General features: G+C 43.5%; 3 protein-coding genes and 1 non-coding gene across 4 annotated transcripts in view; 2 read left to right on the top strand and 2 right to left on the bottom strand.

The window, feature by feature from the left end:
- Window positions 1-20,832: 20,832 nt before the first annotated feature.
- Window positions 20,833-30,945, bottom strand: LOC112238326 (arachidonate 5-lipoxygenase-activating protein-like). Its single transcript, XM_042309698.1, has 5 exons — window positions 30,788-30,945; window positions 29,326-29,407; window positions 22,660-22,730; window positions 21,555-21,636; window positions 20,833-21,219 (listed from the first exon to the last, which is right to left on the bottom strand). Exons 1-5 carry the CDS (start codon window positions 30,855-30,857, stop codon window positions 21,057-21,059), a joined length of 468 nt encoding a protein of 155 aa, XP_042165632.1. The 5' UTR covers window positions 30,858-30,945; the 3' UTR covers window positions 20,833-21,056.
- Window positions 30,946-33,869: 2,924 nt separating this feature from the next.
- On the top strand, window positions 33,870-33,941 carry trnae-uuc. The gene has a single exon. It is a non-coding gene; the product is annotated as a tRNA-Glu (tRNA).
- Window positions 33,942-34,892: 951 nt separating this feature from the next.
- On the bottom strand, window positions 34,893-65,249 carry LOC112238327. The gene is given in 11 exon segments (XM_042309032.1): window positions 34,893-36,821; window positions 36,824-38,291; window positions 38,729-38,889; window positions 39,983-40,108; window positions 48,114-48,249; window positions 50,023-50,133; window positions 50,410-51,403; window positions 51,406-52,521; window positions 63,554-63,676; window positions 64,568-64,747; window positions 65,093-65,249. Coding segments are annotated over 10 exon segments (5,280 nt in total). The 5' UTR covers window positions 64,628-64,747; window positions 65,093-65,249; the 3' UTR covers window positions 34,893-35,836.
- A 4,711-nt stretch (window positions 65,250-69,960) lies between these two features.
- LOC112238325 (high mobility group-T protein) overlaps window positions 69,961-72,089 on the top strand; it is a 7,905-nt gene continuing 5,776 nt past the window's right edge. The window contains exon 1 of the mRNA XM_042309344.1: window positions 69,961-70,113. Coding sequence (XP_042165278.1) covers window positions 70,017-70,113 — 97 coding nt within the window. The 5' untranslated portion in view covers window positions 69,961-70,016. The remainder of the gene's footprint in view (window positions 70,114-72,089) is intronic.

The raw sequence follows: 72,089 nt of genomic DNA, 5'->3' as shown, positions 1-72,089 counted from the left end.
AAGGCACTGTAAACGAGTCAACAGCTGAGTGGTCTACTTTATGAAATTACAGCCTGGTGCGCTTTCATCTGTGAATTCAACATCAATTACGCTGCTGTCGTGTGTGTGTCTGTTTGCAGCTGGAGGGAAACAGTCACAGTCAGGCTACTAAAATGTTTCCGTCCGGCTTTGATATATATTTTTTAAAGCTTTACCATGAATAACCAAAAAAAAAAACACCAGTTAAAGGAGAAACATATAGGCCTGTTACAGCAACATTAGAGCATTATTATCCTTATTATTATTATTATTATAGAGCAACATTATCCTCGGCTGGCTACTCAACTACAAGACATGTTGAATGCACCACACAGCTGCGTTCAACTGCACCAGTGGGCCAAAATAATAAATGTGCCATGCAGTGAAAAATAATAAATTAACCTCATTTTTTGTTATTTGGAGTTATTAAAACCTTTTAACAACTATTAATTAATTACTATTAATGTCTTATTTTGTTTTAATATGTTAAAATGCTATTTTCAGCTTCCTCTGTATATCAGTGGACAATATAAAGGGCCATTTAAAAAATTAAAAAAACTTAAAAACTACAGCCGGTTTGGGCCAAGACATAACAGTCTATTTATTCAATATGTTGTGTTTTATTTATTTTTTCACCTTAATTTAACCAGGTAGGCAAGTTGAGAACACCTTTATTTAACCAGGTAGGCAAGTTGAGAACAAGTTCTCATTTACAATTGCGACCTGGCCAATATAAAGCAAAGCAGTTCGACAGATACAACAACACAGAGTTACACATGGAGTAAAGCAAACATACAGTCAATAATACAGTATAAACAAGTCTATATACGATGCGAGCAAATGAGGTGAGAAGGGAGGTAAAGGCAAAAAAGGCCATGGTGGCAAATTAAATACAATATAGCAAGTAAAACACTGGAATGGTAGTTTTGCAATGGAAGAATGTGCAAAGTAGAAATAAAAATAATGGGGTGCAAAGGAGCCAAATTAATTAATTAATTAAATACAGTAGGGAAAGAGGGTAGTTGTTTGGGCTAAATTATAGGTGAGCTATGTACAGGTGCAGTAATCTGTGAGCTGCTCTGACAGTGTTTCCAGTTTCAGAGATTTTTGTAGTTCGTTCCAGTCATTGGCAGCAGCATTCAATATGGCCCAGTGAATTCTTTGTGTTTTATTCAATATGGCCCAGTGAATTCTTTGTGTTTTATTCAATATGGCCCAGTGACTTTTATCTCCCTCACCAACTTTAAACATCTGCTATCTGAGCAGCTAACCGATCGCTGCAGCTGTACATAGTCCATCGGTAAATAGCCCACCCAATTTTACCTACCTCATCCCCATACTGTTTTTATTTATTTACTTTTCTGCTCTTTTGCACACCAGTATCTCTACCTGTACATGACCATCTGATCATTTATCACTCCAGTGTTAATCTGCAAAATTGTAACTATTCGTCTACCTCCTCATGCCTTTTGCACACAATGTATATAGACTCCCCCCTTTGTTTTCTACTGTGTTATTGACTTGTTAATTGTTTATTCCATGTGTAACTCTGTGTTGTCTGTTCACACTGCTATGATTTATCTTGGCCAGGTCACAGTTGTAAATGAGAACTTGTTCTCAACTAGCCTACCTGGTTAAATAAAGGTGAAATAAAAAAAATAACAAATTAAAAAACATTTATTTGGGCTGCAATTTATGAGGCTGGTAACTCTAATGGACTTATCCTCTGCAGCAGAATAAACACTGGGCCTTCCATTCATGACAAGAGATGAGTCTTCAATAAAGACTTAAAAGTTGAGACAAAGTTTGCGTCTCTCACATGGGTAGGCAGAGCATTCCACAAAAATGGAGCTCTATAGGAGAAAGCTCTGCCTCCAGCTGTTTGCCTAGAAATTCTAGGGACAATTAGGAGGCCTGCGTCTTGTGACCGTAGCGTACGTGTAGGTATGTACGGCAGGACCAAATCAGAGAGATAGGTAGGAGCAAGCCCATGTAATGCTTTGTAGGTTAGCAGTAAAACCTTGAAATCAGCCCTTGCCTTAACAGGAAGCCAGTGTAGAGAGGCTAGCACAGGAGTAATATGGTCAAATCTTTTGTTCTAGTCAGGATTCCAGCAGCTGTATTTAGCACTAACTGAAGTTTATTTAGTGCTTTATCCGGGTAGCCGGAAAGTAGAGCATTGCAGTAGTCTAACCTAGAAGTAACAAAAGCATGGATTAATTTTTCTGCATCATTTTTGGACCAGTATCAAAAGCAGCACTAAAGTCTAGAAGCACGAGGACAGATGCAGAGCCTCGGTCTGACGCCATTAAAAGGTAATTTACCACCTTCACAAGTGCAGTCTCAGTGCTATGATGGGGTCTATAACCAGACTGAAGCATTTCGTATACATTGTTTGGCTTCAGGAAGGCAGTGAGTTGCTGCTCAACAGCTTTTTCAAAAGACATTGAGAGGAATGGGAGATTCAATATAGGCCGATAGTTTTTTATATTTTCTTGGTCAAGGTTCGGCTTTTCAAGAGAGGTTTTATTACTGCCACTTTTAGTGAGTTTGGTACACATCCGGTGGATAGAGAGCCGTTTATTATGTTCAACATAGGAGGGCCAAGCACAGGAAGCAGCTCTTTCAGTAGTTTAGTTGGAATAGGGTCCAGTATGCAGCTTGAAGGTTTAGATGCCATGATTATTTTCATCATTGTGTCAAGACATATATTACTAAAACACTTGAGTGTCTCCCTTGATCCCAGGTCCTGGCAGTGTTGTGCAGACTCAGGACAACTGAGCTTTGGAGGAATATGCAGATTTAATGAGGAGTCAGTAATTTGCTTTCTAATGATCATGATCTTTTCATTGAAGAAGTTCATGAATTTATTACTGCTGAAATGAAACCCATCCTCAATTGGGGAATGCTGCTTTTTCGTTAGCTTTATGACAGTATCAAAAATACATTTCGGATTGTTCTTATTTTCCTCAATTAAGTTGGAAAAATAGGATGATGGAGCAGCAGTAAGGGCTCTTTGATACTGCACGGTACTGTCTTTCCAAGCTAGTCGGAAGACTTCCAGTTTGGTGTGGCGCCATTTTCGGTCCAATTTTCTGTAAGCTTGCTTCAGAGCACGGTTATTTTCTGTATACCAGGGAGCTAGTTTCTTATGACAAATGTTTTTTGTTTTTAGGGGTGCGACTGCATCTAGGGTATTACGGAAGGTTAAATTGAGTTCCTCAGTTAAGTGGTTAATCAATTGTTGTTCTCTGGCGTCCTTGGTAGGTGGAGGGAGTCTGGAAGGGCATCTAGGAATCTTTGGGTTGTCAGAGAATTTATAGCACTACTTTTGATACTCCTTGGTTGGGGTCTGAGCAGATTATTTGTTGTGATTGCAAACGTAATAAAATGGTGGTCCGATAGTCCAGGATTATGAGGAAAAACATTAAGACCCACAACATTAATTCCATGGGACAAACTAGGTCCAGAGTATGACTGTGACAGTGAGTAGGTCCAGAGTAACGCCGAGGTCCTTCACAGTTTTATTTGAGACAACTGTACAACCATCAAGATTAATTAACAACAGATTCAACAGAAGATCTCTTTGTTTCTTGGGACCTAAAACAAGCATCTCTGTTTTGTCCACGTTTAAAAGTAGAAGGTTTGCAGCCATCCACTTCCTTATGTCTGAAGCACAGGCTTCCAGGGAGGGCAATTTTGGGGCTTCACCATGTTTCATCAAAATGTACAGCTGTGTGTCATCCGCATAGCAGTAAAAGTTTACATTGTGTTTTCAAATGACATCACCAAAAGGTAAAATATATAGTGAAAACAAAAAAAAGCAGCACTAAGGTCTAGGAGCACGAGAACAGATGCAGAGCCTCGGTCTGACACCATTAAAAGATCATTTACCACTTTCACAAGTGCAGTCTCAATGATGGAGTCTGAAACCAGACTGAAGCATTTCTTATACATTGTTTGTCTTCAAGCTGTGTAACAGCTTTTTCTCAAATTTGAGAGGAATTGGACATTTGATATAGGCCGATAGTTTTTAATATTCTCTAATATTTTTCTGGGTCAAGGGTTGGCTTTTTCGAGAGGTTTTATTACTGCCACTTTTAGTGAGTTTGGTACACATCCGGTGGATAGAGAGCCGTTTATTATGTTCAACATAGGAGGGCCAAGCACAGGAAGCAGATCTTTCAGTAGATTAGTTGGAATAGGGTCCAGTATGCAGCTTGACGGTTTAGAGGCCATCACTATTTTCATCAATGTGTCAAGGAATATAGTACTAAAACACTTGAGTGTCTCTCTTGATCCCAGGTCCTGGCAGTGTTGTGCAGACTCAGGACAACTGAGCTTTGAAGGAATATGCAGATTCAAAGAGGAGTCTGTAATTTGCTTTCTAATGATCATGATCTTTTCATCAAATAAGTTCATGAATTTATCACTGCTGAAGTGAAAGCCATCCTCTTTTGGGGAATGATGCTTTTTAGTTAGCTTTGTGACAGTATCAAAAATAAATGTTGGATTGTTCTTATTCTCCTCAATTAAGCTGGTAAAATAGGATGATCGAGCAGCAGTACTGTCTTTCCAAGGTAGTCAGAAGACTTCCAGTTTGGTGGAGCAGCAGTAAGGGCTCTTCGGTACTGCATGGTACTGTCTTTCCAAGGTAGTCAGAAGACTTCCAGTTTGGTGTGGCGCCATTTCCGTTCCAATTTTCTGGAAGCTTGCTTCAGGGCTCTGGTATTTTCTGTATATCAGGGAGCTAGTTTCTTATGACAATTTTTGTTTTGTTTTTAGGGGTGTGACTGCATCTAGAGTATTACGCAAGGTTAAATTGAGTTCCTCAGTTAGGTGGTTAACCGATTGTTGTACTCTGACGTCCTTGGGTAGGCAGAGGGAGTCTGGAAGGGCATCTAGGAATCTAGGTCCAGAGTATGACTGTGACAGTGAGTAGGTCCGGAGACATGTTGGACAAAACCCACTGAGTCGATGATGGCTCCGAAAGCCTTTTGGAGTGGGTCTGTGGAGTTTTCCATGTGAATATTAAAGTCACCAAAAATTAGAATATTATCTGCTATGACGACAAGGCCCGATAGGAATTCAGGGAACTCAGTGAGGAAAGCTGTATATGGCCCAGGAGGCCTGTAAACAGTAGCTATAAAAAGTAATTGAGCTGCATAGATTTCATGACTAGAAGCTCAAAAGACGAAAACGTTGTTTTGTTGTTGTTGTAAATGTACATTTTCTGTCGTAAATGTCAGCAACACCTCCGCCTTGGTGGGATGTGCAGGGGGATATGGTCACTGGTGTAGCCAGGAGGTGAGGCCTCATTTAACACAGTCAATTCATCAGACTTAAGCCATGTTTCAGTCAGGCCAATCACATCAGGACTTTGATCAGTGATTAGTTCATTGACTATAACTGCCTTTGAAGTGAGGGATCTAACATTAAGTAGCCCTATTTTGAGATGTGAAGAAACACGATCTCTTTCAATAATGGCAGGAATGGAGGAGGTCTTTATTCTAGGGAGGTTGCTAAGGCGAACACCACCATGTTTAGTTTTGCCCAACCCAGGTCGAGGCACAGACACGGTTTCAATGGGGATAGCTGAGCTGACTACACTGACTGTGCTAGTGGCAGACTCCACTAAACTGGCAGGCTGGCTAACAGCCTGCTGCCTGGCCTGCACCTTATTTCATTGTGGAGCTAGAGGAGTTAGAGCCCTGTCTATGTTGGTAGATAAGATGAGAGCACCCCTCCAGCTAGGATGGAGTCCGTCACTCACTCCTCAACAGGCCAGGCTTGGTCCTGTTTTTGGGTGAGTCCCAGAAAGAGGGCCAATTATCTACAAATTCTATCTTTTGGGAGGGGCGGAAAACAGTTTTCAACCAGTGACCACCTCTACCTTATCACAACACAACTGATTGGCTCAAACACATTAAGAAGGAAACAAATTCCACAAATTAACTTTTAAGAAGGCACAACTGTTAATTGAAATGCATTCCAGGTCACTACCTCATGAAGCTGGTTGAGAGAATTTCAAGAGTGTGCAAAGCTTTCATCAAGGCAAAGGGTTGCTACTTTGAAGAATCTCAAATATAAAAATAAATGTTTAACCTCTCTAGGGTAGGGGGCAGCATTCGGAATTTTGAGGGAGTGTGCAAGCCAATTGCACACTCCCTCAAAACTTGAAAAAATCTGTGGTATTGTGTTGTCAAAAAACTGCACATTTCAGAGTGGCCTTTTATTGTCCCCAGCACAAGGTTCACCTGTGTAATAATCATGCTGTTTAATCAGTTTCTTGATTTGCCACACCTGTCACGTGGATGGATTGTTTTGGCAAAGGAGAAATGATCACTAAAAGGGATGTAAACAAATTTGAGAGAAATTTCTGGGATCTTTTATTTCAGCTCATGGAACATGAGACCCAACACTTTACATGTTGCGTCTATATTTTTTGTTCAATATAAAATAGATGCTAATATGAGCGTATGTATTCTTTTGTACAGGGCTATTGTTTTATGTGAGGATGGCTTTACCCTGTGTCCTCTCAAACCCTGACCAAACGTGATAAGCTAATTGTTTACACATTTCCTTGCTTTGTCTCTTTTGGATGGCCTGTCAGCCCTCCACCGGCACCCTGGGTGAAGACGAACGTTTTCAAACGGAAATAAACCATGTCTATATGTGTTTCCAATAAAACAAAATAACTTGCTCGATTAACGTGCAAACAGGGGTTCTGAAAACGAGTGTATTTTTGTTTTCATTAACTACATTACCTGATTGTTTGTCAAATGTCCGCTGGCATAGGGTCGTTTCTAGTGATCAACAATGAAGAATATTGACCAAAATTCTCATTATTTAGAGAATGTCGCCACCCGGTGGATATTTATTTGGGCACTACTCTCAAGGACAAGACCAAAAAGGCAGCATAACAAGAAAAAAGGTCTCAGTGTTTGTTTCCTAACAGCCTTGATTATATTTATTAAGCAATCTTTGATTAGTAATAGTTATTATATCAACAACAATAATGAGAGTACTGGGGGCATTTTACTGTTGCTTATTCCAAGAAGCATTTACACTTCAACAATGACCTTATCCTTACACACAATTAAGAGCCACACAGTATTTTTGTTGAAAAATAATATTTATAATCTGTATTAAATAACAAATATAGCATTAAATAAACTAACTTTAATTATATAAAAATAAACTTACATTAATTATATAAAAATGAATACTCCACCCCACATAGTGGAACCACTTCCAACAGTTGTCACACATGACCCATGACCCGTCTCCCTGGGTGGGAGGCAACGCCCCCCAGCCAGCCCCACAGTGGGATCCGGCCAGCCCCAGAGTGGGATACGGTCAGCCCCACAGTGGGATCCGGCCAGCCCCAGAGTGGGACGGTCAGCCCCCCAGAGTGGGATACGGCCCCAGAGTGGGATACAGCCCCAGAATGGGATACGGTCAGCCCCAGAGTGGGATACGGTCAGCCCCAGCCCCAGTGGGATACGGTCAGCCCCAGAGTGGGATACGGTCAGCCCCAGAGTGGGATAGCCCCACAGTGGAATACGGTCAGCCCCAGAGTGGGATACGGTCAGCCCCAGAGTGGGATACCCCAGGTCAGCCCCAGAGTGGGATATGGGATACGGTCAGGTCAGCCCCAGAGTGGGATACGGTCAGCCCCAGAGTGGGATACGGTCAGCCCCAGAGTGGGATACGGCCAGCCCCAGAGTGGGATGGGATCAGCCCCAGAGTGGGAGCCCCACAGTGGGATATGGTCAGCCCCACAGTGGAATAGCAGCCCCACAGTGGAATACGGTCAGCCCCAGAGTGGGATATGGTCAGCCCCACAGTGGGACAGTGGGATCAGCCCCCCACAGTGGGATACAGTCAGCCCCAGAGTGGGATATCAGCCCCACAGGGGATACGGCCAGCCCCAGAGTGGAATACGGTCAGCCCCACAGTGGGATACGGTCAGCCCCACAGTGGGATACGGTCAGCCCCACAGTGGGATACGGTCAGCCCCACAGTGGGATACACAGTGGGATACGGCAGCCCCAGAGGGAGGAGCCCCACAGTGGGATACGGTCAGCCAGAGGAGGATGGTCGTTGGGGGGGCTGAGACGCTGACAGTAGCAAAACCAGAGGGGCTGAGGGCAGGAACGGTGGAACGTGTTGATGGAACATGTTGGTGGAACGTGACGGAGCTGTTGAGTGGCCACATATGAAACTTGTGTTGGTTCTGCAGCTAGAGGACCCATTCCGGGGGATGTCCGTACGCCCCCGTCCAACGGTTGTAGAATGTCCTCGTCCAGGGAGAACCGCCCCCGTCCAACGGTTGTAGAATGTCCTCGTCCAGGGAGAACCGCCCCCGTCCAACGGTTGTAGAATGTCCTCGTCCAGGGAGAACCGCCCCCGTCCAACGGTTGTAGAATGTCCTCGTCCAGGGAGAACGTCTCACTGCCCGCTGCTGCCTCAGGGCTAGAGGTGTTACGGTGACCGTATTACCGCCACACCGACGGTCATGAGTCATGATGGCAGTCAAATTCCATGTGACTGTTTGGTCACTGTAATTAAGTTTCTCTAAGCTCTGATGCTGCTGATGGTCATTAGTAACCTACCAAACTTGCTAACTGCCTGGTACTCAGCACTCTATTGTCCCTCTAATCACTCTGACATCAATAGAAAATCTAATGGAAGATCTGATCAAGGACTTCATGAGATCTCATGTTGCGCCACATTTATATATACTATGCAATTGCGCGAGACAACAGAGTTACGATGGCCTCTATTAAAAAGTGGAGGATCAGCTTTCTATAGTCTAGGCCTACTATATTTATTTATCAGCCTTCTTAATATTAAGCACATTGCTTATATTTACAGCAGGAGTATATCCTACCTGGCTGGCATGAAAATGAAGCACGGGGAAAAGCTGTTTAAGTCCTTAAGACGAACGTGTATTTTTTTTCCTATGCTCTTGTTCCGAGACAGGAGCATGATTATGGTCCATTCTAAATCACAACTAATTTTACACATTTATTATTTAGTACAGTGCCTTCATAAATAATTCAGACCCTTTGACTTTTTCCCACACTGTTTTTGTTACAGCCTTATTCTTTAAAAAACATTAAATGTATCCTCAGTAATCTATACACAATACCCCATAATGACAAAGTGAAAACAGGTTTTCAGAAATGGCTGCAAATTTATTTAAAAAAAACATTGACATAAGTATTCAGACCCTTTGTTATGAGACTCAAAATTGAGCTCAGGCGCAAACTGTTTCCATTGATCATCCTTGAAATGTTTCTACAACTTGATTGGAGGCCAACTGTGGTAAATTCAATTGATTGGACATGATTTGGAAAGGCACACACCTGTCTATATAAGGTCCCACAGTTGACAGTGCATGTCAGAGCAAAAACCAAGCCATGAGGTTCGAAGGAATTGTCTGTAGAGCTCCGAGACAGGATTGTGTCGAGGCACAGATCTGGGGATGGGTACCAAAAAATGTCTGCAGCATTGAACGTCCACAAGAACACAATGGCCTCCATCATTCTTAAATGGAAGATGTTTGGAACCACGAAGACTCTTCCTCGAGCTAGCCGCCCGGTCAAACTGAGTAATCGGGGTAGAAGGGTCTTGGTCAGGGAGGTGATCAAGAACCTGATGGTCACTCTGACAGAGATAGAGTTCCTCTGTGGAGATGGGAGAACCTTCCAGAAGGACAGCCATCTCTGCAGCACTCCACCAATCAGGCCTTTATGGTAGAGTGGCCAGATGGAAGCCAGTCCTCAGACCCCGGCCTGTGCAACTGGGTCCTGGACTTCCTGACGGGCCGCCCCCAGGTGGTGAGGGAAGGTAACAACATCTCCACCCGCTGATCCTCAACACTGGGGCCCCACAAGGGTGTGTTCTGAGCCTTCTCCTGTACTCCCTGTTCACCCATGACTGCGTGGCCACGCACGCCTCCAACTCAATCATCAAGTTTGCGGACGACACTACAGTGGTAGGCTTGATTACCAACAACGACGAGACGGCCTACAGGGAGGAGGTGAGGGCCCTCGGAGTGTGGTGTCAGGAAAATAACCTCAAACTCAATGTCAACAAAACAAAGGAGATGATCGTGGACTTCAGGAAACAGCAGAGGGAGCACCCCCTATCCACATCGAGGGGACAGTAGTGGAGAGGGTTAAAAGTTTTAAGTCCCTCGGGGTACACATCACGGACAAACTGAATTGGTCCACCCACACAGACAGCGTCGTGAAGAAGGCGCAGCGGCGCCTCTTCAACCTCAGGGGGCTGAAGATTTGGCTTGTCACCAAAAACACTCACAAACTTTTACAGATGCACAATCGAGAGCATCCTGTCGGGCTGTATCACCGCCTGGTATGGCAACTGCTCTGTCCACAACCATAAGGCTCTCCAGAGGGTAGTGAGGTCTGCACAACGCATCACCGGGGGCAAACTACCTGCCCTCCAGGACACCTACACCACCTGATGTCATAGGAAGGCCATAAAGATCATCAAGGACATCAACCACCCGAGCCACTGCCTGTTCACCCCGCTATCATCCAGAAGGTGAGGTCAGTACAGGTGCATCAAAGCTGGGACCGAGAGACTGAAAAACAGCTCCTATCTCAAGGCCATCAGACTGTTAAACATCCACCACTAACATTGAGTGGCTGCATATATTTTTATGTACATATTCTAATTCAATCCATTACACTTGTAATACTGATACTATACTAATACGAATACAGACTAATACTAATACAGACTAATGCTAATTCAGACTAATACAAGACTAATATAGACTAATACAGACTAATACTAATACAGAATAATACTGATACAAGGCTAGTTCAGACTAATACTAATACAGACTAATACTAATACAGACTAATACTAATACAGACTAATACTAATACAGACTAATACTAATACAGACTAATACTGATACTAGACTAATACAGACTAATACTAATACAGACTAATACTAATACAGACTAATACTAATACAGACTAATACTAATACAGACTAATACTAATACAGACTAATACTGATACTAGACTAATACAGACTAATACTAATACAGAATAATACTGATACAAGGCTAGTTCAGACTAATACTAATTCAGACTAATACTAATACAGACTAACACTAATACAAGACTAATACAGACTAATACTAGACTAATACAGACTAATACTAATACAGACTAATACTAATACAGACTAATACTGATACTAGACTAATACAGACTAATACTAATTCAGACTAGGACTAATACAGACAAATACTAATACAGACAAATACTAATACAAACTAATACTAAAACTAGACTAATACAATACAAATATTAATACTAGATGAATATTAATACAGGTGAATACTAATACAGTCTCAACCTAATACAGACTAATACTAGACTAATACTAATACAGACATTAATACAGACTAATACTAATACAGACTAATACGAATAAGACTAATACAATACTAATACAGACTAATACTAATACAGAATAATAGTAATACAGATATACTAATATAGACTAATATTAATATTAGACTAATACTAATACAGACTAATACTGATATTAGACTAATACTAATACAAGACTAATACAGACTAATACTGATATTAGACTAATACAGACTAATACTGATATTAGACTAATACTAATACTGATACAAGACTAATACAGACTAATACTGATATTAGACTAATACAGACTAAAACTAATACAGACTAATACTAATTCAGACTAACACTAATACGGACGAATACTAATACAGACTAATACTAATACAGACTAATACTAATACTAATACAGACATACTAATACAGACTAATACTAATACAGACTAATACCAATATAGACCAATACTAATACAATACTAATACAGACTAATACTAATATTAGACTAATACTAATACAGACGGTGCAGAGTGACTGACTCTCTCCCCAACCCCTCTCTCTCTCCCTCCCTCCCTCTGTCATCCCCCCTCTCTCTTCCTCTCTCTATTTATCTAATAAGAGTGTGATTCTTAGAAAATAAGTGTATTGAGATAAATATAATTTCTTATGTTTTAATGTAAAAAAAGAACCCCACCCTTGTAGATCACCTACCATGGTAGAAGATGAGTCCTCATCAAGAATGACCATATTTAAGGGGCAAGAAGACGGGATCTTGGTCCATGTTTCAGGGGACAGCGACCCCTCTCAGTTGAAGTGGATAGATCTTGGTCCATGTTTCAGGGGACAGCGACCCCTCTCAGTTGAAGTGGATAGATCTTGGTCCATGTTTCAGGGGACAGCGACCCCTCTCAGTTGAAGTGGATAGATCTTGGTCCATGTTTCAGGGGACAGCGACCCCTCTCAGTTGAAGTGGATAGATCTTGGTCCATGTTTCAGGGGACAGCGACCCCTCTCAGTTGAAGTGGATAGATCTTGGTCCATGTTTCAGGGGACAGCGACCCCTCTCAGTTGAAGTGGATAGATCTTGGTCCATGTTTCAGGGGACAGCGACCCCTCTGAGTTGAAGTGGATAGATCTTGGTCCATGTTTCAGGGGACAGCGACCCCTCTCATTTGAAGTGGATAGATCTTGGTCCATGTTTCAGGGGACAGTGACCCCTCTGTTGAAGTGGATAGATCTTGGTCCATGTTTCAGGGGACAGCGACCCCTCTCAGTTGAAGTGGATAGATCTTGGTCCATGTTTCAGGGGACAGCGACCCCTCTGTTGAAGTGGATAGATCTTGGTCCATGTTTCAGGGGACAGCGACCCCTCTGTTGAAGTGGATAGATCTTGGTCCATGTTTCAGGGGACAGCGACCCCTCTGAGTTGAAGAGGATAGATCTTGGTCCATGTTTCAGGGGACAGCGACCCCTCTCAGTTGAAGTGGATAGATCTTGGTCCATGTTTCAGGGGACAGCGACCCCTCTGTTGAAGTGGATAGATCTTGGTCCATGTTTCAGGGGACAGCGACCCCTCTGTTGAAGTGGATAGATCTTGGTCCATGTTTCAGGGGACAGCGACCCCTCTGAGTTGAAGAGGATAGATCTTGGTCCATGTTTCAGGGGACAGCGACCCCTCTCAGTTGAAGTGGATAGATCTTGGTCCATGTTTCAGGGGACAGCGACCCCTCTGAGTTGAAGTGGATAGATCTTGGTCCATGTTTCAGGGGACAGCGACCCCTCTCAGTTGAAGTGGATAGATCTTGGTCCATGTTTCAGGGGACAGCGACCCCTCTCAGTTGAAGTGGATAGATCTTGGTCCATGTTTCAGGGGACAGCGACCCCTCTCAGTTGAAGTGGATAGATCTTGGTCCATGTTTCAGGGGACAGCGACCCCTCTCAGTTGAAGTGGATAGATCTTGGTCCATGTTTCAGGGGACAGCGACCCCTCTCAGTTGAAGTGGATAGATCTTGGTCCATGTTTCAGGGGACAGCGACCCCTCTCAGTTGAAGTGGATAGATCTTGGTCCATGTTTCAGGGGACAGCGACCCCTCTGAGTTGAAGTGGATAGATCTTGGTCCATGTTTCAGGGGACAGAGACCCCTCTCAGTTGAAGTGGATAGATCTTGGTCCATGTTTCAGGGGACAGCGACCCCTCTCATTTGAAGTGGATAGATCTTGGTCCATGTTTCAGGGGACAGTGACCCCTCTGTTGAAGTGGATAGATCGGTCCATGTTTCAGGGGACAGCGACCCCTCTCAGTTGAAGTGGATAGATCTTGGTCCATGTTTCAGGGGACAGCGACCCCTCTGTTGAAGTGGATAGATCTTGGTCCATGTTTCAGGGGACAGCGACCCCTCTGTTGAAGTGGATAGATCTTGGTCCATGTTTCAGGGGACAGCGACCCCTCTGAGTTGAAGTGGATAGATCTTGGTCCATGTTTCAGGGGACAGCGACCCCTCTCAGTTGAAGTGGATAGATCTTGGTCCATGTTTCAGGGGACAGCGACCCCTCTGAGTTGAAGTGGATAGATCTTGGTCCATGTTTCAGGGGACAGCGTCCCCTCTCAGTTGAAGTGGATAGATCTTGGTCCATGTTTCAGGGGACAGCGACCCCTCTCAGTTGAAGTGGATAGATCTTGGTCCATGTTTCAGGGGACAGCGACCCCTCTCAGTTGAAGTGGATAGATCTTGGTCCATGTTTCAGGGGACAGCGACCCCTCTCAGTTGAAGTGGATAGATCTTGGTCCATGTTTCAGGGGACAGCGACCCCTCTCAGTTGAAGTGGATAGATCTTGGTCCATGTTTCAGGGGACAGCGACCCCTCTCAGTTGAAGTGGATAGATCTTGGTCCATGTTTCAGGGGACAGCGACCCCTCTGAGTTGAAGTGGATAGATCTTGGTCCATGTTTCAGGGGACAGCGACCCCTCTCAGTTGAAGTGGATAGATCTTGGTCCATGTTTCAGGGGACAGCGACCCCTCTCATTTGAAGTGGTTAGATCTTGGTCCATGTTTCAGGGGACAGTGACCCCTCTGTTGAAGTGGATAGATCTTGGTCCATGTTTCAGGGGACAGCGACCCCTCTCAGTTGAAGTGGATAGATCTTGGTCCATGTTTCAGGGGACAGCGACCCCTCTGTTGAAGTGGATAGATCTTGGTCCATGTTTCAGGGGACAGCGACCCCTCTGTTGAAGTGGATAGATCTTGGTCCATGTTTCAGGGGACAGCGACCCCTCTGAGTTGAAGTGGATAGATCTTGGTCCATGTTTCAGGGGACAGCGACCCCTCTCAGTTGAAGTGGATAGATCTTGGTCCATGTTTCAGGGGACAGCGACCCCTCTGAGTTGAAGTGGATAGATCTTGGTCCATGTTTCAGGGGACAGCGACCCCTCTCAGTTGAAGTGGATAGATCTTGGTCCATGTTTCAGGGGACAGCGACCCCTCTCAGTTGAAGTGGATAGATCTTGGTCCATGTTTCAGGGGACAGCGACCCCTCTCAGTTGAAGTGGATAGATCTTGGTCCATGTTTCAGGGGACAGCGACCCCTCTCAGTTGAAGTGGATAGATCTTGGTCCATGTTTCAGGGGACAGCGACCCCTCTCAGTTGAAGTGGATAGATCTTGGTCCATGTTTCAGGGGACAGCGACCCCTCTCAGTTGAAGTGGATAGATCTTGGTCCATGTTTCAGGGGACAGCGACCCCTCTGAGTTGAGTGGAAGTGGATAGATCTTGGTCCATTGGTCCATGTTTCAGGGGACAGCGACCCCTCTCAGTTGAAGTGGATAGATCTTGGTCCATGTTTCAGGGGACAGCGACCCCTCTCATTTGAAGTGGATAGATCTTGGTCCATGTTTCAGGGGACAGTGACCCCTCTGTTGAAGTGGATAGATCTTGGTCCATGTTTCAGGGGACAGCGACCCCTCTCAGTTGAAGTGGATAGATCTTGGTCCATGTTTCAGGGGACAGCGACCCCTCTGTTGAAGTGGATAGATCTTGGTCCATGTTTCAGGGGACAGCGACCCCTCTGTTGAAGTGGATAGATCTTGGTCCATGTTTCAGGGGACAGCGACCCCTCTGAGTTGAAGTGGATAGATCTTGGTCCATGTTTCAGGGGACAGCGACCCCTCTCAGTTGAAGTGGATAGATCTTGGTCCATGTTTCAGGGGACAGCGACCCCTCTGAGTTGAAGTGGATAGATCTTGGTCCATGTTTCAGGGGACAGCGACCCCTCTGTTGAAGTGGATAGATCTTGGTCCATGTTTCAGGGGACAGCGACCCCTCTGTTGAAGTGGATAGATCTTGGTCCATGTTTCAGGGGACAGCGACCCCTCTGAGTTGAAGAGGATAGATCTTGGTCCATGTTTCAGGGGACAGCGACCCCTCTCAGTTGAAGTGGATAGATCTTGGTCCATGTTTCAGGGGACAGCGACCCCTCTGAGTTGAAGTGGATAGATCTTGGTCCATGTTTCAGGGGACAGCGACCCCTCTCAGTTGAAGTGGATAGATCTTGGTCCATGTTTCAGGGGACAGCGACCCCTCTCAGTTGAAGTGGATAGATCTTGGTCCATGTTTCAGGGGACAGCGACCCCTCTCAGTTGAAGTGGATAGATCTTGGTCCATGTTTCAGGGGACAGCGACCCCTCTCAGTTGAAGTGGATAGATCTTGGTCCATGTTTCAGGGGACAGCGACCCTCTCAGTTGAAGTGGATAGATCTTGGTCCATGTTTCAGGGGACAGCGACCCTCTGAGTTGAAGTGGATAGATCTTGGTCCATGTTTCAGGGGACAGCGACCCCTCTCAGTTGAAGTGGATAGATCTTGGTCCATGTTTCAGGGGACAGCGACCCCTCTCATTTGAAGTGGATAGATCTTGGTCCATGTTTCAGGGGACAGTGACCCCTCTGTTGAAGTGGATAGATCTTGGTCCATGTTTCAGGGGACAGCGACCCCTCTCAGTTGAAGTGGATAGATCTTGGTCCATGTTTCAGGGGACAGCGACCCCTCTGTTGAAGTGGATAGATCTTGGTCCATGTTTCAGGGGACAGCGACCCCTCTGTTGAAGTGGATAGATCTTGGTCCATGTTTCAGGGGACAGCGACCCCTCTGAGTTGAAGTGGATAGATCTTGGTCCATGTTTCAGGGGACAGCGACCCCTCTCAGTTGAAGTGGATAGATCTTGGTCCATGTTTCAGGGGACAGCGACCCTCTGAGTTGAAGTGGATAGATCTTGGTCCATGTTTCAGGGGACAGCGTCCCCTCTCAGTTGAAGTGGATAGATCTTGGTCCATGTTTCAGGGGACAGCGACCCCTCTCAGTTGAAGTGGATAGATCTTGGTCCATGTTTCAGGGGACAGCGACCCCTCTCAGTTGAAGTGGATAGATCTTGGTCCATGTTTCAGGGGACAGCGACCCCTCTCAGTTGAAGTGGATAGATCTTGGTCCATGTTTCAGGGGACAGCGACCCCTCTCAGTTGAAGTGGATAGATCTTGGTCCATGTTTCAGGGGACAGCGACCCCTCTCAGTTGAAGTGGATAGATCTTGGTCCATGTTTCAGGGGACAGCGACCCCTCTGAGTTGAAGTGGATAGATCTTGGTCCATGTTTCAGGGGACAGCGACCCCTCTCAGTTGAAGTGGATAGATCTTGGTCCATGTTTCAGGGGACAGCGACCCCTCTCATTTGAAGTGGATAGATCTTGGTCCATGTTTCAGGGGACAGTGACCCCTCTGTTGAAGTGGATAGATCTTGGTCCATGTTTCAGGGGACAGCGACCCCTCTCAGTTGAAGTGGATAGATCTTGGTCCATGTTTCAGGGGACAGCGACCCCTCTGTTGAAGTGGATAGATCTTGGTCCATGTTTCAGGGGACAGCGACCCCTCTGTTGAAGTGGATAGATCTTGGTCCATGTTTCAGGGGACAGCGACCCCTCTGAGTTGAAGTGGATAGATCTTGGTCCATGTTTCAGGGGACAGCGACCCCTCTCAGTTGAAGTGGATAGATCTTGGTCCATGTTTCAGGGGACAGCGACCCCTCTGAGTTGAAGTGGATAGATCTTGGTCCATGTTTCAGGGGACAGCGACCCTCTCAGTTGAAGTGGATAGATCTTGGTCCATGTTTCAGGGGACAGCGACCCCTCTCAGTTGAAGTGGATAGATCTTGGTCCATGTTTCAGGGGACAGCGACCCCTCTCAGTTGAAGTGGATAGATCTTGGTCCATGTTTCAGGGGACAGCGACCCCTCTCAGTTGAAGTGGATAGATCTTGGTCCATGTTTCAGGGGACAGCGACCCCTCTCAGTTGAAGTGGATAGATCTTGGTCCATGTTTCAGGGGACAGCGACCCCTCTCAGTTGAAGTGGATAGATCTTGGTCCATGTTTCAGGGGACAGCGACCCTCTGAGTTGAAGTGGATAGATCTTGGTCCATGTTTCAGGGGACAGCGACCCCTCTCAGTTGAAGTGGATAGATCTTGGTCCATGTTTCAGGGGACAGCGACCCCTCTCATTTGAAGTGGATAGATCTTGGTCCATGTTTCAGGGGACAGTGACCCCTCTGTTGAAGTGGATAGATCTTGGTCCATGTTTCAGGGGACAGCGACCCCTCTCAGTTGAAGTGGATAGATCTTGGTCCATGTTTCAGGGGACAGCGACCCCTCTGTTGAAGTGGATAGATCTTGGTCCATGTTTCAGGGGACAGCGACCCCTCTGTTGAAGTGGATAGATCTTGGTCCATGTTTCAGGGGACAGCGACCCCTCTGAGTTGAAGTGGATAGATCTTGGTCCATGTTTCAGGGGACAGCGACCCCTCTCAGTTGAAGTGGATAGATCTTGGTCCATGTTTCAGGGGACAGCGACCCCTCTGAGTTGAAGTGGATAGATCTTGGTCCATGTTTCAGGGGACAGCGACCCCTCTCAGTTGAAGTGGATAGATCTTGGTCCATGTTTCAGGGGACAGCGACCCCTCCCAGTTGAAGTGGATAGATCTTGGTCCATGTTTCAGGGGACAGCGACCCCTCTCAGTTGAAGTGGATAGATCTTGGTCCATGTTTCAGGGGACAGCGACCCCTCTCAGTTGAAGTGGATAGATCTTGGTCCATGTTTCAGGGGACAGCGACCCCTCTCAGTTGAAGTGGATAGATCTTGGTCCATGTTTCAGGGGACAGCGACCCCTCTCAGTTGAAGTGGATAGATCTTGGTCCATGTTTCAGGGGACAGCGACCCCTCTGAGTTGAAGTGGATAGATCTTGGTCCATGTTTCAGGGGACAGCGACCCCTCTCAGTTGAAGTGGATAGATCTTGGTCCATGTTTCAGGGGACAGCGACCCCTCTCATTTGAAGTGGATAGATCTTGGTCCATGTTTCAGGGGACAGTGACCCCTCTGTTGAAGTGGATAGATCTTGGTCCATGTTTCAGGGGACAGCGACCCCTCTCAGTTGAAGTGGATAGATCTTGGTCCATGTTTCAGGGGACAGCGACCCCTCTGTTGAAGTGGATAGATCTTGGTCCATGTTTCAGGGGACAGCGACCCCTCTGTTGAAGTGGATAGATCTTGGTCCATGTTTCAGGGGACAGCGACCCCTCTGAGTTGAAGTGGATAGATCTTGGTCCATGTTTCAGGGGACAGCGACCCCTCTCAGTTGAAGTGGATAGATCTTGGTCCATGTTTCAGGGGACAGCGACCCCTCTGAGTTGAAGTGGATAGATCTTGGTCCATGTTTCAGGGGACAGCGACCCCTCTCAGTTGAAGTGGATAGATCTTGGTCCATGTTTCAGGGGACAGCGACCCCTCTCAGTTGAAGTGGATAGATCTTGGTCCATGTTTCAGGGGACAGCGACCCCTCTCATTTGAAATGAAATGCTGGGAGCTCTGCTGCCTGATATACAACATTCAACCACTTGGAGATGCTGTTGTATCAGCAGACTGGAAAAGCATACGAGTGCACTAGGACATGGGCCCGACCGAATTCACAAAGCGTCTCAGAGTAGGAGTGCTGAACTAGGATCAGCTTTGCCTTTTAGATCATAATGAATTTGATTATATAGACAAAGGGGGGGGGGGACCTGATCCTAGATCAGCATTCATACTCAGATGCTGTGGAAGTGTCTTTGGAAGACTTACAATAAGTTGCTTTAAGAAGTTAAGAGCTAGAAGCGGGGCAGCCTTCTCTGTCGGCGCCATTTTGTTTTGTGCGAACAGAGTGCCCCATGGTGGTTGGTGGGGTTATGGTATGGGCTGGCATAAGCTATGGACAACCAACACAATTCGTATTTTATCGATGGCTATTTGAATGCACAGAGATAGTGTTATGAGATCCTGTTGCCCATTGGGGGTTATGGTATGGGCTGGCATAAGCTACGGACAACCAACACAATGGATGGCTATTTGAATGCACAGAGATAGTGTTATGAGATCCTGTTGCCCATTGGGGGTTATGGTATGGGCTGGCATAAGCTATGGACAACCAACACAATTCGTATTTTATCGATGGCTATTTGAATGCACAGAGATAGTGTTATGAGATCCTGTTGCCCATTGGGGGTTATGGTATGGGCTGGCATAAGCTATGGACAACCAACACAATTCGTATTTTATCGATGGCTATTTGAATGCACAGAGATAGTGTTATGAGATCCTGTTGCCCATTGGGAGGCACATTGACCAACAGATGCATATCTGTATTCCCAGTCATGTGAAATCCATAGATTAGGACCTAATAAATTCATTTAAATTCACTGATTTCCTCATATGAACTGTAACTCAGTAAATTATTTTAAATTGTTGTCTTTTATATTTTCGTTCAGTATAGAAGTAAATGAATATAAATGCTATTTCTCCACCCGGGGCAACCAGAAGAGGACTGGCCACCCCTCACAGCCTGGTTCCTCTCTAGGTTTCTTCCTAAGTTCCCGGCCTTTCTAGGGAGTTTTTCCTAGCCACCGTGCTTCTACACCTGCATTGCTTGCTGTTTGGGGTTTTAGGCTGGGTTTCTGTACAGCACTTTGAGATATCAGCTGATGTAAGAAGGACATTTAAATACATTTAAATGATTGATTGACTATATGGTCTTTAGAGGAGTCACTTTAGACCACATATGTTAAAGTAATTTCACGGAGTGCCGAGTGTCTGAGGGTTTTCTCTCCTCCCTCGTACCTGATTGATGAATCAAGGTCAGTAATTAGTAAGGAACTCCCCTCACCTGGTTGTCTAGGGGAGAAAAAGAAAAACGTGCAGACACGAGGTCCTCCATGGAACGAGTTGGACGGCCCTGGTGTAGACTGACTGTAGGAACGGTCCATCAGTGGGATGATGTGTTGATGATGTGTTGTCTTCATCACTAAATTGGAGTCTCTGTAGAGTTATTTGTATTGTTGTTGTTTTTTATTTCCAGACTCAAATAAACATTTTTTTTTTCGAAAAAATTTAAACGTGAAATTATTGAGCACAGAAGAGGCCATTTTCACCATCTCACATACTGACTACCCATGATGCACGGCGCTAAGAACTGGACATAGACTTTATAGTCACTGCCATAGTACCTCTCTCACACACACACACACACACACACACACACGTGTTCAGGGAATGAGGAGTAGAGCGGAGGCTGCGGTGGTGATGGTCTCCACGGTGTCTTTAAAGTCGTTGCCGAAGTAACGCACCAGCAGGAGGTTGAAGATACCCACAATGCACATCAGGAACAGGAAGGACAGGACACGTTTCCCAAACACATACCCTGGAGTGCTGTCAGACAGAACATACCATACGGTCAGTCAGTTACACCCACACACACACACACACCCACACACACACATACACACACACACACACACACACACACACACAACACAAACATAATTCAAACATAATTCACCCACACACACACACACACACACACACACACACACACACACACACACACAAACAAACATAATTCACACACACAGGCACCCACACACACACACACACACACACACACAAAATTCAAACATAATTCACACACAGGCACCCACACACACACACACACACACACACACACACACACAGGTACACACACACAGGTACACACACACTCTCACCTCTGAGATGTCTGACCCATATACCCAACAAAGTACTTCTGTCTGGCCACCAGGTAGACGAGCCCTGCGAAGGCAGCAGGAGCTGAACACACCAAGATCACAGTTAGAGTTAGTTAGGGAATCATACTAGATCACAATAGAGTTAGTTACGGAATCATACTAGATCACAGTTAGAGTTAGTTAGGGAATCATACTAGATCACAATAGAGTTAGTTACGGAATCATACTAGATCACAATAGAGTGAGTTAGGGAATCATACTAGATCACAATAGAGTTAGTTAGGGAATCATACTAGATCACAATAGAGTTAGTTCGGGAATCATACTAGATCACAATAAAGTTAGTTAGGGAATCATACTAGATCACAGTTAGAGTAGGTTAGGGAATCATACTAGATCACAATAGAGTTAGTTAGAGAATCATACTAGATAACAATAGAGTTAGTTCGGGAATCATACTAGATCACAATAGAGTTAGTTCGGGAATCATACTAGATCACAATAAGGTTAGTTAGGGAATCATACTAGATCACAATAGAGTGAGTTAGGGAATCAAAGTAGATCACAATAGAGTTAGTTAGGGAATCATACTAGATAACAATAGTTAGTTAGGGAATCATACTAGATAATAATAGAGTTAGGGAATTATACTAGATCACAATAGAGTTAGTTACGGAATAATACTAGATCACAATAAAGTTAGTTAGGGAATCATACTAGATCACAATAAAGTTAGTTAGGGAATCATACTAGATCACAATAGAGTTAGTTAGGGAATCATACTAGATCACAGTAAAGTTAAATCATAGATCACAATAAAGTCAATAGAGTTAGTTAGGGAATCATACTAGATCACAATAGTTAGAATGTCACGTGTGAGTTAGTTAGGGAATGTCACAGTGTGTGTGTGTGTGTGTGTGTGTGTGTGTGTGTGTGTGTGTGTGTGTGTGTGTGTGTGTGTGTGTGTGTGTGTGTGTGTGTGTGTGTGTGTGTGTGTGTGTGTGTGCATGCGTGTTAGGCTGGGTTTCTGTACAGCACTTTGAGATATCAGCTGATGTGAGAAGGGCTTTATAAATATATTTGATTTGATTTGTTAGTCATTTACCTTGGTTGAGACACAGCCCAGCACACCACAATACAGCCAGGAAGGTAGGGTATGAATCCATGCAGTTACGACTTGGGGGGTGGGGAGGGGGGTTAACACACATAGAAACAGGAGAATCACATTAGGAAATAATTCTCACAGCGATGTACATTGCCCTTCACAATGAAACCTAATAAAGTCAAGTAAAAGGAAACCACAATTCTAGTAACTGGACTGGTAACAGCTGAGGGGCGGATCCTAAACAGACACGTACGTTTACTATTCGCTTAGTGACGTCAGAGGAAGTTACAGGATTCATTCACCCCATGTCTTATGTAGGAACGTAAAATGTAAATGATGTAAAAAAAAAAACGATGCTGAAAATAACATTTGTTTTACAACCCAGAACTGAGTCGCACTCAACCTCAGATTGAGGCACTGGGGTGAAGCCTTTTTTTTTTACTACAAGAGAGCCGTTTCACATTAGTCTGTGGTGTGTGGTACGTGTAATATGCAATGTTGTGGAACAATGATGAAATTGGACGCAAGGACTGACAGAAGAGGGACTGCCTGTACTCGTCCATTAAGAAACTCTTGTTTGTGTCGCAAAAACATTTTCCGGTTGCGAAACATTTTTGCTGTAATGTGGACAACTGAATAAGGGAATGTTCCACTACTGATGCATCTTGGGAAGTTGAAGAGACTGGGGACGTGTCCCAATAGGCTGTAGAGACTGGAGACATGTCCCAATAGGATTCAGAGACTGGTGACGTGTCCCAATAGGCTGTAGAGACTGGTGACATGTCCCAATAGGATTCAGAGACTGGGGACATGTCCCAATAGGATGCAGAGACTGGGGACGTGTCCCAATAGGATGCAGAGACTGGGGACGTGTCCCAATAGGCTGTAGAGACTGGGGACGTGTCCCAATAGGCTGTAGAGACTGGGGATGTGTCCCAATAGAATGTAGAGACTGGGTACGTGTCCCAATAGTCAAGGCTGTAGAGACTGGGGACATGTCCCAATAGGATGCAGAGACTGGGGACGTGTCCCAATAGGATGCAGAGACTGGGGACGTGTCCCAATAGGATGCAGAGACTGGGGACGTGTCCCAATAGGATGCAGAGACTGGGGACGTGTCCCAATAGGATGCAGAGACTGGGGAAGTGTCCCAATAGGATGCAGAGACTGGGGACGTGTCCCAATAGGATGCAGAGACTGGGGACGTGTCCCAATAGGATTCAGAGACTGGGGACGTGTCCCAATAGGATGCAGAGACTGGGGACATGTCCCAATAGGATGCAGAGACTGGGGACATGTCCCAATAGGATGCAGAGACTGGGGACATGTCCCAATAGGATGCAGAGACTGGGGACATGTCCCAATAGGATTCAGAGACTGGGGACATGTCCCAATAGGATTCAGAGACTGGGGACATGTCCCAATAGGATGCAGAGACTGGGGACATGTCCCAATAGGATGCAGAGACTGGGGACGTGTCCCAATAGGATGCAGAGACTGGGGACGTGTCCCAATAGGATGCAGAGACTGGGGACGTGTCCCAATAGGATGCAGAGACTGGGGACGTGTCCCAATAGGATGCAGAGACTGGGGACATGTCCCAATAGGATGCAGAGACTGGGGATGTGTCCCAATAGGATTCAGAGACTGGGGACGTGTCCCAATAGGATGCAGAGACTGGGGACGTGTCCCAATAGGATTCAGAGACTGGGGACGTGTCCCAATAGGATTCAGAGACTGGGGACGTGTCCCAATAGGATGCAGAGACTGGGGACGTGTCCCAATAGGATTCAGAGACTGGGGACGTGTCCTAATAGGATTCAGAGACTGGGGACGTGTCCCAATAGGATGCAGAGACTGGGGACGTGTCCCAATAGGATGCAGAGACTGGGGACGTGTCCCAATAGGATTCAGAGACTGGGGACGTGTCCCAATAGGATTCAGAGACTGGGGACGTGTCCCAATAGGATTCAGAGACTGGGGACGTCTAAGACTCTTACACTGAAAGCAACATGGTGCTAATGTACTTTGTGTGTGTGTGTGTGTGTGTGTGTGTGTGTGTGTGTGTGTGTGTGTGTGTGTGTGTGTGTGTGTGTGTGTGTGTGTGTGTGTGTGTGTGTGTGTGTGTTCACATATGTATGATTTATGATGCTAACAAAACCATCTTAAATGAGTCCTCCCTACAGAGCAGAGACAGGATGTTGGTCCACTGCTTCCTTGCTTAATACAAGAAGTACATCAGTGCAATAACGATGGCCTCCTACTAACAAACTCAAGCAACATTTCTGAGTTTACCCTCTGTTTCTTCATCTCTCCTACAGCCCCAGGGCAGTTCCACACAGTAAACGTTGTCTTTATTATCAGGTTATAGCTTGTCTGTTATCAGGTCATGGCTTGTCTATTATCAGGTTATAGCTTGTCTAGTATCAGGTTATGGCTTCTCCTATCAGGTTATGGCTTGTCTAGTATCAGGTTATGGCTTGTTTTATCAGTTTATGGCTTGTCTTATCAGGTTATGGCTTGTCTGTTATCAGGTTATGGCTTGTCTATTATCAGGTTATGGCTTGTCTTATCAGGCTATAGCTTGTCTCGTATCAGGTTATGGCTTGTCTTATCAGTTTATGGCTTGTCTTATCAGGTTATGGCTTGTCTTATCAGGTTATGGCTTGTCTTATCAGGTTATGGCTTGTCTCGTATCAGGTTACGGCTTGTCTCGTATCAGGTTATGGCTTGTCTTATCAGGTTATGGCTTGTCTTATCAGGTTATAGCTTGTCTCGTATCAGGTTATAGCTTGTCTTATCAGGTTACGGCTTGTTTCGTATCAGGTTATGGCTTGTCTAGTATCAGGTTATAGCTTGTCTATTATCAGGTTACAGCTTGTCTAGTATCAGGTTATAGCTTGGTACATGGGGGTAGTAGCGTTTATGTAAATGTAATAAGCTGTAAAGAAGCAGGGAAATAATGACTAGCAGGAGCAATTATTACACATCGCTACAATGATACCTCCTTGTAGAAGGTAGGTACTGCGGGTCTCGACAGAGATCATTGCGGCCCAGTCAGCATTTTTCATGCTGCGGTTGGGAGACAGAGAACTTTGGAATTCAAATTTTAAAAATTGTTCCGCAGATAATTTGGAAAGGGCCATCTTTCTGCTTTGTATGCGTTAGCTTTACCTATTGTGTTAAAAACACCTATTTGTTGCATTATTCACTAACTCTCAGAATTCGCTGCTTCAAGTGAAGCGGACTACTTCTCCTCTGATAGTTGGGTTTGGGAGATCAAGTGCACCTAGTAAAAATAGAAAAACAGCTCTTTTTCAGGAACCTGACATTCAAAGATAATTCGTAAAAAATCCAAATAACTTCACAGATCTTCATTGTAAAGGGTTATAACACTGTTTCCCATGCTTGTTCAATGAACCATAAACAATTAATGAACATGCACCTGTGGAACGGTTGTTAAGACACTAATAGCTTGCAGACGGTAGGCAATTAAGGTCACAGTTATGAAGACTTAGGACACTAAAGAGGCCTTTCTACTGACTCTGAAAAACACCAAAAGAAAGATGCCCAGGGTCCCTGCTCATCTGTGTGAACGAGTCTTAGGTATGCTGCAAGGAGGCATGAGGATGCAGATGTGGCCAGGGCAATAAATTGCAATGTCTGTACTGTGAGACGCCTAAGACACCGCTACAGGGAGACAGGACGGACAGCTGATCGTCCTCGCAGTGGCAGACCACGTGTAACAACAACTGCACAGGATCGGTACTTCCAAACATCATACATCCGGGACTGGTACAGGATGGCAACAACAACTACCCGAGTTACACCAGGAACGCACAATCCCTCCATCAGTGCTCAGACTGTCCGCAATAGGCTAAGAGAGGCTGGACTGAGGGCTTGTAGGTCTGTTGTAAGGCAGGTCCTCACCAGACATCACCGGCAACAACGTCGCCTATGGGCACAAACCCACCGTCGCTGGCCCAGACAGGACTGGCAAAATGTGCTCTTCACTGACGAGTTGCGGTTTTGTCTCACAAGGGGTGATGGTCGGATTTGCGTTTATCGTCGAAGGAATGAGCTTTACACCGAGGCCTGTACTCTGGAGCGGGATCGATTTGGAGGTGGAGGGTCCGTCATGGTCTGGGGCGGTGTGTCACAGCATCATCGGACTGAGCTTGTTGTCATTGCAGGCAATCTCAACGCTGTGCGTTACAGGGAAGACAACCTCCTCCCTCATGCAGTACCCTTCCTGCAGGCTCATCCTGACATGACCCTCCAGCATGACAATGCCACCAGCCATACTGCTCGTTCTGTGCGTGATTTCCAGCAAGTCAGGAATGTCAGTGTTCTGCCATGGTCAGCGAAGAGCCCGGATCTCAATCCCATTGAGCACGTCTGGGACCTGTTGGATAGATCTTAATGGCCACCCATGAGCGTAAATGTCATCCCTATTCATCATATTAAGTTTGCATACTGCATTTACACTTTTCTGTATTTCTTAAGCACATTATTCTATAATATGAAGATTATTTATTATAATAAGGTATACCACCTTGTTGCATCCTATTAATTGGATTTACATTTAGGGAACTCGTACACTACTGTAACTTTCATTGAAGCTGCAAAAATGTAAACATTCAACCTTAACATGTGATAACTATGCAACAGAACAGATGGACAGGTCCTAAAAGGTAAGCTATATGCTAATCGTCCTCCTAAAAGGTAAGCTATATGCTAATCGTCCTCCTAAAAGGTAAGCTATATGCTAATCGTCCTCCTAAAAGGTAAGCTATATGCTAATCGTCCTCCTAAAAGGTAAGCTATATGCTAATCGTCTTCCTAAAAGGTAAGCTATATCCTATATGCTAATCGACCTCCTATAAGGTAAGCTGTATTCTATATGCTAATCGTCCTCCTAAAAGGTTGGTTATATGCTAATCATCCTCCTAAAAGGTAGGCTATATCCTTCATGCTAATCGTCCTCCTAAAAGGTTGGCTATATGCTAATCATCCTCCTAAAAGGTAGGCTATATCCTTCATGCTAATCGTCCTCCTAAAAGGTTGGCTATATGCTAATCATCCTCCTAAAAGGTAGGCTATATCCTTCATGCTAATCGTCCTCCTAAAAGGTAGGCCATATCCTATATGCTAATCGTCCTCTGAAAGGTTGGTTATATCCTATATGCTAATCATCCTCCTAAAGGGTAGGCTATATGCTAATCGTCCTCCTGAAAGTTTGGCTATATCCTATATGCTAATCATCCTCCTGAAAGTTTGGCTATATCCTATATTCTAATCGTCCTCCTGAAAGGTTGGCTATACCCTAAATGCTAATTGTCCTCTGAAAGATTGGTTATATCCTATATGCTAATCATCCTCCTGAAAGGTTGGCTATATCCTATATGCTAATCGTCCTCCTGAAAGGTTGGCTATATCCTATATGCTAATCGTTCTCCTGAAAGGTTGGCTATATCCTATATGCTAATTGTCCTCCTGAAAGGTTGGCTATATCCTATATGCTAATTGTCCTCCTGAAAGGTTGGCTATATCCTATATGCAAATTGTCCTCCTGAAAGGTTGGCTATATCCTATATGCTAATTGTCCTCCTGAAAGGTTGGCTATATCCTATATGCTAATTGTCCTCCTGAAAGGTTGGCTATATCCTATATGCTAATTGTCCTCCTGAAAGGTTGGCTATATCCTATATGCTAATCGTCCTCCTGAAAGGTTGGCTATATCCTATATGCTAATCGTTCTCCTGAAAGGTTGGCTATATCCTATATGCTAATTGTCCTCCTGAAAGGTTGGCTATATCCTATATGCTAATTGTCCTCCTGAAAGGTTGGCTATATCCTATATGCAGAAGGTAGCTCAAGAGAAAGTGCAAGTGTCCACTGTCATCATTCTTGCTGCTTGAAGCTCAGTGTCCATACCTAGTAGATAAGTTAACCCACTGTTCCCCGGTAGGCCGTCATTGTAAATAAGAATTTGTTCTTTAACTGACTTACCTACTTAAATGAAGGTTAAAGGTTCAATTTAAAACTTTAAAAAATAGATCAGGTGCACGTGTAATTAGAGTTGGTCAATGGGCGGAGAAGCACGGGACAGTTATCTTTCAAAGGAAACGTATTTCCTAAATAAGATTAGGTTATAGTTTACTACATTGCCTGGAAATAAATATTGATCACCCATACTTGTATCTGTCTGAAATCCGTCCAACTCCTAAAAGGTAGCCCATAAAACGTAGCTAAAGAGAATACATCAAACTACATCTAGCCTATTGGCTGACATAGCCCAGTAATACAGATAGTCAAATATAATCGGCCACATGAGAATCTGCGACCATGACTAGCAAGTGAGCTGTGTCACATATGCCTAAAATAACGTTGCGTGACTGTGGTCGGGTTCGGGACCAGTTCCTACGGTTGCGGTAGGTTTATGAAAAGCTGAGTGTGCGTGCGGGCAGACCTCTACCTCTTTGTTATGACTTAGTTCATATTGTAAATACACAGGGAAAGACTATCGTTGTGCATATAATACTAAAAATGGAGTGTCTCGGATTTGAAAGTACAGAATAATCCGAAATTATCTCAGACCAGGTTGTGTACATTGAACAGTTGAAGTGTGTGCATGCATGGTGTATGTGATAGAAAGTCACTTACTTGGCGCAGGACACTCTCTCAAAAGCAGAAGTGTTGGCGTGGTGCTCTTTACCCTCCCTCTCTACCTTCGTTGCAAAGAAAGCTGGAAATCACACGACAGATTTAAAAAATTAAAAAATAATAAAAACACCAACGGTCAGAAATGTATATTTCATCATCGATCAGAGCAGCAAAGAAACATCGTTGATTATCAAGTGATATACAGCAAGCCATATTATTCAACTGAAATCATCATCCGAAAAGTTCAACGATGAATACATTTTACAGTATAAACAGATAGAGAACATGTCACCACTAATATCGACTATTATTCTAAATCACACACAGTAGCGGGCTACTTTACAATAGTCCTCCTCACGTCTATATTTATAAAGGTATCTATCTCAATGAGACTTCCTGGTTCAAATAAAAGATATGTTGTAATTGATAAATAAAGTTGATTTATCCTCTCACTAACGATGATAATTTTGGTACTGTAACTACACCACAGTTGTGTCGTGTTGAAACAGGAAAGGGCCTTCCCAAAACTGTTGCCACCAAGTTGGAAGCACAGAATCATCTAGAATGTAATTTTATGCTGTAGCGTTAAGATTTCCCTTCACTGGAACGAAGTGGCCTGAACCATGAAAAACAGCCACAGACCATCATTCCTCCTCCACCAAACTTTACAGTTGGCACTATGCATTGGGGCACGTAGCGTTCTCCTGGTATCTGCCAAACCCAGATTTGTCCGTTGGACTGCCAGATGGTGAAGTGTGATTCATTACCCCACAGAACGTGTTTCCACTGCTCCAGAGTCCAATGGTCGCGAGCTTTTCACCCCTCCTGCCAAAGCTTGGCATTGAGCATGGTGATCTTAGGCTTGTGTGCGGCTGCTCGGCCATGGAAACACATTTCATGAAGCTCCCGACAAACAGTTATTGCGCTAATGTTGTTTCCATCGGTAGTGAGCGTTGCAACTGAGGACAGACGATCAATGAGTGTTGCAACCGAGGACAGATGAATTTAACATGCTACGCACTTCAGCATTCGGCGGTCCCGTTCTGTGAGCTTGTGTGGCCTACCTTTTCGTGGCTGAGTCGTTGTTGCTCCTAGACGTTTCCACTTCACAATAACAACACTTACAGTTGACCGGGGCAGAAATTTGACAAACTGACTTGTTGGAAAGGTGGCATCCTATGACAGTGCCACGTTGAAAGTCACTGAGCTCTTCAGGAAGGCCATTCTATTGTCAGTGTTTGCCTGTGGAGATTGCATGGCTGTGTGCTCAATTTTATACACCTGTCAGCAACAGCTGTGGCTGAACTGGCCGAATCCACTAGTCTGAAGGGGTGTCGACATTCTTTTGTATATATAGTGTATATTATTTATGTCAATGGCACCTCCTAGCTGAAATACAATAAAAACTGTCATAAAAATATATATATATTTGAATTTATATAAAGTTGATTAATTCTCTCACCATTCTGCAGGACACTGATGAGGGTGACGAGGACCAGGAGGAAGATGTGTTCTACCACTACGGACAGCATGACTCAGAATGGAGGGATGACGGAGGGAGAGATGGAGCGAGAGGGAGGACAGGATGTTTGAATATAAGGACAGACGAGGAGAGAAAACAGTTATAACATCTCTCTCTCTCTCTCTCTCTCTGCCATGCACTTCCTGTTACATAGTCTGTTTGTTTCCTCTATTTGGTTTATGGAAATACAATCAGAAATAATTATTGCCTCACCCACTATGAAAAAGGTTTGCAGTCAGACAGAGTACAGTAGAACTCATTCAGACAGAGTACAGTAGAACTCATTCAGACAGAGTACAGTAGAACTCATTCAGACAGAGTACAGTAGAACTCAGACAGACAGAGTACAGTAGAACTCATTCAGACAGAGTACAGTAGAACTCATTCAGACAGAGTACAGTAGAACTCATTCAGACAGAGTACAGTAGAACTCATTCAGACAGAGTACAGTAGAACTCAGACAGACAGAGTACAGTAGAACTCATTCAGACAGAGTACAGTAGAACTCATTCAGACAGAGTACAGTAGAACTCAGACAGACAGTACAGTAGAACTCATTCAGACAGAGTACAGTAGAACTCATTCAGACAGAGTACAGTAGAACTCAGACAGACAGAGTACAGTAGAACTCATTCAAACAGAGTACAGTAGAACTCATTCAGACAGAGTACAGTAGAACTAATTCAGACAGAGTACAGTAGAACTCATTCAGACATAGTACAGTAGAACTCATTCAGACAGAGTACAGTAGAACTCAGACAGACAGAGTACAGTAGAACTCATTCAGACAGAGTACAGTAGAACTCATTCAGACAGAGTACAGTAGAACTCATTCAGACAGAGTACAGTAGAACTCATTCAGACAGAGTACAGTAGAACTCATTCAGACAGTGTACAGTAGAACTCATTTAGACAGTGTACTGTAGAACTCAGACAGAGTACAGTAGAACTCAGACAGAGAACAGTAGAACTCAGACAGAGTACAGTAGAACTCAGACAGAGAACAGTAGAACTCAGACAGAGAACAGTAGAACTCAGACAGAGTACAGTAGAACTCAGACAGAGAACAGTAGAACTCAGACAGAGTACAGTAGAACTCAGACAGAGAACAGTAGAACTCAGACAGAGAACAGTAGAACTCAGACAGAGAACAGTAGAACTCAGACAGAGTACAGTAGAACTCAGACAGAGAACAGTAGAACTCAGACAGAGAACAGTAGAACTCAGACAGAGTACAGTAGAACTCAGACAGAGAACAGTAGAACTCAGACAGAGGACAGTAGAACTCAGACAGAGAACAGTAGAACTCAGACAGAGTACAGTAGAACTCAGACAGAGAACAGTAGAACTCAGACAGAGAACAGTAGAACTCAGACAGAGAACAGTAGAACTCAGACAGAGTACAGTAGAACTCAGACAGAGAACAGTAGAACTCAGACAGAGAACAGTAGAACTCAGACAGAGTACAGTAGAACTCAGACAGAGAACAGTAGAACTCAGACAGAGGACAGTAGAACTCAGACAGAGAACAGTAGAACTCAGACAGAGAACAGTAGAACTCAGACAGAGAACAGTAGAACTCAGACAGAGTACAGTAGAACTCAGACAGAGAACAGTAGAACTCAGACAGAGTACAGTAGAACTCAGACAGAGAACAGTCGAACTCAGACAGAGAACAGTAGAACTCAGACAGAGAACAGTAGAACTCAGACAGAGTACAGTAGAACTCAGACAGAGAACAGTAGAACTCAGACAGAGAACAGTAGAACTCAGACAGCGAACAGTAGAACTCAGACAGAGTACAGTAGAACTCAGACAGAGAACAGTAGAACTCAGACAGAGAACAGTAGAACTCAGACAGAGAACAGTAGAACTCAAATCAAATGAAAATACATTTCTGTTTGTCATAAACTTCAGAAACAGCTGGTGTTGAATAACAGTGAAATGCTTTGGCCAACTTATTGGTTCTTTTCAAACAATGAAGAGTTAATGGGGTCCGACATGCCAATCAACCTGCTATCTGCCAATCACGGGAATGCCTGGAATGTTCTGATGCTGGGCATCCTGGCGGTTGGCGGAGTGGCGTGGAGGGGGCGGGGCATTGGAAGTTAAGACCAGGTTCAGGGTTTGTCTGGCCTTCACAAGAGAAGGTCACGGTTGGCTTGTGGGGTATCTTTCATTTATTTGGCATGGGCTACGGCCAAACAGTAGCCTGTGTATAGCTGGGTTAATAAACTGTCAATTCGTAAACTCAATCCTCTGTCTGGATCTAGTCAGGTCATTCCAATATATATATATATATATATATATATATATAATTACAGTGTCCTGAAAACACCGTTTTTTTTACTACAGTAATTTCGCAGTAGATTCATAATCAATCCGTCATATGTATTGGTAGTACAGCATTTACTGTGATGCGGTCTCTGCAGAGACCAGGGCATTCATACGGCATCCCATGGAGAAAGACGCTACGCTACTCGCCTCATGTCATGACTATGAAAGCTCGAGACAACTGCGCTATTAAGTTTTTTTCTCTCAAAGTTGTCGGAACGTCACGTGTCCTACTTATAGCAGTACACTCGCAACAAGTTAAGCATTACGAAACTTCTATTCGATCAAATAAACCTCATAGCAAATGAGCCATGGCCTCTATATAAAAACGTATTTGCGAGCGTACTGAAACAATGAAAAGACCGCCACCTGCTGGAGGGAAACAGCTTTTCCTCCGAGTTGGGCCTCTCTCTTCCTCTTCTTCTCTGGCTATGGGGAGACCTGCGCGATTGGTACAACATTTGGGAGATGCACGGCGATATGGTACAGCGCTTGATTTGGCCTCAGCAAGCCTCCAGAGGCGCAATTTACTCCACACCCTCCTTACAGAGCCCCTTTCTCGCATTGAAGGATCAAGCATAAATCGGCTTTTAAGGGACTGGTGTGTGTGGTAGGTAGGCCTATCAACTCCCCTTTCTCTTCTAGAAACATTACAACACTGCTGTATCGAGGAACAACAGCACCAGCATCCCATATGGTCTAGCGGTTAGGATTCCTGGTTTTCACCCAGGCGGCCCGGGTTCGACTCCCGGTATGGGAACGAGTGTTTTGTTACTGTTCTTACTTCTGAATAGATATTGTAAGCATTCATTTTATATTTATAATTCTTATTTTACAATAACGGCTTACTACGGACAAACCCTCCCCTAAACCCAGACGACGCTGGGCCAATTGTGAGCCGCCTAATGGAACTCCCGATCACGGTCGGTCGGTTGGTTGTGATACAACCCGGGGTTCGAACCTGGGTCTGTAGTGACGGCTTTAGCACGGAGTTGCATTTGCTTACATATGTCTACAATGACGCGTGCATCCATCACGTTCCAATTGGCGAAAACAAGATAGTCAAGTGGATAATAAATAAATCAGTCTAGCTCGTACTGACTGTTACATTATTATGAGAATATGTCCTACCATTAAATGAAACATTGATCCCGCCAACTGATAAAAATAATTTACCTTAGCTTCAGTGAAAAGCCGAGGAAGGGAAAAATGGATATGCTCTTCCGCATGTTCTCCACTAGGTGGCGTCCTAGCACCGTCAAACAGCCAGACCTGGTAAATTAAAGTTACGCTACTCTTAACTTCATTTTATGATCAGAATAAGTGGTAGTTGAACTACTTACCAATTAATTTATTATATTTAGTAGTTAACACATTTGATCACCCTGTAATATAGACCACAACTACAAAAAGCTACAGTCGGTTTGTGCCACTCCTTGCCATGGCAACAGACTGGAACCAGGCTAGTTGATTCTCACAAACCCCCCCAGACTTGATTTCCTGTAGACTGACAGTATGTCATGTGACACTGAGCATTTTGTATCCTGATTGATTGGCTATTAGAATTCAGTATATTCTTTTACACTTGCTACCATACAAAAAAAAAAAATGAAGATTAGGGAAAAGGCCTTTAGACCATCAATGATCCTGTCCAGGGGTGTAAAGATACATCAAGCAGACTCAAATATTAGATACCGGCTCAGACAAGTCCTCCGTTTAAAGAAAACATTTGATTTTATTAGAATTATATACAGTATCCAATCCTGTACAACATTTTACAACAGTCACGTTTTGTATTACAAAAATTACATTCAAAAACAACCAATGGACAAGATCAGAGTTCCAACCACCACTAAAACACGAACCCAGCTTTTTATCCTAGTTGTCAGGCTTTTTTTATCCTAGTTGTCAGGCTTTTTTTATCCTAGTTCAGGATTTTAAGTAATTCAGACAAAATGTAAATAAAATAATAAAAAGACAAACTAAAGCAAAACAGTATCATGATTTCTCCAGAACATTCCGAAGCAGGATCAGATCACTCGCCTATTAACCTTACAGAATGAGTTCTACTGTACTCTGAAACAACGATTAACCTTACAGAACCTTACCCTGAAACAAGCTCAATATTTCACATTCGTTTAAAAGCCTCAATCTGTCTAGTTTTTTTTTTTTTAACTTGAGGACCTTATAGGACCTGGTCAAAATATAGTATCTAGGGAATAAGGTGGCGTTTAGGACAAAGCTTCAATGAGTATCAACGTTAAACCGTATTCAACTTCACAGCATTCTTTTGGAAACAAGTAAATGCATGAATGATATGGGAGTGTTTATTTTAAATGGCTAGCTGTAAAGATTCCACTGTGTGTGACACATGCTACCAATAACAGAACAACCCACTGATGCCACGTACACACACACACACACACACACACACACACACGCGACTGAAAGGTGTAGTAGTATGTCGTTTCTCCTAGCAACTGTCCACGTCTACACTGGCAACTCTACTTCCTATATTGTGATCTAGTCAACGAATTAGACATGAGAATCCTTTCATTGAACGAGATGTCGCCACTGATCTGAGCTAAGCTTTGATGTTTAAGCTCAGGGGTTTGGTAAGCAGATAGCAGATCCTAGACCTGTGGTTAACGAAGCCTAAAAGAACAGGTCGAAAGCACTGAGTGCTTCCGTCTCCATCTGCTGATTGGCCGACCCCGATATGAACTCCTCCAGGAAGTTCTCACCGGAGGTCATGATTGGCCCATCTAGACCAGGCAGTGGCATTACTACACCGTGATTGGCCGGTTGTAAGGTCGCAGGGGTCATCACCTGTGAGGCTCCACCAATCGCATTCCCCCCACATGCCAAGTTCCCTCCCCCTTCTTGCCCATTGGTGGTGAGCATATCCAGGAAGCCCGTGCTGTCCGGTGATAGATTGCTGGCAGTCGTCGCGGGCGACAGAAGGTCGGCGAAGAACTCATCGTAGGCGGGGCTGTCGTAGGCGGAGGTACTGGAGCTAACGGTAGAGGGGGAGCGAAGGTCGGCGCAGTCTGGTCCCCGGGTCACTTCCTGTCCTACTGCAGCCGCCTGGAAACCCAACTTCTGATTCAGCTTCTCCAGTTTCTTTTTCTTGGCCTTCAGCTTCTTCAGCAGCTTGTACCTGAGGGCTTCTGTCTCACTGAGGCCGGCCGGAACCTTCGGGACCTGGCCACCGGGGCCTTGATTCCTGGAGGAAGAGATTTTATGGAGCTCCGTGACTCCCGGAGAAGAAGGAAGTGAGGTCATGATAGGATACGCTGCTGCAGTGTTGTGGATAGGGGGTTTTCGCGAGGCGAGGGCGCCAGGCTGACTTGGTGTCTTCCAGACGCCATTTTGAGGGTCAATTCTTTGAGAGAGGAGCTGGGTTGGAGGTGAAGTCTTGGAAGAGACATTGTTTATGTTTGTATTTACGTTCCTGCTCCTGAACCCTCCGTACATCTCAGCAGCCTTCACCGGCAGCGCCTCATTGTCCTCCTTACTGAGTCTGGCTTTGGGGAGAGGAGGAGGCTTCTTCAGCCTGGTGTCTGGGTTGGGGGGAGCCATCTTGGGGGTCTGTCGGCTCTGTGAAAGCTGCTGGAACCGATTGGGTGTCGAGTGGTTCAACTGACTGGGTTGTCTCTGGGTGCCGGGGGAGTGGGGGTGGTGGTGGGGTGGCGGCTGAGCAGGTACGACCAGTGGGAGTTGGGGTGCGGTGGCGGAGGGAGACCAGGCGTGCTCTGCGGAGAGTTGGGGGTATTGGGGTGGGGCAGGGGAGAGGGAGGGAGACCAGGCATGCTCTGCAGAGAGTTGGGGGTTTTGGGGTGGGGCAGGGGAGAGGGAGGGAGACCAGGCGTGCTCTGCAGAGAGTTGGGGGTATTGGGGGTTTTGGGGTGGGGCGGGGGAGAGGGAGGGAGACCAGGCGTGCTCTGCAGAGAGTTGGGGGTATTGGGGGTTTTGGGGTGGGGCAGGGGAGAGGGAGGGAGACCAGGCGTGCTCTGCAGAGAGTTGGGGGTATTGGGAGTTTTGGGGTGGGGCAGGGGAGAGGGAGGGAACTCTGGTGCTGCGGGGCTGGGATCCACATATGATGGTGACATCATAGATACAACAGAGGGCAGGATTATTTCACCACAGCTTCCAGAAAGTGCCATTGGTGTTGTTGTTGTGACCACCTTAGCTGCAGCAGCAACTGGAGCGTTGGACGCCATTTTAGGTCTATTGCTGCTTCTCCTGATCCTGGGAGGACTAGGAGTGAGTCCTTCAGAGTCGGTCTCAGACGGAACGTCACTGCTGTCAGGGAGAAACTCACTGGCCGTTTCGGGGGACGTTGGCCTTTCGACGAGGTCTTCATCGTCTGTTTCAGAGGGCGTTTCAGATTCAGTGGGTATTTCATGGGCAAGTGGGGGGGTCTCAGATCTAGGAGCCGAGAGAAAGCAGACGTCTCTTTCTTTTTGTTTGGGAGCCGGGGTGACGTCGTCCAACGGTCTGCTCTCAGAGTCCATTTTGACCTCTACGAGCGTCAGGGTGACGACGTCATCGTGGGAGAGGCCTTCGAAGGTGTCGAGCAACGTGGCAGAACCGATGGACGGCTCACCGGCTGTTACCGTGGTGTCCATGTCATCATTATATGCGTTGTCAGACACCGTCAGCGCCTCGACAACGGCCGTGTCATTGAGAGGGAGGGGGAGAGAGAGGTCGTGAGAAGAGAGGTCGTGAGACCAGGACTGGAACGGTACATCAGCAAGCATGGAGGTGGAACCGACGATGATGGGAGAGTTATTCCTTAATGTTGTGTTCATATTGTTATCTATGTAGTCAGCCGTTATGGTGGCGTCCATGTCAACGTCGTCAGAGACCGTCTGAGAAAGTTCTAGAGATTCATTAACGACAAAGAGCTTGGCCAGGTGAGGATCTTTCTGTATCAAGGAAGTGCTCGTCAGATTTTCGGGAGGAGAAGAGCAGGGTGTCTGTGGGTTGTCCGGTCGGTCTGTCTCCAACTCCCAGAAGACAACATGGATCTCTCTAGGCGGGACAGCCAGCTGGGTGTGCGAGACACAGTCAGGATGCTTCAGGTCGTCGAACTCTAACCATGATCCTGTTGGAAGAGAGAAGGTTAAGAATGGGTTTTATACACAGTTACTAGTCACAGAGGAATGATTAACATGCTCCCTTCTCAGACCATTCTTCAGTAGCAGGAAGGTGCTGAATCCTTGTGATAAATAAATGGATTATTGAAGGTATTTCTGGTGTCCATGTCTTTTATCGAGTTACCCCCAACACAACGTAAAGAGTCCTACCGATTGGGACACATAAACGAGACACATTACGGGACAGACTCACTTTTCAGTTCTAAAAATAGATTTACTTCTATCCATGGATAATGGAAGTATGAATAAAAATAACACAAATTCACTCAGTGACCAGTAAACAACAACGATACTAAGTAAGGAATCGCCCGAAGGGACAAATAAAAGTTATACCTGAATTGAGTTGAAACAGACATTAAATGTAATAAATTAAATACCAACGGACCGTCAGGGATACGTATCCAGCTGACCAGGTGGTCGAGCGGCTGGTCGTACTGCAGGACGGTGGTGATGGAGTACCTCTGCTGCTGAAAGGTGAAGGAGTACACGCTGAGGTCGTTGTCAGGGAGACCTTCCGCAAAGTGTAGCACAAACACAGGAGACAGCCTGGAAGAAACGACACAGGAAATGTCGGGAAACAGAAGGAGAGACAACACTCTTCTCCTCTCCTCCATGTGCACTAACTGAATAAATAGGTAAAGGAACAGAGACCAGAGACAATAGACAGAGAGAGACCAGAGACAATAGACAGAGAGAGACCAGAGACAATAGACAGAGAGAGACCAGAGACAATAGACAGAGAGAGACCAGAGACAATAGACAGAGAGAGACCAGAGACAATAGACAGAGAGAGACAAGAGACAATAGACAGAGAGAGAGACAAGAGACAATAGACAGAGAGAGACCAGAGACAATAGACAGAGAGAGACCAGAGACAATAGACAGAGAGAGACCAGAGACAATAGACAGAGAGAACAGAGACAATAGACAGAGAAACCAGAGACAATAGACAGAGAAACCAGAGACAATAGACAGAGAGAACAGAGACAATAGACAGAGACCAGAGACAATAGACAGAGACCAGAGACAATAGACAGAGAGAGACCAGAGACAATAGACAGAGAGAGAACAGAGACAATAGACAGAGAGAGAGACAAGAGACAATAGACAGAGAGAGACCAGAGACAATAGACAGAGAGAGACCAGAGACAATAGACAGAGAGAGACCAGAGACAATAGACAGAGAGAGACCAGAGACAATAGACAGAGAGAGACCAGAGACAATAGACAGAGAGAGACCAGAGACAATAGACAGAGAGAGACCAGAGACAATAGACAGAGAGAGACCAGAGACAATAGACAGAGAGAGAACAGAGACAATAGACAGAGAGAGACCAGAGACAATAGACAGAGAGAGACCAGAGACAATAGACAGAGAGAGAACAGAGACAATAGACAGAGAGAGACCAGAGACAATAGACAGAGAGAGACCAGAGACAATAGACAGAGAGAGAACAGAGACAATGTAATTCTCCTCCACTGAATTGAAAGTTCCGCATTGTTTTTCTATGAGGACTTTTCAAGTGTGGAAATATACATTTGAATTGAATTTACTTCCTGGATTGAAAACGGAAATTGACCCCCAATCCCTGGTTGAGATCCACACCAGGTATGAAAAGGTTAAAGGTCGCGCCCTCACCTCTCCAGCACCAACATCCTGGCTTGCTTCATCTTATTACACTTGCTGCAACGTGATTGGTTGGCAGCATTGAGAGGGTGCCAATCAGAAACCACATTGGTGAAAGTGGTGAGGGTCTTGTTACATCTGAAAAGAAAAACACATTTCATAGTTTGTGTTTCTTCATCTGAATAATGACACACACTAGTGACGTGTGTGTGTGTGTGTGTGTGTGTGTGTGTGTGTGTGTTGACTCAAACTGCGGTTATATCTGCGGGGTAGGAGGGTTTAGGGTGATTAAATACTGTGTGTGTGTGTGTTGACTCAAACTGCGGTTATATCTGCGGGGTAGGAGGGTTTAGGGTGATTAAATACTGCGTGGGTGTGTGTTGACAGCTGAGAGTATTTCAACCACCGCTAGGGACCGTCTGTAAAGGTGCTGTCTTTATCAGCATCATGACAGCAACATAAAATATGCAACCAAGACGAACTGAAATCTTATCAGAAACATGTTGGGTCATTTTTACATGTTTCTATTTCCTTACAACCAGTCAAACTGAACAGCTTTCTTTTTTTGGGGGGAGGGTTAATTGCATTTTCTCCCCGGTGCCTAAATGTCTTTGCTCTGCGAAAGAAGCAGAAATGACAGAGAAAACTTTTGATGTCAACTAGATTGAATCATTTATTCTATCGATTAATGACATTCTGGTGAACAAAGGTTGATTTAGTGTTCAGTCTAAGGCAACATGTAATAACAGAATAGAAGCTGCATGTATCCAACTAGACAGTTGACTCAATTTTATCTTTTTGAAAATTTGAAATTGTCTTTAAATTTCCAAACCCTTATTGGTTTAAAATTGTGTATTTTTTTTTTTTATCTTGTATTCTTTTGAACTTAACATGAATTGGGGTATTTCGAGTAGTATACAGTGCATTTGAAAAGTATTCAGACCCCTTGACCTTTTCCCACATTTTGTTACATTACAGCCTTATTCTAAAATTTATTAAATACATTTTTTCCATCAATCTACATGTATTTAAATGTTTTTTTTTGCAAATGTATAAAAAAAATAATAAAGAAATATCTTCTTACTTATTTACATAAGTATTCAGACTATGAGACTCGAAATTGAGCTCAGGTGCATCCTGTTTCCATTGATCATCCTTGAAATGTTTCTACAACTTGATTAGGGTCCACTTACGGTAAATTCAACTAATTGGACATGATTTAGAAAAAGGTACACACCTGTCTATTTAAGATCCCACAGTTAACAGTTCATATCAAAGCAAAAACCAAGCCATGAGGTCCAAAAAAAATTGTCAGTACAGATTTGGGGAAGGGTACCAAAACATTTCTGCAGCATTGAAGGTCCCCAAGAACACAGTGGCCTCCATCATTCTTAAATGAAAGAAGTTTGGAACCACCAAGACTCTTCCTAGAGCTGGCCGCCTGGCCAAACTGAGCAATCAGGGGAGAAGGGCCTTGGTCAGGGAGGTGACCAAGAACCCGATGGTCACTCTGACAGAGCTCTAGCGTTCCTCTGTGGAGATAGGAGAACCTTCCAGAAGGACCATCTCAGCAGCACTCCACCAATCTGGCCTTTATGGTAGAGTGACCAGACGGAAGCCACTCCTCAGTAAAAGGCACATGACAGCCCGCTTGGAGTTTGCCAATTGGCACTTATAGGACTCTCAGACCATGAGAAAGAAGATTCTCTGGTCTGATGAAACCAAGATTGAACTCTTTGGCCTGAATGCCAAGCATCACGTCTGGAGGAAACCTGGCACCATCCCTACGGTGAAGCATGGTGGTGGCAGCATCATGCTGTGGGGATGTTTTTCAGCAGCAGGGACTGGGAGACTAGTCAGGATCGAGGGAAAGATGAACGGAGCAAAATACAGAGATAGCCTTGATGAAAACCTGCTCAGGACCTCAGACTGGGGCGAAGGTTCACCTTCCAACAGGACAACAACCTTAAGCACACAGCAAAGACAACGCAGGAGTGGCTTTGGGACAAGTCTCGGAATGTCCTTGAGTAGCCCAGCCAAAGCCCGGACTTGAACCCCATCGAACATCTCTGGAGAGACCTGAAAATAGCTGTGCAGCGATGCTCCCCATCCAACCTGACGGAGCCTGAGAGGATCTGCAGAGAATAATGAGAAACTCCCCAAATACAGGTGTGCCAAGCTTGTAAGGTCATACCCAAGATGACTCGCTGCCAAAGGTGATTCAACAAAGTACTGAGTAAAGGGTCTGAATACTTATGTAAATGTTATATTTATAATACTTATGTAATGAAGATGTTTTTAGACATTTTTGCAAATTTATAAAAACATGTTTTGCTTTGTCATTATTGTGTGTAGATTGATTAGGATATTTATTTCATTAAATCAATTTTAGAGTAAGGCTTTAACGCAAAATGTGGAAAAAGTCAAGGGGTGTGAATACTTTCTGAATGCCCTGTATAGGTAGAAACCATTGAACAGGAGGAGGCCAGGTCAATAAATACATTTTCACAAAAACGCAGATAGAACGGTACAGTCCCAAGCTCTCGAAATATCAGAAATGAAATGGCCTATTTCATGTCTGATATTTTGGTAGGCTATTTCATGTCTGATATTTTGGTAGGCTATTTCATGTCTGATATTTTGGTAGGCTATTTCATGTCTGATATTTTGGTAGGCTAAAAAAATGTGGTCTGTCGTCTGACTGTAGCCTACAGTGTATTTTCTATATTAGTGGGTTGGGGGTCAGGTGAGGACCTCAGATTTTCACTATATAGTTGGGTGGTTGCAGGGTGAACAAACAGCTGACAGCACCACTAACACCCCCACCCCTCTGGTCCCGTTGAGTCGGTCAGTGTCTCGGACTCTTACGCTTCTGTCAACATTTACCTCCTTGTCGTTGCCATTCAAAAGACCAGTTCAACAGAGAGGCACAGCTCATATTCACGAGGAGTCGCGGTGTTTCGCTGGTCTGCGTACCCACATACAGCAGCCCCCCCCAGACCTTGCGAGCAAAACATTTTAGCGACCCCCTCTTGACAGCGCAGTTGTAAACATTTTACTGGACCTAGTTTCTAGAAGAGTCATAATCACAACAATAACTAGTGTGTCAGTCATATTTTATTTTGGGCTCTTTTGCACTGAGAAAATGTCGCCCAATAACTGCTGTCTGTAATTGGAACATTGGTAGTGGTTTCTCAGAGCCACAATACGACACAAAAAACTAGAGGAAGGAAATTAGATGTTTGTTTTCATTCACGACTCGCTTTCTAAATCGATTTCTATCGTTCCTCTTTAAAAGAAGACATTCTCAGAGTAAAAGACTGGGCTCTCCTCCAGCAGTACAATTACCATGTTGATATATTCACTTCACCCATCTCCCCCTCCCTTCCCCTCTCTTTATTGCAGCCCATCTCAGCAGTGTGTTGTGCCTGTGTAGGATGCTGCCAGGTGATCTGTCCGCTGAAAGTAGGAGAAGAGGCAGATATATCTGCTCTCTGATTGGCCATTAGGTTCATGTGACAGAGTCGACAGTATCGCAGTGGGAGTCGACAGTGTGAGTCGGCGGTATGGCAGTGGGAGTCGGCGGTATGGCAGTGGGAGTCGGCGGTATGGCAGTGGGAGTCGGCGGTATGGCGGTGGGAGTCGGCGGTATGGCGGTGGGAGTACCATGAAAAATGAAGAAGTCGTCAAAAACAGATCTTCTAGGATGACGACTAATGAGGATATTGATCACTAAATCTCTGATCGAGAAATGAATGTCACAGGAACGCCATAACAATCATCAAGGACATCAACCACCCGAGCCACTGCCTGTTCACCCCGCTATCATCCAGAAGGCGAGGTCAGTACAGGTGCATCAAAGCTGGGACCGAGAGACTGAAAAACAGCTTCTATCTCAAGGCCATCAGACTGTTAAACAGCCATCACTAACACAGAGAGGCTGCTGCCTACAGACTCAAATCATTGGCCACTTTAATAAATGTATCACTAGTCACTTCAATAATGTTTACATAGTCATGTCATATGTATATACTGTATTTTATACCATCTATTGCATCTTGCCGATGCCGTTCGTCCATCTCTCATCCATATATTTATATGTACATATTCTCATTCACCCCTTTAGATTTGTGTGTAGTAGGTAGTTGTTGGGGAATTGTTAGATTCCTTGCTAGATATTACTGCACGGTCTGAACTAGAAGCACAAGCATTTTACTACACTCGTATTAACATCTGCTAACCATGTGACTGTGACCATTAACATCTACTAACCATGTGACCATTAACATCTACTAACCATGTGACTGTGACCAATAACATCTACTAACCATGTGACCAATAACATCTGCTAACCATGTGACCATTAACATCTACTAACCATGTGACCATTAACATCTGCTAACCATGTGACCAATAACATCTACTAACCATGTGACCAGTAACATCTACTAACCATGTGACCATTAACATCTGAACCATGTGACCATTAACATCTACTAACCATGTGATGTGACCATTAACATCTACTAACCATGTGACCATTAACATCTACTAACCATGTGACCATTAACATCTACTAACCATGTGACCATTAACATCTACTAACCATGTGACCATTAACATCTACTAACCATGTGACCATTAACATCTACTTACCATTAACATCTACTAACCATGTGACCAATAACATCTGCTAACCATGTGACCATTAACATCTACTAACCATGTGACCATAACATCTGCTAACCATGTGACCATTAACATCTACTAACCATGTGACCATTAACATCTACTAACCATGTGACCATTAACATCTACTAACCATGTGACCATTAACATCTACTAACCATGTGACCATTAACATCTACTAACCATGTGACCATTAACATCTACTAACCATGTGAACATCTACTGTGACCAATAACATCTACTAACCATGTGACCATGTCTACTAACCATGTGACCATTAACATCTGCTAACCATGTGACCATTAACATCTGCTAACCATGTGACCATTAACATCTGCTAACCATGTGACCATTAACATCTACTAACCATGTGACCATTAACATCTACTAACCATGTGACCATTAACATCTACTAACCATGTGACCAATAACATCTACTAACCATGTGACCATTAACATCTACTAACCATGACCATTAACATCTGCTAACCATGTGACCATTAACATCTACTAACCATGTGTATGTGACCATTAACATCTACTAGCCATGTGACCATTAACATCTACTAACCATGTGACCATTAACATCTACTAACCATGTGACCATTAACATCTACTAACCATGTGACCATTAACATCTACTTACCATTAACATCTACTAACCATGTGACCAATAACATCTGAACCATGTGACCAATAACATCTGCTAACCATGTGACCATGTGACCACTAACATCTAACATCTAACCATGTGACTGTGACCAATAACATCTCCTAACCATGTGACCAATAACATCTACTAACCATGTGACCATTAACATCTACTAACCATGTGACCATTAACATCTACTAACCATGTGACCATTAACATCTGCTAACCATGTGACCATTAACATCTGCTAACCATGTGACCATTAACATCTGCTAACCATGTGACCATTAACATCTGTAACCATGTGACCAATAACATCTGCTAACCATGTGACCAATAACATCTGCTAACCATGTGACCAATAACATCTGCTAACCATGTGACCAATAACATCTGCTAACCATGTGACCATTAACATCTGCTAACCATGTGACCATTAACATCTGCTAACCATGTGACCATTAACATCTACTAACCATGTGACCATTAACATCTACTAACCATGTGACCATTAACATCTACTAACCATGTGACCATTAACATCTATAACCTACTATGTGACCAAAACATCTACTAACCATGTGACCATTAACATCTACTAACCATGTGACCATTAACATCTGCTAACCATGTGACCATTAACATCTACTAACCATGTGTATGTGACCAATAACATCTGCTAACCATGTGACCATTAACATCTGCTAACCATGTGACCATTAACATCTACTAACCATGTGTATGTGACCAATAACATCTACTAACCATGTGACCATTAACATCTACTAACCATGTGACCATTAACATCTACTAACCATGTGACCATTAACATCTACTAACCATGTGACCATTAACATCTACTAACCATGTGACCATTAACATCTACTTACCATGTAACATCTACTAACCATGTGACCAATAACATCTACTAACCATGTGACCAATAACATCTGCTAACCATGTGACCATTAACATCTACTAACCATGTGACCATTAACATCTGCTAACCATGTGACCAATAACATCTACTAACCATGTGACCAGTAACATCTACTAACCATGTGACCATTAACATCTGCTAACCATGTGACCAATAACATCTACTAACCATGTGACCATTAACATCTGCTAACCATGTGTATGTGACCAATAACATCTACTAACCATGTGACCATTAACATCTACTAACCATGTGACCATTAACATCTACTAACCATGTGACCATTAACATCTACTAACCATGTGACCATTAACATCTACTAACCATGTGACCATTAACATCTACTAACCATTAACATCTACTAACCATGTGACCAATAACATCTACTAACCATGTGACCAATAACATCTACTAACCATGTGACCATTAACATCTGCTAACCATGTGACCATTAACATCTGCTAACCATGTGACCATTAACATCTGCTAACCATGTGACCATTAACATCTACTAACCATGTGACCATTAACATCTACTAACCATGTGACCATTAACATCTACTAACCATGTGACCAATAACATCTAACCATGTGACTGTGACCAATAACATCTCCTAACCATGTGACCAATAACATCTACTAACCATGTGACCATTAACATCTACTAACCATGTGACCAATAACATCTACTAACCATGTGACCATTAACATCTGCTAACCATGTGACCATTAACATCTGCTAACCATGTGACCATTAACATCTGCTAACCATGTGACCATTAACATCTACTAACCATGTGACCATTAACATCTGCTAACCATGTGACCATTAACATCTGCTAACCATGTGACCATTAACATCTGCTAACCATGTGACCATTAACATCTGCTAACCATGTGACCAATAACATCTGCTAACCATGTGACCAATAACATCTGCTAACCATGTGACCATTAACATCTGCTAACCATGTGACCATTAACATCTGCTAACCATGTGACCATTAACATCTGCTAACCATGTGACCATTAACATCTACTAACCATGTGACCATTAACATCTACTAACCATGTGACCATTAACATCTACTAACCATGTGACCAAACATCTACTAACCATGTGACCAATAACATCTACTAACCATGTGACCAATAACATCTACTAACCATGTGACCAATAACATCTACTAACCCTGTGACCAATAACATCTACTAACCATGTGACCAATAACATCTACTAACCATGTGACCAATAACATCTACTAACCATGTGACCAATAACATCTACTAACCATGTGACCATTAACATCTACTAACCATGTGACCATTAACATCTACTAACCATGTGACCAATAACATCTACTAACCATGTGACCAATAACATCTACTAACCATGTGACCATTAACATCTACTAACCATGTGACCAATAACATCTGATTTAATATAATTGGTATGAAATGGAAACTAACGGTTTGAATCAAGGTAGAGTATAGAACATCCATGTGAATTAAAATGGCATAGAAACAAATATATTCATTTATAAAACAGCATTTGGCTCATTTGAAAAGCCACTTACTTACTTACAAAACTACTACCTTATACACACAAGTGTAAAGGGATAAAGAATATGTACATAAAGATATATGAATGAGTGATGGTACAGAGCGGCATAGGCAAGATGCAGTAGATGGTATTGAGTGCAGTATATACATATGAGATGAGAATGTAAACAAAGTGGCATAGTTAAAGTGGCTAGTGATACATGTATTACATAAGGATGCAGTAGATGATATAGAGTACAGTATATAGGTTTAATCTCGGTCCAGAAAACTGTCCCCAACAAGTTATCGACAGCTCTTACTTGGTTTTGGTGGCGTGCTGGCAAGTTGACGAGTTACACTGGAACTGCCAGTCAAACTCATGCTGGAAGAGACGTTCGGCCCAGGAGTCAGCCCCGAGGAGGAGAGGCAGGACGAAAACCAGCCTCTCATTCTGACCTGCCGGAGAGCAGACAACACAGCAGTTGTCAGGGTGAGGTCAGGGGTCAGGTAAAATCAGGTCCATCTGGAATACCAACATTTGGCTAACGATATCAGACCAAGTATCACGATACCAACATTTGACTAACGATATCAGGCCAAGTATCACAATACCAACATTTGACTAACGATATCAGACCAAGTATCACGACACCAAGTAGTATGGTGATACCACAGGGCCCCCCCTCCTCCTCTCCAGGTCGCCTGTTCCCTTTTTCTATAGGCTCTGCACATGTGCTACATAAACCCCTGATCTTCACACCTCTACTCAATACAACACACTGAAGTTAACGTCACACACAACATGGTAGCAGCACAACATGGTAGCAACATAACATGGTAGCAACACGACAACATGGTAGCATATTAACAACATGGTAGAAAATTAACAACATGGTAGCAGCACAACATGGTAGCAACATAACATGGTAGCATATTAACAACATGGTAGAAAATTAACAACATGGTAGCAGCACAACATGGTAGCAACATAACATGGTAGAAAATTAACAACATGGTAGCAAATTAACAACATGGTAACAAATTAACAACATGGTAGCAACACATGACAACATGGTAGAAGCACAACATGACAACAACATGGTAGCAACATAACATGACAACAACATGGTAGCAACATAACATGGTAGCAGCACAACACGTTAGCAACGTAACATGGTAGCAGCACAACATGGTAGAAACACATGACAACATGGTAGCAACATAACATGGTAGGAACACATGACAACATGGTAGGAACACATGACAACATGGTAGCAGGACAACATGACAACAACATGGCAGAAACACATGACCACATGGTAGCATCATAACATCGTAGCATCATGGTATCAACACAAGACAACATGGTAGCAGCACAACATGACAACATCATAACATGGTAGCATCATGGTATCAACACAAGACAACATGGTAGCAGCGCAACATGACAGCAACATAACATGGTATCAACCCACGACAACATGGTAGCAGCACAACATGACAACATGGTAGCAACATAACAACACGTTAGCAACGTAACATGGTAGCAGCACAACATGGTAGCAACACATGACAACAACGTAACATGGTAGCAGCACAACATGGTAGCAACACGTGACAACATGGTAGGAACACATGACAACATGGTAGGAACACATGACAACATGGTAGCAACATGGTAGGAACACAGGACAATAACATGGTAGCAGCACAAAAACATTGTACAAACATTATTGGACAAAGTCAACAGCACAAAGGGCAAGAAGGTAGAGACAACAATACATCACACAAAGCAGACACAACTGTCAGTAAGAGTGTCCATGATTGAGTCTTTTGAATGAAGAGATGGAGATAAAACTGTCCAGTTTGAGTGTTTGTTGCAGCTCGTTCCAGTCGCTTCCTGCCCCGAACTGAAAAGAGTAGAGACCCAGGGATGTGTGCTTTGGGGACCTTTAACAGAATGTGACTGGCAGAACGGGTGTTGTGTGTGGTGGATGAGGGCTGCAGTAGATATCTCAGATAGGGGGGAGTGAGGCCTAAGAGGGTTTTATAAATAAGCAACAACCAAGAACATCTAGCCGCTCGAGAGCATACAGACCTCTGGTGTAAATGAGAAGGTGCACAGGACAGAGGAGTGAAGGAGACGAGCATCTTGTCATTATATACAGATCTCTGGTGTAAAATGGGACACCAACCATTTCTTAAAAACGTATGCACGCAGATTCTTACCCAGTTTACATTTCAGCAGAGGCTCCAGCAGTTTAAAGATGGCCATCCTGATGGCCTGCATCTCAGTCTGGACCCTCTGTGCCACGGCGGAGGGCACTCGGACGACACCATCTGGAGAGAGGTGAGAGACGGGGGAGAAGGACTCACATCAGGTGTAAACATTCATGTAGGACCAACAAAAAACCACTTGTTTAGGACTTCTCTGGAAAGTGGACAATGCTGTCCACTGGAAAAGAGAGAGGAATACACAAGAGATCCTGTTGACGGCAGCTGCATTGGAGAAGAGCAAGAGAGCGTACGAAAAAAACATTCTGTCCCATTTCAAATAGATATTCAGCTCTTAGCTGCCAATGTGGTACATCAATACAAATAAACATGTCCACCCACCTGCGCCAGTGTGTTGGTAGGCTGTGCTGAGACTACAGGCTCGGTCGTACCTCTCACACAGATCCCAGACCGGTTGACCGACAGTGGGCCTCTTGATGGGTCGTCTGTCCCTCAGGGTGCGACAGTGGACCAGCGCTACCAGCAAGGTGTCCAGCCAACCCAAACTGTGCTCATTCTTCCAGAACAGGTGAGGTCCGGGAACTGGGACCAACTCCCCCATCGAGATCAGTCCCGGGTCAAAGTCGGGCAACACTTCCTGCGTGTATTTAATAAGAGGAGTCTTTCTTGGCCGGCCCCTTTTCTTTTTCGGCGCCGGTGTCAGGACTTCCACTTTGACGCTTACTTCCTGTTCCTCGTCCTCGTCGCTTAGTTGTCGGGCGTTCTGAGCTCTTCTTCTAGCTCTGATAGGACCGTCATCTTCCTGACCATCATGCACTTTGCTCTGACTGAGGTCCACACTGCAGGGTCTACAGACCCCCTGCGGGGGGCGCTCTTCATCCTGTATCTTCTCTTCCTCGTCAAAGACAGGCAGATCCTCCTCATCTTTCTCTAAAGCAGCCTCCCATGGGACAGGTAGAGTCTCTAGCAGAGAAAAAGCCTCCCCTGGAACAGGTAGAGCCTCCTCTAGCAGAGAGACAGCCTCCCCTGGGACAGGTAGAGCCTCCCCTAGCAGAGAGAAAGCCTCCCCTGGGACAGGTAGAGCCTCCTCTAGCAGAGAGACAGCCTCCCCTGGGACAGGTAGAGCCTCCTCTAGCAGAGAGACAGCCTCCCATGGGACAGGTAGAGCCTCCTCTAGCAGAGAGACAGCCTCCCCTGGGACAGGTAGAGCCTCCTCTAGCAGAGAGACAGCCTCCCATGGGACAGGTAGAGCCTCCTCTAGCAGAGAGACAGCCTCCCCTGGGACAGGTAGAGGCTCCTCTAGCAGAGAGACAGCCTCCCCTGGGACAGGTAGAGCCTCCTCTAGCAGAGAGACAGCCTCCCCTGGGACAGGTCCCCTGGGAGAGCCTCCTCTAGCAGAGAGACAGCCTCCCATGGGACAGGTAGAGCCTCCTCTAGCAGAGAGACAGCCTCCCCTGGGACAGGTAGAGCCTCCTCTAACAGAGAGACAGCCTCCCCTGGGACAGGTAGAGCCTCCTCTAACAGAGAGACAGCCTCCCCTGGGACAGGTAGAGCCTCCTCTAGCAGAGAGACAGCCTCCCCTGGGACAGGTAGAGCCTCTAGCAGAGAGACAGCCTCCCCTGGGACAGGTAGAGCCTCCTCTAGCAGAGAGACAGCCTCCCCTGGGACAGGTAGAGCCTCCTCTAGCAGAGAGACAGCCTCCCCTGGGACAGGTAGAGCCTCTAGCAGAGAGACAGCCTCCCCTGGGACAGGTAGAGCCTCCTCTAGCAGAGAGACAGCCTCCCCTGGAACAGGTAGAGCCTCCTCTAGCAGAGAGACAGCCTCCCCTGGGACAATCAGAGCCTCTAGGAGACGGACTGTGTCCTGTAAATTAGGGACAGTTACCCGTGGAGCCAAAACTTTCTCTGTAGCAACCACATTCTTCTCTGGGACAGAAACAGCCTTGTCTAAGGGACAGATAACCTCCTTTGGTACAGGCTCAGCATCTACAAAAGACAGTTGTGACGTAGGTACAGTCTTCTCTGGGAGAGGCAACCCCTTGTCTAAAGTAGGTGTAACCTCCTCTGGGAGAAAGACACCATCTTCTCCCTCATCTAGGACTTTCTGGTCCATTTCCTCTGGTATCGGCCAATCAGAATCCTTGTGGTATCCATTGGCCCCTCCCCTCTCAGGAAGTGGATAGTTGAGGGTTTTATCCACCAGCTCCATGTCTGTGGGTTCTGATTGGCCGATTCTCTCCTTCTGTACTAGTGTTGTGTGCTTCGTCTTACGAAAGCAGTCTTCCCCATTGAGTTTGGAGCTGGTGATCCTGACGACTGGGCGACTCTCATTCTGTGACACGGCCTCCTCCAATCGTGCGCTTTTGGGGGAAGTTACAGAGTCTCCAATCTCCAACCCACTCTTCCTCTTCCTCCCCGTCTGTGTTTGGGGTAGAGGGGGTACGAGGCTGGCCAGGACATCTTCCAAAGGCCGGGAGACCAGGGGAAACAGGCACTGTGGGGGGGTGGAGGCCAGAGGTTATTTAGATGGGTAGGTTTATTTAAAAACAGGCTAGTCAATTAAGAACAAAATTGTTATTTAAGGCCTGGCAACAACAAATAAATTATTATAAATGGGCAACTTCTTCAACCTAGAACTTGCATTCACTCTTTCTGTCAAGGTGAGGCCAAGGACAACATCCACTCTCTATAACGTAGCACGGTGAAAGGCCACGTTAGCAGGAGGACGGTGAAAGGCCACGTTAGCAGGAGGACGGTGAAAGGCCACGTTAGCAGGAGGACGGTGAAAGGATACATTAGCAGGAGGACAGTGAAAGGCCACGTTAGCAGGAGGACAGTGAAAGGCCACGTTAGCAAAGTGTCCGACTGTATTTACTACCAACAGTAACAGAATTCACCCATGTCTTAAGACCCTCGTAATACTGCCACTACGCCAGACAGCAAAGCCAACCCAGACACTGAAACAATGTTTCAGACAGACAAACTACTAAAAGGGGCATCTTGTTTCAGACAGACAAACTACTAAAAGGGGCATCTTGTTTCAGACAGACAAACTACTAAAAGGGGCATCTTGTTTCAGACAGACAAACTACTGAAAGGGGCATCTTGTTTCAGACAGACAAACTACTAAAAGGGGCATCTTGTTTCAGACAGACAAACTACTAAAAGGGGCATCTTGTTTCAGACAGACAAACTACTAAAAGGGGCATCTTGTTTCAGACAGACAAACTACTAAAAGGGGCATCTTGTTTCAGACAGACAAACTACTAAAAGGGGCATCTTGTTTCAGACAGACAAACTACTAAAAGGGGCATCTTGTTTCAGACAGACAAACTACTAAAAGGGGCATCTTGTTTCAGACAGACAAACTACTGAAAGACAAACTACTAAAAGGGCATCTTGTTTCAGACAGACAAACAAAAAGGGGCATCTTGTTTCAGACTACTAAAAGGGGCATCTTGTTTCAGACAGACAAACTACTAAAAGGGGCATCTTGTTTCAGACAGACAAACTACTAAAAGGGGCATCTTGTTTCAGACAGACAAACTACTAAAAGGGGCATCTTGTTTCAGACAGACAAACTACTAAAATCTTGGGGCATCTTGTTTCAGACAGACAAACTACTAAAAGGGGCATCTTGTTTCAGACAGACAAACTACTAAAACAAACTACTAAAAGGCATCTTGTTTCAGACAGACAAACTACTAAAAGGGGCATCTTGTTTCAGACAACAAACTACTAAAAGGGGCATCTTGTTTCAGACAAACTACTACTAAAGGGGCATCTTGTTTCAGACAAACTACTAAAAGGGGCATCTTGTTTCAGACAAACCACTAAAAGGGGCATCTTGTTTCAGACAAACCACTAAAAGGGACATCTTGTTTCAGACAGACAAACTACTAAAAGGGGCATCTTGTTTCAGACAGACAAACTACTAAAAGGGGCATCTTGTTTCATCTTGTTCTTGTTTCAGACAGACAAACTACTAAAAGGGGCATCTTGTTTCAGACAGACTACTAAAAGGGGCATCTTGTTTCAGACAGACAAACTACTAAAAGGGGCATCTTGTTTCAGACAGACAAACTACTAAAAGGGGCATCTTGTTTCAGACAGACAAACTACTAAAAGGGGCATCTTGTTTCAGACAAACTACTAAAAGGGGCATCTTGTTTCAGACAAACCACTAAAAGGGGCATCTTGTTTCAGACAAACCACTAAAAGGGACATCTTGTTTCAGACAGACAAACTACTAAAAGGGGCATCTTGTTTCAGACAGACAAACTACTAAAAGGGGCATCTTGTTTCAGACAGACAAACTACTAAAAGGGGCATCTTGTTTCAGACAGACAAACTACTAAAAGGGGCATCTTGTTTCAGACAGACAAACTACTGAAAGGGGCATCTTGTTTCAGACAGACAAACTACTGAAAGGGGCATCTTGTTTCAGACAGACAAACTACTAAAAGGGGCATCTTGTTTCAGACAGACAAACTACTAAAAGGGGCATCTTGTTTCAGACAGACAAACTACTAAAAGGGGCATCTTGTTTCAGACAGACAAACTACTAAAAGGGGCATCTTGTTTCAGACAAAAACTACTAAAAGGGGCATCTTGTTTCAGACAAAACTACTAAAAGGGGCATCTTGTTTCAGACAAAAACCACTAAAAGGGGCATCTTGTTTCAGACAAACCACTAAAAGTTTCAGACAAACTCTTGTTTCAGACAGACAAACTACTAAAAGGGGCATCTTGTTTCAGACAGACAAACTACTAAAAGGGGCATCTTGTTTCAGACAGACAAACTACTAAAAGGGGCATCTTGTTTCAGACAGACAAACTACTAAAAGGGGCATCTTGTTTCAGACAGACAAACTACTAAAAGGGGCATCTTGTTTCAGACAGACAAACTACTAAAAGGGGCATCTTGTTTCAGACAGACAAACTACTAAAAGGGGCATCTTGTTTCAGACAGACAAACTACTAAAAGGGGCATCTTGTTTCAGACAAACAAACTACTAAAAGGGGCATCTTGTTTCAGACAGACAAACTACTAAAAGGGGCATCTTGTTTCAGACAGACAAACTACTAAAAGGGGCATCTTGTTTCAGACAGACAAACTACTAAAAGGGGCATCTTGTTTCAGACAGACAAACTACTAAAAGGGGCATCTTGTTTCAGACAGACAAACTACTAAAAGGGGCATCTTGTTTCAGACAAACTACTAAAAGGGGCATCTTGTTTCAGACAAACTACTAAAAGGGGCATCTTGTTTCAGACAGACAAACTACTAAAAGGGGCATCTTGTTTCAGACAGACAAACTACTAAAAGGGGCATCTTGTTTCAGACAGACAAACTACTAAAAGGGGCATCTTGTTTCAGACAGACAAACTACTAAAAGGGGCATCTTGTTTCAGACAGACAAACTACTAAAAGGGGCATCTTGTTTCAGACAGACAAACTACTAAAAGGGGCATCTTGTTTCAGACAGACAAACTACTAAAAGACAAACTACTAAAAGGGGCATCTTGTTTCAGACAAACTACTAAAAGATCTTGTTTCACAAACCACTAAAAGGGGTTTCATCTTGTTTCAGACAGACAAACTACTAAAAGGGGCATCTTGTTTCAGACAGACAAACTACTAAAAGGGGCATCTTGTTTCAGACAGACAAACTACTAAAAGGGGCATCTTGTTTCAGACAGACAAACTACTAAAAGGGGCATCTTGTTTCAGACAAACTACTAAAAACTACTAAAAGGGGCATCTTGTTTCAGACAAACTACTAAAAGGGGCATCTTGTTTCAGACAACAAACTACTAAAAGGGGCATCTTGTTTCAGACAGACAAACTACTAAAAGGGGCATCTTGTTTCAGACAGACAAACTACTAAAAGGGGCATCTTGTTTCAGACAGACAAACTACTAAAAGGGGCATCTTGTTTCAGACAGACAAACTACTAAAAGGGGCATCTTGTTTCAGACAGACAAACTACTAAAAGAGGCATCTTGTTTCAGACAAACTACTAAAAGGGGCATCTTGTTTCAGACAAACCACTAAAAGGGGCATCTTGTTTCAGACAAACTACTAAAAGGGGCATCTTGTTTCAGACAAACCACTAAAAGGGGCATCTTGTTTCAGACAGACAAACTACTAAAAGGGGCATCTTGTTTCAGACAGACAAACTACTAAAAGGGGCATCTTGTTTCAGACAGACAAACTACTAAAAGGGGCATCTTGTTTCAGACAGACAAACTACTAAAAGGGGCATCTTGTTTCAGACAGACAAACTACTAAAAGGGGCATCTTGTTTCAGACAGACAAACTACTAAAAGGGGCATCTTGTTTCAGACAGACAAACTACTAAAAGGGGCATCTTGTTTCAGACAGACAAACTACTAAAAGGGGCATCTTGTTTCAGACAAACCACTAAAAGGGGGGCATCTTGTTTCAGACAGACAAACTACTAAAAGGGGCATCTTGTTTCAGACAGACAAACTACTAAAAGGGGCATCTTGTTTCAGACAGACAAACTACTAAAAGGGGCATCTTGTTTCAGACAGACAAACTACTAAAAGGGGCATCTTGTTTCAGACAAACTACTAAAAGGGGCATCTTGTTTCAGACAAACTACTAAAAGGGGCATCTTGTTTCAGACAAACAAACTACTAAAAGGGGCATCTTGTTTCAGACAAACAAACTACTAAAAGGGGCATCTTGTTTCAGACAGACAAACTACTAAAAGGGGCATCTTGTTTCAGACAAAAACTACTAAAAGGGGCATCTTGTTTCAGACAAACTACTAAAAGGGGCATCTTGTTTCAGACAGACAAACTACTAAAAGGGGCATCTTGTTTCAGACAGACAAACTACTAAAAGGGGCATCTTGTTTCAGACAGACAAACTACTAAAAGGGGCATCTTCTTGTTTCAGACAGACAAACTACTAAAAGGGGCATCTTGTTTCAGACAGACAAACTACTAAAAGGGGCATCTTGTTTCAGACAGACAAACTACTAAAAGGGGCATCTTGTTTCAGACAGACAAACTACTAAAAGGGACAGACAAACTACTAAAAGGGGCATCTTGTTTCAGACAGACAAACTACTAAAAGGGGCATCTTGTTTCAGACAGACAAACTACTAAAAGGGGCATCTTGGGACAAACTACTAAAAGGGGCATCTTGTTTCAGACAGACAAACTACTAAAAGGGGCATCTTGTTTCAGACAGACAAACTACTAAAAGGGGCATCTTGTTTCAGACAGACAAACTACTAAAAGGGGCATCTTGTTTCAGACAGACAAACTACTAAAAGGGGCATCTTGTTTCAGACAGACAAACTACTAAACAGACAAACTACTAAAAGGGCATCTTGTTTCAGACAGACAAACTACTAAAAGGGGCATCTTGTTTCAGACAGACAAACTACTAAAAGGGGCATCTTGTTTCAGACAGACAAACTACTAAAAGGGGCATCTTGTTTCAGACAGACAAACTACTAAAAGGGGCATCTTGTTTCAGACAAAAACTACTAAAAGGGGCATCTTGTTTCAGACAAAAACTACTAAAAGGGGCATCTTGTTTCAGACAAACTACTAAAAGGGGCACTAAAAACTACTAAAAGGGGCATCTTGTTTCAGACAAACCACTAAAAGGGTTTCAGACATCTTGTTTCAGACAGACAAACTACTAAAAGGGGCATCTTGTTTCAGACAGACAAACTACTAAAAGGGGCATCTTGTTTCAGACAGACAAACTACTAAAAGGGGCATCTTGTTTCAGACAGACAAACTACTAAAAGGGCATCTTGTTTCAGACAGACAAACTACTAAAAGGGGCATCTTGTTTCAGACAGACAAACTACTAAAAGGGGCATCTTGTTTCAGACAAAAACTACTAAAAGGGGCATCTTGTTTCAGACAAACAAACTACTAAAAGGGGCATCTTGTTTCAGACAGAAAAACTACTAAAAGGGGCATCTTGTTTCAGACAGACAAACTACTAAAAGGGGCATCTTGTTTCAGACAGACAAACTACTAAAAGGGGCATCTTGTTTCAGACAGACAAACTACTAAAAGGGGCATCTTGTTTCAGACAGACAAACTACTAAAAGGGGCATCTTGTTTCAGACAGACAAACTACTAAAAGGGGCATCTTGTTTCACAGACAGACAAACTACTAAAAGGGGCATCTTGTTTCAGACAGACAAACTACTAAAAGGGGCATCTTGTTTCAGACAGACAAACTACTAAAAGGGGCATCTTGTTTCAAAAGACAGACAAACTACTAAAAGGGGCATCTTGTTTCAGACAGACAAACTACTAAAAGGGGCATCTTGTTTCAGACAAACTACTAAAAGGGGCATCTTGTTTCAGACATCTTGTTTCAGACAAACTACTAAAAGGGGCATCTTGTTTCAGACAAACTACTAAAAGGGGCATCTTGTTTCAGACAAACTACTAAAAGGGGCATCTTGTTTCAGACAAACTACTAAAAGGGGCATCTTGTTTCAGACAGACAAACTACTAAAAGGGGCATCTTGTTTCAGACAGACAAACTACTAAAAGGGGCATCTTGTTTCAGACAGACAAACTACTAAAAGGGGCATCTTGTTTCAGACAGACAAACTACTAAAAGGGGCATCTTGTTTCAGACAGACAAACTACTAAAAGGGGCATCTTGTTTCAGACAGACAAACTACTAAAAGGGGCATCTTGTTTCAGATCAGACAAACTACTAAAAGGGGCATCTTGTTTCAGACAGACAAACTACTAAAAGGGGCATCTTGTTTCAGACAAACAAACTACTAAAAGGGGCATCTTGTTTCAGACATCTTGTTTCAGACAGACAAACTACTAAAAGGGGCATCTTGTTTCAGACAGACAAACTACTAAAAGGGGCATCTTGTTTCAGACAGACAAACTACTAAAAGGGGCATCTTGTTTCAGACAGACAAACTACTAAAAGGGGCATCTTGTTTCAGACAAACTACTAAAAGGGGCATCTTGTTTCAGACAAACTACTAAAAGGGGCATCTTGTTTCAGACAAAAACTACTAAAAGGGGCATCTTGTTTCAGACAGACAAACTACTAAAAGGGGCATCTTGGTTTCAGACAGACAAACTCTTCTTGTTTCAGACAGACAAACTACTAAAAGGGGCATCTTGTTTCAGACAAACAAACTAAAAGGGGCATCTTGTTTCAGACAAAAACTACTAAAAGGGGCATCTTGTTTCAGACAAACTACTAAAAGGGGCATCTTGTTTCAGACAGACAAACTACTAAACATCTTGTTTCAGACAGAAAACTACTAAAAGGGGCATCTTGTTTCAGACAGACAAACTACTAAAAGGGGCATCTTGTTTCAGACAGACAAACTACTAAAAGGGGCATCTTGTTTCAGACAGACAAACTACTAAAAGGGACAGACAAACTACTCTTGTTTCAGACAGACAAACTACTAAAAGGGGCATCTTGTTTCAGACAGACAAACTACTAAAAGGGGCATCTTGTTTCAGACAGACAAACTACTAAAAGGGGCATCTTGTTTCAGACAGACAAACTACTAAAAGGCATCTTGTTTCAGACAGACAAACTACTAAAAGGGGCATCTTGTTTCAGACAGACAAACTACTAAAAGGGGCATCTTGTTTCAGACAGACAAACTACTAAAAGGGGCATCTTGTTTCAGACAGACAAACTACTAAAAGGGGCATCTTGTTTCAAACTACTAAAAGGACTAAAAGGGCATCTTGTTTCAGACACTACTAAAAGGGGCATCTTGTTTCAGACAGACAAACTACTAAAAGGGGCATCTTGTTTCAGACAGACAAACTACTAAAAGGGGCATCTTGTTTCAGACAGACAAACTACTAAAAGGGGCATCTTGTTTCAGACAGACAAACTACTAAAAAGGGGCATCTTGTTTCAGACAGACAAACTACTAAAAGGGGCATCTTGTTTCAACAGACAAACTACTAAAAGGGGCATCTTGTTTCAGACAGACAAACTACTAAAAGGGGCATCTTGTTTCAGACAGACAAACTACTAAAAGGGGCATCTTGTTTCAGACAACAAACTACTAAAAGGGGCATCTTGTTTCAGACAGACAAACTACTAAAAGGGGCATCTTGTTTCAGACAAAAACTACTAAAAGGGGCATCTTGTTTCAGACAAACAAACTACTAAAAGGGGACAGACATCTTGTTTCAGACAGACAAACTACTAAAAGGGGCATCTTGTTTCAGACAGACAAACTACTAAAAGGGGCATCTTGTTTCAGACAGACAAACTACTAAAAGGGGCATCTTGTTTCAGACAGACAAACTACTAAAAGGGGCATCTTGTTTCAGACAGACAAACTACTAAAAGGGGCATCTTGTTTCAGACAGACAAACTACTAAAAGGGGCATCTTGTTTCATCTTGTTTCAGACAGACAAACTACTAAAAGGGGCATCTTGTTTCAGACAGACAAACTACTAAAAGGGGCATCTTGTTTCAGACAGACAAACTACTAAAAGGGGCATCTTGTTTCAGACAGACAAACTACTAAAAGGGGCATCTTGTTTCAGACAGACAAACTACTAAAAGGGGCATCTTGTTTCAGACAGACAAACTACTAAAAGGGGCATCTTGTTTCAGACAGACAAACTACTAAAAGGGGCATCTTGTTTCAGACAGACAAACTACTAAAAGACATCTTGTTTCAGACAGACAAACTACTAAAAGGGGCATCTTGTTTCAGACAAACTACTAAAAGGGGCATCTTGTTTCAGACAAACTACTAAAAGGGGCATCTTGTTTCAGACAACAAACTACTAAAATCTTGTTTCAAACTACTAAAAGGGGCATCTTGTTTCAGACAGACAAACTACTAAAAGGGGCATCTTGTTTCAGACAGACAAACTACTAAAAGGGGCATCTTGTTTCAAAGGGGCATCTTGTTTCAGACAGACAAACTACTAAAAGGGGCATCTTGTTTCAGACAGACAAACTACTAAAAGGGGCATCTTGTTTCAGACAGACAAACTACTAAAAGGGGCATCTTGTTTCAGACAGACAAACTACTAAAAGGGGCATCTTGTTTCAGACAGACAAACTACTAAAAGGGGCATCTTGTTTCAGACAGACAAACTACTAAAATCTTGTTTCAGACAGACAAACTACTAAAAGGCATCTTGTTTCAGACAGACAAACTACTAAAAGGGGCATCTTGTTTCAGACAGACAAACTACTAAAAGGGGCATCTTGTTTCAGACAGACAAACTACTAAAAGGGGCATCTTGTTTCAGACAGACAAACTACTAAAATCTTGTTTCAGGGCATCTTGTTTCAGACAAACTACTAAAAGGGGCATCTTGTTTCAGACAAACTACTAAAAGGGGCATCTTGTTTCAGACAAACTACTAAAAGGGGCATCTTGTTTCAGACAGACAAACTACTAAAAGGGCATCTTGTTTCAGACAGACAAACTACTAAAATCTTGTTTCAGGGGCATCTTGTTTCAGACAGACAAACTACTAAAAGGGTTTCAGACATCTTCTTGTTTCAGACAGACAAACTACTAAAAGGGGCATCTTGTTTCAGACAGACAAACTACTAAAAGGGGCATCTTGTTTCAGACAGACAAACTACTAAAAGGGGCATCTTGTTTCAGACAGACAAACTACTAAAAGGGGCATCTTGTTTCAGACAGACAAACTACTAAAAGGGGCATCTTGTTTCATCTTGTTTCAGACAGACAAACTACTAAAAGGGGCATCTTGTTTCAGACAGACAAACTACTAAAAGGGCATCTTGTTTCAGACAGACAAACTACTAAAAGGGGCATCTTGTTTCAGACAGACAAACTACTAAAAGGGGCATCTTGTTTCAGACAAACTACTAAAAGGGGCATCTTGTTTCAGACAAACTACTAAAAGGGGCATCTTGTTTCAGACAAACTACTAAAAGGGGCATCTTGTTTCAGACAAACCACTAAAAGGGACATCTTGTTTCAGACAGACAAACTACTAAAAGGGGCATCTTGTTTCAGACAGACAAACTACTAAAAGGGGCATCTTGTTTCAGACAGACAAACTACTAAAAGGGGCATCTTGTTTCAGACAGACAAACTACTAAAAGGGGCATCTTGTTTCAGACAGACAAACTACTAAAAGGGGCATCTTGTTTCAGACAGACAAACTACTAAAAGGGGCATCTTGTTTCAGACAGACAAACTACTAAAAGGGGCATCTTGTTTCAGACAGACAAACATCTTGTTTCACTAAAAGGGGCATCTTGTTTCAGACAACAAACTACTAAAAGGGGCATCTTGTTTCAGACAAACTACTAAAAGGGGCATCTTGTTTCAGACAAACTACTAAAAGGGGCATCTTGTTTCAGACAAACTACTAAAAGGGGCATCTTGTTTCAGACAGACAAACTACTAAAAGGGGCATCTTGTTTCAGACAGACAAACTACTAAAAGGGGCATCTTGTTTCAGACAGACAAACTACTAAAAGGGGCATCTTGTTTCAGACAGACAAACTACTAAAAGGGGCATCTTGTTTCAGACAGACAAACTACTAAAAGAAAGGGGCATCTTGTTTCAGACAGACAAACTACTAAAAGGGGCATCTTGTTTCAGACAGACAAACTACTAAAAGGGGCATCTTGTTTCAGACAGACAAACTACTAAAAGGGGCATCTTGTTTCAGACAGACAAACTACTAAAAGGGGCATCTTGTTTCAGACAGACAAACTACTAAAAGGGGCATCTTGTTTCAGACAGACAAACTACTAAAAGGGGCATCTTGTTTCAGACAGACAAACTACTAAAAGGGGCATCTTGTTTCAGACAGACAAACTACTAAAAGGGGCATCTTGTTTCAGACAGACAAACTACTAAAAGGGGCATCTTGTTTCAGACAGACAAACTACTAAAAGGGGCATCTTGTTTCAGACAGACAAACTACTAAAAGGGGCATCTTGTTTCAGACAGACAAACTACTAAAAGGGGCATCTTGTTTCAGACAGACAAACTACTAAAAGGGGCATCTTGTTTCAGACAGACAAACTACTAAAAGGGGCATCTTGTTTCAGACAGACAAACTACTAAAAGGGGCATCTTGTTTCAGACAGACAAACTACTAAAAGGGGCATCTTGTTTCAGACAGACAAACTACTAAAAGGGGCATCTTGTTTCAGACAGACAAACTACTAAAAGGGGCATCTTGTTTCAGACAGACAAACTACTAAAAGGGGCATCTTGTTTCAGACAGACAAACTACTAAAAGGGGCATCTTGTTTCAGACAAAAACTACTAAAAGGGGCATCTTGTTTCAGACAAACTACTAAAAGGGGCATCTTGTTTCAGACAAACTACTAAAAGGGGCATCTTGTTTCAGACAAACCACTAAAACGGGCGTCTCGTTTCAGACAAACCATTAAAACGGGTGTCTTTGATCCTCACTCATTGGCCCTGCTTTGTGAAATACCCCACTGTTTTTGTCGATGTCGTGCTGATTGTGTTCGCGTTAGCCTACCTGTGGGTCAGTGCAGAGGGTGATGACCTCCTGGATGCTGATCCTATAGGAACGCAGAGCCCGAGTCTGCCCTTTAGCAGCACACCACGGACAGGTCTCCAAGGAGGCTGAGCGCTCCTGGATCTGCAGGAGGGACCAATCATTATGACAACAAAGAACATGTTAATAACCTGATCCATATTAGGAGAAGGGAGGGCAGCTTTGTCGCCTAGGAGACAACACACCGTAACACATCGCAGAGCATCGTACAGCATAATTGAGAACAGTTGAGCATCGCTGAGTGTCATACAGTATCATTGAGTAAACATGGAATATCATTGGATATCTTTCTAAATATAATTCAGTGCTTTAGTGCAGGGGTGGGTAATTCCAGTCCTCGAGGGCCTGATAGGTGTCACAGTTTTGCCCCCCTTCCCCCTTGCTAACACACCTGACTCCAATAATCACCTAATCATGATCTTCAGTTTAGAATACAATGTGATTAATCATCTCCGTTTGCTAGGGATGGAGAAAGAGTGTAACACCCCCAATCAGGCCCTGGAGGACTGGAGTTTCCCCACCCCTGTTTAAGTGTATCGAATACACTGTCATTGATAATAAGATATTTGGAGAATAAGTCAATGTCATATAGTACTCTGGAGTATCAGGTCAGAGTACACAGGATCTTTGAGTTTGTTAGAGCGAGTATCAACGTATCAGAGCTGAATATTATTACAGAGTCCAGTCCAATCATAATGAAGTTCAGTGATTTGAGTCGGAGTTCACAGGGACATTCATTATGTGCAATGTACCAGACGGCATATCAATTGATGTAAAGCCTCAAAAAAACATCCACACAAACGTTTCGCCTTTTAAAAGCAAAGATTTCCGATTTTCATTGAGTATATTCTTTTGTTGGATTTTGATTTGGATACAATAAGGAGATTATACCCAATATAAATCCTTAAATCCAAAATAGCTTTGCACAAGTGACAGCAAGGGTAGAGGAGAGGAAGACAAATGAGTTCGACTGACTTTTTCCCAATACCCTGCAAGTGGGCCCGGGGCCCCCAAACCAGTGCCTTCGCAACTCATCACAGGTAAATCTGCTGTTCCTTGTTGTTGTTGTGTCCAGTGCTGTCTGTGTCCAGCGCTAGTCACTATACATTACCATATCCCTGTGACCAACCAGGCTCACCTCCTCCGCATGAAGGGCTACAGGGGGGGGGAACAGCACATTGGCAGAGTTAACGTAGCAAAACGTTGGCATTACGTTTGGATCGCACGCTAACGGCTTAGCGTTAGGTACGTCCACAATTGTTAATAATAATGTCAAAATACAGTTCATATGATCATAATGGATCCAATTGCTACTATGATACCACATGAAACTCGTAACACAAAAAAAATATATAAAAATAGCAACGTTAGCTAGCTTGCTAATCTAAGGTGGTGGTGATTAGCTAGCTTATTAGCAATGCAAGCTAACCTTAGCTAGCTACCGAGTAGTTCGAGAATTGCGCTGCTGGACCTCAAACCTGGCTATTATTTTTTACCTACCTCGCTAAAGAGCATACTCTATTCAATTTAGAGACGATGGTAATCACGATAATTCATCAACTCCTGCCGGTGGTGTGTCGTTTTCCATTCGCGTCCCTGTATCGTGGTCGAAACTTCCTGTTTCCGGTTGGGGGCTTGACGCCGGTTTGTGTAGCAAAGTTTACCTTCCCCCTTTCGAACGAGGAAACAAGCCGTTGTTGTACCGCCTTCTACTGGTCAGATAAATGTATTACACCTTATTGTCTAGACTTGGTACAATGTGATTCAAATCGAGAAAGAACAGCAGATTCAAGTAGCTGCGACACACAGACACTGTGAAGGCCTAGAGATTCTGAAAAAGGATATGTTTTGCTAGCTAGCCGGTAATATAGCCCAGAGTACCACTGACCTGACTGGTGTAATGAGGGCTTTGTATTTAATAATAATAATAATAATGAAATCTAATCAATTGAATACATTTGATGATAATATAAGATAATATGCTTATTTATAATGTGAATAAGGGCTGTATTACTATTCTAAAGGAGGGAACTGTAAAAAAACACACAAAAAAAACAAGACTAATGTAAAATAGAGTAAAATGCGAATATTTCATCCTTTGTTATCCACATTTTTAAGTGGCGCTTTCTGATTTGAATTTACAAGAGGAGAAACATTAAAGGAAGAGGGGGTACGGGGGTTCTTTGGGGTACGGGGTTCTTTGGGGTATGGGGGTTCTTTGGGGTATGGGGGGGGTTCTTTGGGGGGGGTTCTTTGGGGGGTTCTTTGGGGTACGGGGGTTCTTTGGGGTACGGGGTTCTTTGGGGTACGGGGGGTTTCGGGGTGGTGAGGTACCCGTTATCTGAAAAACAATGCCCCCTTCATTTATAGCTCAGTGCTCCTGTCTCTCCTCCCCCCACATCCCCTTCTACTGTCTCTCGTTTATACTTATACCTCCCACCCCTTTCCTTCTTTTCCCCGGCTGTACCCCCATACCTCTCCCCTTGTTTCCTCTGTGGTGCCTCTCTCCCCCCTTTCCCTATTTTCCTTTTCCCCATACCACCCCAACACACACACATGCACGTACACATAAACACACACACACTCCGACACCCCTTCTTCCAGCCCCTCCTGTATGCACCGCTGCTGTCCTCTATTTTTTTCTTCTGATGACAAATTAATTTGCATATTTTTTTTCCCAGAGAGGCCTCATTAGAATGCATAGATACATTGGTGATGAACTCTCCCCTCACGCTCCTCTCTTCTCATCCTCTCCTTCTCTCTCCTACCCCACCCTTCTCTCCCCTCCTCTCCTGTCCTTTCCTCCTCTCTCCTCTTCCCTACCCTCCTCTCTGTTTCTCCTCTTCTCCTCCTCTCCTCCTCCCTCCCTCTCCTCTCCTCTCCTCTCCTCTCCTCTCCTCTCCTCTCCTCTCCTCTCCTCTCCCCTCTCTCCTCTCCTCTCCTCCCTCTCCCCCCCTACCCCACTCTCCTCTCCTCTCCTTGTGCTTCATGGACAGGCTGTGTGACTTTCTGTCATCATGCTGCAGGTACTACTGCTACTACTCCCACATGGGACAGATGACAGTTTAATAGCTAGACAGAGACAAATGGGGCTCTGGATAAAAGTTGCCCTTAGGCACAGATCTGGGTTCAGTTTCTGCTCCCTGAATCCTGATCGTAAATACGAGAGGTGGAATTGCTACACTAATCGTAGATCAGTGTCTATGAGGGCCGGCTCCATTGACAATTTCTCTTTGTTTCAAAGATGTGACTGTGACATGTCCCTTTTCAAATGTTAAGTATCTTCCATTGCTTCCCCTTTATTTTTTATAGCACTGTGCTAGAATGTATTCCTATGGCAGAATCTGATACATGCCACAATCAGTGTCTCCCTTTCACTGTTCTGTATGTCTAAGGGTACCAAACCTACCTCCAAAGACAATAGAGAGGGTAACCAAACCTACCTCCAAAGACAATAGAGAGGGTAACCAAACCTACCTCCCAAGACAATAGAGAGGGTAACCAAACCTACCTCCAAAGACAATAGAGAGGGTAACCAAACCTACCTCCAAAGACAATGGAGAGGGTAACCAAACCTACCTCCAAAGACAATAGAGAGGGTAACCAAACCTACCTCCAAAGACAATAGAGAGGGTAACCAAACCTACCTCCCAAGACAATAGAGAGGGTAACCAAACCTACCTCCCAAGACAATGGAGAGGGTAACCAAACCTACCTCCAAAGACAATGGAGAGGGTAACCAAACCTACCTCCAAAGACAATAGAGAGGGTAACCAAACCTACCTCCAAAGACAATAGAGAGGGTAACCAAACCTACCTCCCAAGACAATGGAGAGGGTAACCAAACCTACCTCCCAAGACAATGGAGAGGGTAAACAAACCTACCTCCCAAGACAATGGAGAGTGTAACCAAACCTACCTCCCAAGACAATGGAGAGTGTAACCAAACCTACCTCCCAAGACAATGGAGAGGGTTACCAAACCTACCTCCAAAGACAATAGAGAGGGTAACCAAACCTACCTCCAAAGACAATGGAGAGGGTAACCAAACCTACCTCCAAAGACAATAGAGAGGGTAACCAAACCTACCTCCCAAGACAATGGAGAGGGTAACCAAACCTACCTCCCAAGACAATGGAGAGGGTTACCAAACCTACCTCCAAAGACAATAGAGAGGGTAACCAAACCTACCTCCAAAGACAATGGAGAGGGTAACCAAACCTACCTCCAAAGACAATGGAGAGGGTAACCAAACCTACCTCCAAAGACAATAGAGAGGGTAACCAAACCTACCTCCAAAGACAATGGAGACGTTTGACATAACTGCAGGCAACATAGTCTGCATACAGGCCCTGGTGGATATAAAGCAGGATTCCTTACTGATACTTTGATTGATTGATTGATTGATTGATTGATTGATTGATTGATTGATTGATTGTAGCAGAACACTGTAAATCCAGGGCTGTTTCATTTTAGATGATGATGCAGACAAAGGTTTGCAAAAAAAAAAGCAATTTAACAGCAAATTAATATCAGACTGTGGAAGGAAAGCATGATTATCACCATCACCCATAAACCATTATTATTATTATTTTAATGACTAGAAATTAGCTTTAAAACTGCACAATTTTCTCTCAGCCTCATGGCAAAATGGGGCTGGGGTCTTAGGTTACTGGTATGATGATGATGATGATGATGATGATGAATTTGAGCTTGAGGGACTAAGGAATGAGAACCATCATTCACTGTGATACAAATATATAAAGGGTGTATAAAGGGCATGGAATATAGCGCTATCTACAAAGGTCCAATCAAATCTGTCAAAATTTGTCAAAATCTAAATAACATTATATTTCTTAATGACATATGATTGTTTTTATTTAACTTTTTAAGTTAGGGTTCAATCAATGCACGGATTGACCTTATACGTGTGAATTGAATGCGCCCGTATGGGCCTGTGGAACGCAATACAGTTCTATTCATAGGAGCGCTGGAGCATGTGAGAATTGGAACATACACGTATGTGTCAGCATGTTGACATCAACGTTTTTCTAGCAGGTCTCCGGCGATGCACTTGCTTGTAATCCTAATGCATGTATCCAAAAGGTTGAGCCTTTAGCTACATAATCTGCTAAATTGTAATTATTCACTCCTATGGCCTATTTATTGCCTACCTCCTCGTGCCTTTTGCACACAATGTATATAGATTATTTATTTGTTCTACTGTTATTGACTTGTTTATTGTTAATTGTTTACTCCATGTGTAACTCTGTGTTGTCTGTTCACACTGCTATGCTTTATCTTGGCCAGGTCGCAGTTGCAAATGAGAACTTGTTCTCAACTAGCCTACCTGGTTAAATAAAGGTGAAATAAAAAATATATATAAATAAAACATTCTAACAAAAACGTACAGTTACAAAAGCATAAAAATAACGGTATAAAGTAACGGCTCGAGTCAGAACTGTAGCCGATAAAAGCGCGTCAACGCTGCGTCATATAGCCAGAGGACCGCACATAAAACGGATTGTTCCGTTTGTGACAATGAGGACTATAGTGAGGACAGATAGAATAGAAAAATAAATGGTCTTAAAATTGCTTGTCTACTTTTAGTTTTATTGGCTACGGTTTTCATTAAACCTCATTATAGACTCTCCCTCTGCTATCAACGTGCATTAGATTATACCGTGTAATGAACATTTGTTAAATAATCTTGTATTTCTCCTAAACAATCACTAATAACATAATAAACGCCGTCTTCTGTCGAAAAGAAGAACCTCGTTGCTTAATACTGCCTCGATATACTGTCACTGATACATCTGCATTGATGGTGTATACTGTGCCATGTCATTCATTGGTTCATTACAAACGACAAAATTATCTCAAATTCCTTCTACATGATATACTGTATCATCCTACCAAGAGGTCCCTTCAAACACTTTTCTATTATTCCTATTTAAAAACCCACCATCCTAATATATTCTATTAACAAAGTCTTAATTTGCTAATACAGTTAATTAACATAGGATGGTGTGAATAGTCAATGGTTGCAATTGATCATTGGGGGTGGGGTGGGAACTTCCCACCAACACCTTGTTCCAGTTCACTTTAACACGCTGTTGCTCACCAAAACGCTCCGCAGTTGTCCCATTCATTTGCGTTTCACTGTGTTCAACGCACAGAAACTCAATGCTATGGGCAAACCACTCTACAAACATCCAGGAAGCTCAGCACCAGCAACAACAAAAAAAAAAATCGTATCACCGCGCCATTTTACAACTCCCGTGACGTTTCACAAAAGGTAGCCAATGGCGCATCGTCTGATATTAGGACAATGAAAAAGTTATATCCTATCAGACTGGCACAAAACTTGGCGGTAGCCAATGGGAAGGGAGGAAGAGAGAGAGAGAGAGCTCCACGGAGAGTGATGTTAGAGAAGCGACAAGACACTGCGTATCGCATTCGTTTTGGTGTTCCACATTACAGCCATTGCAGTGCATTTGAGATCCAAGCGGCAGCCTTTGGTAAGTATCTCACACGATAAAGGGAGAGAAAAAAATATATGAGAAGTGTCGGTAAGGATGAAAAAATGACAAGACAATTTAGAAATGTCCTTTGAAATGTATTGACCATGTTAGGTTTGCAACAAAAAAAATGTGATTTTTTTTTTTTATTCGAAGAAACCGGTCAAAAACTACCAAGAAAATTGCCAGCGAAGCACACAGTATTTAGCCTCTGGTTGAAAAAAAGGCGAAAACTAAAATAATCTACAGTTTAAAAAAAAAAATGTATTTTATAAATTAATATCAGGTAATTGTTGCAGTGTTATTATAAAATGCGGTGTATTTACCGAGTTAAAAATCAGTAATGTTCAGTGGACAGCTGGCTAGCAAGGTAGCGCACAAACATGAGACTTGTGCCCATTGCAGTGTATTGCGAGGCTGTGATGCCTGTCATACGAAGATGAAACCATGGGAAGAGTGACAATGAAAATATAGAAAACATTGAGAGAAAGAAATTTGCTCTGAAAATTGTAACTGTTCGTTATTTTTTTTCTTCCACAAATTGCCTCATAATAGGGTGAGAAATTACCTCGGGAATCTGCGCTTTACTGTAATGGCTGACTGTACTCGCATAGGAAACAAGGCAGACAGTAACTGCGGAGCCAGCCATACAATCGCAGTTCACTTCCAACTTTTTCAAACCGTGATTTATCACCAACCATGTGTCTAACTGTAAAATATAAAAAATGAAAATGAAAGGCCCATCTCTCCTTATTCCAACGACAGTCTTTTTGTATTTTTCTGTTGAAATGAAAGAGTTGAAATCGCAGATTGAAAAGAGGTGGGTACCCCGCGGTCGCTCTGCCCTCTACTTGCATGCAATGGCTGTGCATTGACACAAAGAGAAGGAGCCATATTCTCCATGTTAGTGGATGAAGACACAAGCGGCCATTCCGAGCTCATAGGACTCTACACAGCCCGCACATAAGGCATAGCACAGACCCAGTGTATCACTATACACCACGGCTATTGCAATAGGAATCTACCGGGGAAAAACATGGTCAAGCTGACGGGCTTTGTCAACATATTTTTCAATTCAAAATGCGATCGGGAATGCGGGTGGAGACATTTCAGGGCGACTTTCTTTCATGAAGAAGGCTTTCTCACAAAATGGAAGAAGAAATATTGCCGTCGTTTGTTGACCTCCTTTTTCCTTCAACGAGAAGCCTTATGCGCCATTACTACTTCACTCGACAGATAGAAACGCATTGCTTTGCTACAACACAGACCTGAAGCCATACCAGCAATATTAATAGGGAATTTCACGAGATTTTTTCTCTCCACATTTTAATATTTTTTTCAAATGTTACTGAATCGAAATTGAAACATATTTTGACTTTATTTTGTGGTTTTAGGGTATTTTTTTTTTCCTAGATTTTTCGGGTTTTGTTTTTTCTAAGGAATAGATTTCTATAGAGTTAGCTAAATGCACAAGTATCATTTTAATAACATTATACACTAATTAATCAGAAACCTGGTACTTTATGCATTTCTCATTTTCTTTCCGATTTAGTTCGTGAAATAGTGAAAAATGTCAAATCTGTCCGAAGGGTATCCCTTGTTCTACATTTGAACTTCACAAAGTTTAAAGGATTTCCCCCCTTGTAGAATGATAACTTCAAACGTTCTGTAGCTAAAACTCCAATGATTAAATGACAGGCATTCTGCATTAAAAACGAAACAACTCACAAATATGAGGTGACTAAACGTAAGACTGTACAAAATGCATGAAAATAGCCTCTATTTATTTTTTTTATTATTTTTTTTTACATTTCGCATGATTTGACCAGTAAAGGTAACGGCTGTGTTTTCAGCAAAGGGCACATTCCGCGTGACAGTCCGTAAACGTTTCTACAGACAAGGGTTTGTTTCCACAAACTTATTTTCTATCAAACACACAGAACCGGACGTGTTTATTCGCAGAGAGCTGCGTTTAC

Source organism: Oncorhynchus tshawytscha, linkage group LG30, assembly GCF_018296145.1.
Source record: "Oncorhynchus tshawytscha isolate Ot180627B linkage group LG30, Otsh_v2.0, whole genome shotgun sequence".
NCBI lineage: Eukaryota > Metazoa > Chordata > Actinopteri > Salmoniformes > Salmonidae > Oncorhynchus > Oncorhynchus tshawytscha.
Note: the sequence above shows the minus strand (reverse complement) of the source record. Positions and strands in the feature narration are given on the sequence as shown.

Excerpts from the sequence above, each read along its gene's own strand:
- LOC112238326 (XM_042309698.1), bottom strand. The coding sequence starts at position 30,857 with ATGCTGTCCGTAGTGGTAGAACACATCTTCCTCCTGGTCCTCGTCACC. Across the intron at positions 29,408-30,787 it reads CATCAGTGTCCTGCAGAATG|CTTTCTTTGCAACGAAGGTA; the intron begins GTGAGAGAATTA and ends TGTGATTTCCAG. Across the intron at positions 21,637-22,659 it reads TGGGCTGTGTCTCAACCAAG|CTCCTGCTGCCTTCGCAGGG; the intron begins GTAAATGACTAA and ends TGGTGTGTTCAG.